The 67,520-nt window shown below is 41.8% G+C and overlaps 1 protein-coding gene across 2 annotated transcripts; it reads right to left on the bottom strand.

Annotated features, from left to right (window-relative positions):
- Positions 1-1,039: 1,039 nt before the first annotated feature.
- drd2a (dopamine receptor D2a) lies at positions 1,040-28,915 on the bottom strand. Of its 2 annotated transcripts, none has more exons than XM_029714446.1 (8): positions 28,421-28,915; positions 15,624-15,934; positions 6,016-6,125; positions 4,895-5,031; positions 4,112-4,314; positions 3,160-3,246; positions 2,548-2,932; positions 1,040-2,137 (listed from the first exon to the last, which is right to left on the bottom strand). In XM_029714446.1, exons 2-8 carry the CDS (start codon positions 15,900-15,902, stop codon positions 1,941-1,943), a joined length of 1,398 nt encoding a protein of 465 aa, XP_029570306.1. In that variant the 5' UTR covers positions 15,903-15,934; positions 28,421-28,915; the 3' UTR covers positions 1,040-1,940. The 2 variants fall into 2 exon arrangements, with proteins under 2 accessions (XP_029570306.1, XP_029570305.1); XM_029714445.1 differs by lacking the exon at positions 28,421-28,915 and adding an exon at positions 27,735-27,824.
- Between the last annotated feature and the right edge of the window lie 38,605 nt (positions 28,916-67,520).

Below are 67,520 nucleotides of genomic sequence, written 5' to 3' on the forward strand. Positions count from 1 at the left end.
CCCACAGGGATGACAAAGACATTCTAAAAGTGAATGTAATCATTGTACTGTAAGTAAATGTGGATCTGGTAATTGGCATACTATCCTACCTGTACAATAATGGGGTTCTGTATGTGAAAGCTACTATAGCTCTATTCTTTGCCATTGGTGGTATCAGGCCAGACAGCCAGGGTATACTTTCAGTGAAGTGGGGAGACATCTCATGGGATAGTGATGAGGTACTAGATATGTCAAAACAGGTAGCTGGGGGGCAGAAAATCCACGGAGAGTGTTTAAGATGACATATGAATAGGGGAAATCTTTTTGCTCTGTTGTCAGAACCTATGGCTTTGATCTTCTGTTGAGAGACTCGAACCACATTCTCTGATAATGGTTACCATGGGGCTAATGACATTATAATATCCTACGAGATGGGGCCTGTACATCAAGCTGTGTCATACCACATAAACCATAGACAGGGCCTAAAGGGCATTAACACTAAAGACTTGTTGTTGATTTGTCTTTTTGAACTGGATATATTGTATGCGATTTTTCGTTATAATGGAAATTAACAAATAGTCAAACATGTTTAGTGTGCCCTACTGTGGTTTCCTGCACAGAGAACAATCAAATAATTAGCAAAAAACATTGATATGGAATGGCGTGAGGCCCTTTTTATACAGTATATATATATTTTTTTTACAAATGCTGTTTTGAATTAAAGAAAATTGTACCTATACTCTGAAGAAGGCTATAAAGCCAAAACGTCTGTGTATGCTATCCCTGATGCAGTAAAAAAAAAAAAAACGCTCTATACAACATATTTTTGAGTGTGAACCCATTACACCTCTTTGTTGGAACTACTTCATTGCCATATAATTTTTTGCAGTGGATTACCAGGAAAATAATCAACACCCTCTCGACCAATTATAATAGAGTATTCAGCCTAGTAGTGGTATAAAGTTTTGCATTGTACTATTGTATTAGTTATTTATACAGTATTACAGTATATAAACAGTATTTAGAGTATCAAAGAATAAGACATTTACATGGCACAGGACATGTCTCATAACTCAATTTATTGGACATATTCACTTTTTTTTAAACTTACATTTCATGAGAATTCATGTAAAGGAGCAATGTAACATGCATCACATTTTCATTGCAGGCATATAATCACATAGAATGTGTTTATAAAAAGCATCTACAGGAAATGTAAATAATAATTGTACAAAAACCTTATTCATGGTCCTTCCAAGCCAGATAGGAGCAATTCACCAGTGGTGGCTGTAGAGGGTTTTTGTATAATAATAACAATAATAGTAATAATAATCATACTATTATTCATAATATTTCAATTTATCACAAATGTGTGGCTGCCTCTCTTGCCAAGCGGACCAGTGAGAAAACTATGAGTCAAAATGTTTAATCTCTATGTAACACACATTCCATTCTGTGGGTGGTTTAAAGATGCAGAGCTCATGGATGACCAGTTTAATATTATCAGGTTTAATACTGAGATGAACACTGATTTGTTGATATCTAGTTGTTCTTTGCGGGATTCAGCCATTATCAAAAGACATCATATACACAGATTAAATAGCTGGCTTGCTTTAGTATTTTTTTAAAACATCTTCTTGTGTTTTCATTACATTTCTTTACATGGATGGCTCTTAAGTGACAAGCATGATGGTTAAGACCAATATGACATTTCCAAGAAACAGTTCATTGATAAAGATGTTACTCCTCGATATACATTCATGTGGGAGAACATGAGTCCACCAAATAATCCACAAAAGTCCCCAAGACTTCATGTGTGCCATTTACTCAGTCTCTCCATTTGTCAAAGATCATCACCGAGATGAATGGTCATGTGCGCTGTCCTCACGTGGATGAGGTATATTTTAGTAGGCTATAAGTGACGCTTTTCTTCATTCCAGCTCCCTTCTCAAATGCCAACCTTAGCAATGCAGGATCTTGATGAAAGCTTTTCTGAACTCTATATTGAAAGTGGTGTATATGATGGGGTTCACCGCGCTGTTCACATACCCCAGCCACGTGAAAGCATTATACATCTCCGCAGGAACCTTGCATGTGGTGCAGTGGGTGTTCAATATATGAGTGATGAAAAAAGGTAGCCAGCATATGATAAATACACCTGAAAAGAGAGAGAGAGAGAGAGAAGACAAAATGTGAAAAGATCGAAGAAACCAGCTAGTACCATGTTACTGGATTGATGTGAACATTGAACAGTGTCCTGAAGATAAACTTGATAAATATGTATTTCTCATCAATGAAAATTAAAAATGTTTCCTTGTCTGACTTTCTGCCTGTAAGCTATTTTCAAGTTAAGGATTACTAAGTGAATACAATATATCTATACAGGCCATCAGAAAACTACAGTTAGTAAAATAAAGATATCAGCTACATTTTATTGAGTTGTCTTATCGCTTATGATGTGTGAAAGTAAAATTAACTTTACCCCAATGTCTCTGTATCCCTCCTCTCTCCTGAAAAGTTCAACAGTACTTTCAAACATTCAAAGTGGTATTCATGTTAACAACTTACCCAGGACTATGGCTAACATTTGAGTGGCTTTCTTTTCCTTCTGTTGGGAGATCTTTCTCTTACTCATGAGAGTGGGCTGCTGCTTGATAGATGTCTGGGTTTTGCCGTTGGGTAAGGCCTCGGTCTGAAACGCTTTAGCCACTTTGGGCACTTCTGCCAGTATGTCCTTCGAGTCGCCGTTCTTCTCCACTTTGATGGAGCTCTCAGGCGGGGAGGGGGGCACGGAGGTGGGGCTGGCGTTGGCCTTGGTTGACGGGAGGAGCTGGTGGCTGACAGGCGTGGCGGTGGCATTGTCCACATTCTTCTGTTTCTGAGGGTTGCAGTTGGTAATCTCGTCCAACTCTATGTCGTCCCCTTCGTGGGCCACCTCTTTGATGAAGATCTGCTGACAGAGATCAACAACAATGTTAAACGGTAGTAGTAGTAGTAGTGGTAGTAGTAGCAGCAGTAGCAGCAGCAGTAGTAGTAGTAATGTAGCAGTAACTTCTATAGCTTGCTTACAGGGAGAAATGGGAACAATAGAGGTGACACCTTGTTAACTGCCTTTGAAAGTAAAGACATTCCCTTCTGAGAGTTACTCTGTAAAAATAGCACAACAAATACTTGACACACCACTTTTTTCTTGTTGACAGGAAAGTTCCCATTAGGTTTCACAATCACAGTGCACAGCCTCACATCTCCTGGGTGACTGCACTTCTCCTGAAACAACAACAAGGGGAGAGAAGCTAGCACACAGTCACTGCACAGGCACCAAATGGTCTCCGAGTCGCTCTTTGAGAGGGCACAATTCTAAAGAACAATTAACAATAAACAAAACCAATTGTAATTCTATTGAGTGTACGCCGTTATTTGATTCCCATTCGAGTCATTACGTCCATAACACTCAATAGAGCAGAAATAAAAAGTCACGGACTTAAACTGACAATATTGTTTCAGAAATAGTTTATTGACTCACAGTATAAAAGTGATGAGGACTATTTGCCTTGCAATTGCCTAGTACGTTCTGAATGTATTTTATTTGCCCTCTCCCTTCCCCACACCAAGACAAAAGGTATGCATGTACATGAGCAATGTAGAGAAACACGGCTTCTTTTCCTGTATTGATCCGCATTAATGTCACTAAAATCAATATCCAGAAAAGGAAAAGGTCACGAAAAGGTACATCATAATTACTGTTGCATTTCAGCTCTCCTGCCAATCTAGTAGGCCAATGAACAATGGCCAAGTGGGATTTGTCATGTGAAATGACCAATTACAGCAGAAAATGTTGCTAATAATCTCAATACGCGAAGAGAACCCTCTTAAAACGCCTTAGGATAATTCGCTTGTGTCCTTTTCAATCCTGGCTAGAATTCTATCTACTGTGTTTTTCTTGCCCCCCCCCCCCCCCCCCCCCCCCCGGGAATAGCAAGCACTTTATGGACAATGTTTAGCTTCCTCATTTTTGACTTCAATTCTCCAAAAACACATGACACGTTGTTGACAATGGATTTAATTGAATTGTCTCTCCTAAGTGTGTCAAGCACTTCCATTTTTTTTAAAACACCATATGCAGCCTAGTCACCTTTAACGTGGTGCCTGTGTCGTGGTCGCCTGTCCCTTGACACGAGCGCTTTGTGTTCACCCGTTTCCGCCGCTTGCGAAGCACCACATAAATCTGCACGTAGACCAGCAGAGTGATGATGAAGGGAATGTAGAAGGACACAATGGAGGAGTACACCACAAAGGCCGGATTGGCGATGATGCACAGGGACTCGTCGCGAGTCGCTAGGGAGGAAAACAAAATGACGCGCCGGTCAATACAGACAACAACAATACCAGTCAAACCAGTAGCCTTGCACGAGCGAGCAGGAACAGCTCATTGGAGCAGGAGCCATTCTCTGTAGCATGACGCAGCTTGATGTACAAGTACAACCCCTGGACAGGACGCTAGTCTATTGCAGAGTCTTATCCCCAATGTACCTCCTTAATTCTGAGTGCCAAGCTGAGACGCAATCGGGTCCCATTTATACAGGCTTTAGTATGACTAAGGCCGAGGATCAAATCACTCAACCTTTCAATCTCAATGTGGACACTAAGCACAAGGCCACTGAGTTGGTCAGTACAGTGCATAACGCCTAAAAGGGTCGTTTTGGATGAATACACAATGTGTATGAAAAAGGAGCATTCAAACTAACCACCACACTGTTCGCCTCATTCACAGCAGTCATACAATTTAGTATCACCTATCATTGTCATACGGAGTCTACTCCTTAGTCCCATAAAAGCTGAAATACTGTGGAAGCACTGAGCAACGGCAAAGAGCACAGTGCAACAGAGCAAGGTAGCCCAGAGTTCCTGCTATTACCTGTGTTATTTAGGCCGAACAACAGGGGGCATGATATCGCAAAGGACAGAACCCACACCACCGAGATCATAACAGTGACTCGTCTTCTGGAGCTGTAGCGCGTGTTGTACAGCATGGGCATGGCGACTGCTGTGTATCTGTCGTGGAAGGAAGCAGAGGGTGAGGAAAGACAAGGGACAAACACCGTAGGGTTAGACAAACTGCCAGACATGATCCGATTGCACAAGTACACACACGTTATGCCACATTTGAATATGGCTTTTCAACTGTGCAGACTAGACGTGGAGTGACAGCAAACACCTGTCTCTATATTCTCTTAGTAGGGACATCAGGGATGTGGGGGTAGAAAAAAAAGGTGGGTAAACTCTGAGATGATTTAGCGTAACAGGTGCATAAAGGCTATTCAGGAAACAGAACCCAAACTATAGGCTTGTTTTACTCCAATGTTTGTAAACAATGTAAGTGTAAACAAACACTATATATAGCCTCAAAACATGGTTAAAACTATAATTTTGGATGGACAGTCCTTGCATCCATAGCTCTGTCTATGAATTTGACAGTGGTTACATTTTTCCAGGCCCATCCATCAGCTGTTTACCACAACAGAGGCGGTTGGCCACTTTTGTTATTGTTTCAATTAAGGACTCTAGATTTAAGGGTACTCTTTATTCAATAGTACAGATTTAATTATGAAACATGCATGAGTCTTATCTTAACAACCTAAAATAAGCCTCTGCAGTATAAACAACTCAAAGATATTCTCCATACATACTAAATGTACAGACATTTTGTATTTAAATACAAATCACTTCAATAAATATTTAAATTACCTCTGAGCTAAGTATTCACATAACCAAGGTGAATATTTGTTCTGTACAGGCATTTGAGTGACACAAAAATCAGTGAAGTGGAAAATCATGCAAAATGAAAGTGGCATACTGCATAGTCCATAAATAATGGAATTGGTATTCAATTAAAAGTACCAGATGGGTTCGCAAGTAGGCCTTTTAGGCCCAGACGCAACTGAATTTTCTTAAAGATTTTCAATCTCAAGATATTCACTGCAAATCCACAATGGCACCTGCATTCAGTCAAGATTCAACAATTTCATGAGCACTTACCGATCAATGCTGATGGCACAGAGATTGAGGATGCTTGCAGTGCACATCATGACATCTAGGGTGACAAAGATGTCACAGTGGATTTTACTAAACCTCCACTCTCCCACCACCTGAAAGAAAGATGTTCCAACATTTAGAGACAACAGTTTAATCACCCTCAAGCACTGGCGCAAACACTGACTGTTTTTCAGTTGCAGTTCAGTCACACACTAAAAATCCCACCTTACATGTTCCTAAATAGATTGTCTTCTATTTTCATCTGTTCTCATGAATCTTCCAATACCTGCTCCATTAACCACAATTTCCCTGTCACTTATATCAGAATCAATCAAAAAACGGTGTATACAGTAGATAATGTATACACTGAGTGTACACTGTTCTTTCCACAGCATAGACTAACCAGGTGAATCCAGGTGAAAGCTATTATCCCTTATTGATGACACCTGTTAAATCCACTTCAAATCAGTGTAGCTGAAGGGGAGGAGACAGGTTAAAGAAGGATTTTTAACCTTTGAGACAACTGAGACATGGATTGTATAGGTGTGCCATTGAGGGTGAATGGTTAACACAAAATATTAAAGTGCCTTTGAACGAGGTATGGTATTAGGTGCCAGGCGCACCGGTTTGAGTGTGTCAAGAACTGCAACTCTGCTGTGTTTTTCATGCTCAACAGTTTCCCGTTTGTATCAAGAATGGTCCACCACCCAAAGGTAATCCAGCCAGCGGCAGGCTAGTGGTTGAAAACGGGTCATTGATGAAAAAGGAGAAAGGAGGCTGACACGAATTGGGCAGAGCAACAGACGGGCTACAGTTAGTTAACTGACAGTCCAGTACAACATTGGTGCCTAATGACCCATAAAAGAACGCCCACTCGTCGTACCTTGATATGAATGGCAGCCGATAACCGTAGAGTTCCACTTCTTTCAGCGGAAAACAAGAAACTGCGGTTGCAGTGGGCTCAGGAACGAAAACACTGGACACTGGAGAATTGGAAAAACATTGCCTGGTCTGATGAATCCTTTGTTCCTGCTGCTTCACGCTGATGGGAGGACAAGGGTATAGAGAAAACCACATGAGCACATGCATCCATCATGCTGTGAGTCAACAATGCAGGCTGGTGGTGGTGGTATGATGGTGTGAGGTGTGTTTTCAGGGCACACACATTGGACCCCTTGATTAAAGTGGAGTAACGTTTGAATGCCACAGGGTATCTGAACATCATTGCCAATCACGTGCATCCCTTTATGGCAGCAGTGTATCCATCTGAAAATACCATTTTCTTTACTATTTTTTTCTGCATTGTTGGGAAGGGCCCGTAAGTAAGCATTTCACAGTTAGTCTACATCTGTTGTTAACAAAGCATGTGACAAGTAAAATTAGATTTGAACAGCCTGAATCCTTTTGGAATGGATGCTATTTTCAGATACGCTGTGACATTTTAAACGTTGCTCAATTGCTATCAAGGGACCTAACGTGTGCCAGGAAAACATTCCCCACACCATTACACCCCCGCCACCAGCCCCTATTGTTACCCCCAGGCAGGATGAGGTTAGGGACTCCAAATCCTGACTCTGCAATCAACATGATGCACAGAAAACGGGATTTGTCAGACAAGGCAATGTTTTTCCACTCCTCAACTGTCCAGTGTTGGTGATCGCAATGCCCACTGGAGCCGCGTCTTCTTGTTTTTAGATGATAAGGGTAAAACCCGGTGTGGTTGTCTGCTGCAATAGCCCACTCGTGACAAGGACCGGCGAGTTGTGCGTCCCGAGATGCCATCCTGCACACTACTGTTGTGCTGCGCCGTTATTTGTCTGTCTGTGGCCCGCCTGTTAGCTTGCATGACTCTTGTCATTCTACTTTCGGCCCACAGGACTGCCGCTGACTAGATGTTTTTGGTTTCTTGCATGATTCTCTCCCTTGACACTGTGAAAAGCAGAGGATGCTGGCTGAAATAATGGAACCAGTGCAGCTGGCACCGACGATCATAACAGGCTCAAAGTCGCTTAGTTCATTCGAACAGTAACTGAATGCCTTGACGTGTGGCTGCCTGCTTTATATAGCAAGCCACATGACTCATTGTCTGTAAGAGCAAACCATTTTCGTGAACGGGCTGATATACTTAATAAACTGGCCACTGAGTGTATGTACACTACAAAAGTATGTGGACACCCCTTCAAATTAGTGGATGTGGCTAATTCAGCAACACATGTTGCTGACAGGTGTATAACATCTCCATAGACAAACATTGGTAGTACAATGGACTTAATGAAGAGCTCAGTGACTTTCAACGTGGCACCGTCATAGGATACCACCTTTCCAACAAGTCAGTTTGTCAAATTTCTGCTGTACTAGATCTGCCCCGGTCAACTGTTAATGCTGTTATTGTTAAGTGGAAACTTCTAGGAGCAACAGCGGCTCAGCTGCGAAGTGGAAGGCCACACAAGCTCACAGAACAGGACCGCCGAGACCTGAAGCGCGTAGCGCGTAAAACTCGTCTGCAACACTCCCTAACTGCCTCTGGAAGCAACATCAGCACAAGAACTGTTCGTTGGGAGCTTCATGAAATGGGTTTCCATGGCCGAGCAGCCGCACACAAGCCTAAGATCACCATGCGCAATGCCAAGTGTTGGCTGGAGCAGTGGAAACGCGTTCTCTGGAGTGATGAATCACACTTCACCATCTGGCAGTCTGACGGACGAATCTGGGTTTGGTAGATGCCAGGATAATGCCACCTGCCCCAATGCATAGTACCAACCAATACTGCCTTTCATTTTTTTCGGCATTGAGCAAATTTCAGGTCCGCTGAGCGCAAACTTGAACTTGAAAGCACCCGCTTTAAGTTGGCTACTGTGGCTATTCGATCATAACGTAGACCTACCCGAGTGGCCTTCCGTCAAATACAATGGAGAAAATCCATTGCATAGCATTTTAACATGGAAGTAGCTGTTCTCTCATTCAGCCTAGAGTTGCAGCCAATGTGTGGTGTTCAATGTAGGCCTACATTCCATGACACTTTTGAAAAACTTGCAGGGCTTGACATTAACCTCTTTAACCACTTGTCCTTCTGACAAGGAGGTGACTGAAAATGTTGTTGTTTGATGCAAGAAACCCCTTTACAAACAGCTCTGGTGGACATTCCTGCAGTCAGCATGCTCCCTCAAAACTTGAGACATTCGTGGCATCGGGTTGTGTGACACAACTGCACATTTTAAAGTGGCCTTTTATTGTCCCCAGCACAAGGTGCGTAATGATCATGCTGTTTGATCAGCTTTTTGATATGCCACACCTGTCTGGTGGATGGATTATCTTGGCAAAGGAGAAATGCTCACTAACAGGAATGTAAACAAATTTGTGCACAAAATCTGAGAGAAATACGCTTTTTGTGTGTATGGAACAGTTCAGTGTATTTTTATTTTATTGGGCTGATGGTGCATGCATCTGATGGTCAGTCTCAGCGGAGGGAGAGAGCAGCAGACTGAGGGTTTGCCTCTCGACATCCCTCCGCTCTCCCTTTCCTCCACTGACACTGGCCAAAAAGGGTCACCGTCTTCCAGCTGATGGCGAAACTCGAGTCGCACCTCATTATTTCTGCCTCATGCACAAATTCATTTTGTTACTCCTATGAACAGAGAAAGTGAAATATTCCTCGATATTAATTAAAAAAGAGCTAATAATAATAACAACGCAAGCCTACTTTCCTACTCATGGAAAAAGGAAGAACACACATTTTATGGTTTATGAATACAAAGTGTTGACAATGCTGAGTAAGAAGTTAAACATGAACTCATTCGTAAAAACTACATCTCTTTGTTGTATTCATTGACAGTCTCTCTCCAGTCATGGTTTTAAAGTTTAGAAATATCACAGTATCAACTTCATTGTAGCTTTCTGTCATGCCTGCTACGTTACTACAGACACGGTCATCTCAGCCATCCGATTGGCCAGCTATAGGTCTATAGTGCGCTTGATTTGCTCTCTAGGCCCTCCGGGAAGGCAGAGTTTGTACCTTCAGATACATGAAATGGTTAGAAATGGCAACAGTTCGCCTACCCGGGATGCAGGGCAGCTGAATCAGGTGCACCTACCGCCAACAGCCTGAGACAAAAAAAAATAGGAACACAAGGCTTTATCATTGGGTTTTTTACAGAAATGTTTGATGATCGACCAGGAATGCCTTGGAGATCAACCAGTTGGTGACCACTGCTCTAGAAAGTAGAGTGAAGTTCAATCTCGTGCTTGTCTCTGTGGGCTGATATTTCTGCACAGCAATCCCGGAGGAAGCTGCGCGACAGTCTCGGGCTACTGCGCGAGAGGGAACATTGGTGCCAATTGTAAAGTTTGGTGGAGGAGGAATAATGGTCTGAGGCTGTTTTTCATGGTTCGGGCTCGGCAGTGAAGGGAAATCTTAACGCTACAGCATACAATGACATTGTAGACAATTCTGTTTCCAACTGTGTGGCAATAACTGGGGGAAGGCCCTTTCCTGTTTCAGCATGACAATGTCCCTATGAACGAAGCGAGATCCATACAGAAATGGTTTGTCGAGATCGGTGTGGAAGAACTTGACTGGTCTGCACAGAGCTCTGACCTCAACCCCGTCGAACACCTTTGGGATGAATTGGAACGCCGACTGTGAGCCAGGCCTAATCGCCCAACATCAGTGCACAACCTCATTAATAGTCTTGTAGCTGAATGAAAGCAAGTCCTTGCAGCAATGTTCCAACATCTAGTGGAAAGCCTTCCAAGAAGAGTGGAGGCTGTTATAGCAGCAAACTCCATATTAATGCCCTTGATTTTGGAATGAGATCAATTCCCTTTTTCCACATTTTGTTACGTTACAGCCTTATTCTAAAATGTATTAAATAAAACATTTTACAGACTCATTTTTCCTCACACACAATACCCCATAATTACACATTGAAAACAGGTTTATAGAAATTTTGGGAAATGTATTCAGACTCTTTGCTATGAGACTCAAAATAGAGCTCAGGTGCATCCTGTTTAAATTGACCATCTGTGTTTCTACAACTTGATTGGAGTCTGTGGTAAATCCCATTGACTGGACATGATTTGGAAAATCACACACCTGTCTGTATAAGGACCTCAGACTGGAGCCAAGGTTCACCTTCCAACAGGACAATGACCCTAAGCACACAGCCAAGACAACGCAGGAGTGGCTTCGGGACAAGTCTCTGAATGTCCTTGAGTGGCCCAGCCAGAGCCCAGACATGAACCCAATCTAACATCTCTGGAGAGACCTGAAAATAGCTGTGCAGCGACGCTCCCCATCCAACCTGACAGAGCTTGAGAGAATCTGCAGAGAGGAATGGGAGAAACTCCCCAAATACAGGTGTGCCAAGCTTGCTGCGTCATACCCAAAAAGACTTGAGGATGTAATCGCTGCCAAAGGTGCTTCAACAAAGTACTGAGTAAAGGGTCTGAATACTTAGGTAAATGTGATATTTCTGTTTTTTATTTGTAATATATTTGCAAAAATTTCTAAAAACCTGTTTTTGCTTTGTCATTACGGAGTATTGTGTGTAGATTGATGAGGAAAAAAACTAACAATTTAATCAATTTTAGAATAAGGCTGTAATGTAAGAAAATGTGGAAAAAGTCAAGGGGTCTGAATACTGTCCGAATGCACTGTATGTATCTATGTATGTATGTATGTACAGAAAGAGAGAGAGAACTGCCAAAATGAAGAAAACACTTGAGTAAATGAAGGACAAAAAGTACATTGAAAGCAGGTGCTTCCACACAGGTGTGGTTAATGAGTTAGTTAAGCAATTAATATCCCATAATGCTTAGGGACATGTATAAAAATGCCCAGTTACCCATTATTAATTCTAATTTATGTTTTTGCGCAATATTCCAAATACCTGTATCGCAAGAATCTCGTGTTTTTGTATTTTTTCATGAGCGTTCATGTCCGCTTGTTCTCATGTTGTCTTTTTAGTCTCGTCTCCTTCGCTCCTTCTGTGGGGTGCACCTTGCCATTTACACTAGAGATGTGTGTATAATGACGAGACGCACGTCTCCGCCCTAACCATGGGAGTTGTTGTCCCAAAGGAGGGAAGAGAGGCGACAAGCTTAGGCCCAAAATAAGCCCATAGAAACGCATTGGCCTTATTTTGGACATATTTTAGCGAGAGGTTTGCTTCGCTTCGTCCTCTGGTTACAAACACACACCCTTCCACTCACAACAGAGAGAACCCATTCTTATTAACAAACCACCTCCACTCTCCACAAGAACAGGGCTCCCATGGTGTAGCTACTAGATAACATCCCCGCATGACTGACAGTGCGCTTCGAAGCCCGCCCATCGTGGCAGATCCTCGTTTCCCCTACACCACTACTGAGAGTGGTCCTTTGCTTCTCACTCAGTTTCTCACTGAATTTTATTGGAGTCGTCAAGCCCAGAGTTATCCGCATCTCACCTTTTTTCTTTCTTTTTTTTTTTAAAACAGAAAGAGCTGCGAAGCTGGGCTCATAGAGACCTGTCTGATTAATCTCTGTTCTGAGGCAGTGTATTATTAATTATGCCAAGCTCAGGCTTGAAGAGGGTTATGTCTTTGCTCCTGGTTGTCTGTCTGCCGCCCTGCCAGTGATTAAAGAATGATCTGACAAGCCTAATGAAAGCTCCTCTATACCAGGCTCCACACATCAGGCTATTAACACTCCTCCCTAACTCGTGGGAATGGAGCTCATGGCTAACACCCATAGACATCATGGATCATGGTAAGGGCTTATTGGAAACATACATCTACCGCCACCATGATGTTAGCGGAGGGCTGCCCTGACATTGGTGACATGGTAAATGCAACACGGCAAGAAACCCAATTGCTATGTTAATGCCGACTACGGCCCGATACATATTTTCTCATTTGGTCCTGGTGTTTTGTTTTTCTCATTTTGCGTCGAGATTGTACATTAGATATCACACTTTCTCAGAAATGCCAACATTTAATTTGCTATCTGCACAGACACTTTGTTTAACATACTGGGAGGCTGGCTGGGAGGAGAGAGGCTAAGCATCTCTCCCAGCTGCTCATCAAAGCCAATAAACATCTCAAGACCTAAGGTCATCTAGCATATGCCAAGAAGAGGCTCTCAATATACCACATTTGGCATGGTCGAATGAAGGCAAAATGTATTCATAATTAATGCAAATTTAGCATTTAGCAAGAAAGGGCAACAGTGCTCCTGCAGCAGACTGTGACAAGCACATTACCACGGCTTGTTATTGGACTACCTGAACCTGAACAAGATCTCACCACCAAAATGAAAAAAATACAATAATGGTCTCGCAGCAAATTGCAATGGTTTCCTGGGAGAGGGACGATAATCCGAACATGACATTGTAATAGCAAGAGATCGATGTGCTTATTTTTGTTGTGTCAAAGCATAATCCTACATAACATCTCTTTTCTCCGCTAGAAATCGAATGTTTCAAGAGTGTGAATCATCCAAACCAACGCAAATCCACCCATTTCACTTGAAGGCAGTGCTTATTCTCATGTTAACAATAAGCCCTTATAATGTTGCCAAGCTGCAGCCTACTGTGTAAGAGGCCGATATTTTAATTTGTGCCATTTCCAAAGGCTGGTTATGCTACTATTAGTCTGTAAGACAAAATGAATGGGATTCGTGCACAACAAACCTGCAAAGCTCATTCGTTATATCCTTAACTTCTTGTTAAGAGTGTACTAATTGACACATGACCTTAAACTTGGTATCCTTTGTAACACAATTGAGAGGCCTGTTTGAAAAGAGCTGAGGGTCACTGTGGAAAGGTTGTGTAACGAGTTAGCCTACTGTATGTGGCATTTCTCAACCTTTTGTCAGAAGTAGCCTAGCGGTTTAGAGCTTTGGGCCAGTACCCGAAGGTTCGAATCCCTGAGACGACTAGGTGAAAAATCTGCCTATGTGCCCTTGAGCAAGGCACGTCACCCTAATTGCTCCTGTAAGTCGCTCTGGATAAGAGCATCTGCTAAATGACAAAACAAAATGTTTTAATGTAAAATGAAAGTACACCATATAAACACAGGAGAATCATTCTGGTTTTCTTCGACGCTAGACGAAGAGATCGAGTCACAGTTTCTCTCCAAAGCACATGACAGACTATAGATTGTAGTGTAATTTGATAGCCCTGGTAATCAGGAGGCAGGCTCATTGATACACACACAGGATGATTATTTCACTGCAGTCTTGGATGGCCTCTCATTTCACTGGCCAAAGACCATGGTCAAAAATAACATCTTAAACCTGTTCAACGTCCTGCTCTCAATTGATTTGCTTGAATGAGGTTGATTGTGTTGCTGCCCAAGGCTACCGTTCTGCTGCTTTACATCGCAAATGTCACTGGGCATTGATTCAACCTTATGCGGTTCTTCACAGCACACACCTAGATCACACAAGACAGTTTTAAAAGTCACATCACAAAATAATACATAATAATTCACCGATGTTGTCTAGCCTAGCTACAGTGTAGCTGGGGAATGAGTACACACGTTTTACATTTTGACATTGCCAGTGCTGCTGCTCCACATACTAAGCTAGATAGCTTCGTAGGTACAGCGGCCCTTTATTTTCATGATGTGAATTTATTAATTTCCTCACTTTGCTCAAACTTAATTATCTGACCTCCTGTCTACAGTATCAACATTACAGCCTATTTGCTAGAGTGATTACTTTTTTATTGAGTGACTCGTTAAACTGTCAGTTCTAATATGCAACGCTATTTCCCACAATTTAATGCTGATGCCATCTTAAGTCTTATCTATTCAATTCCACAGTTACATTGCATGAAACCATAATTACCTACAAGATCATTTCTTGTTGACAGGGAAAAACTGTTTGATGGATTTCAAATTGAATATTTTATCACGTGGTAAATTGGCATCATAAAACGTGATGGCGTGTATTTTTTTTTCTCATGCACTTTAAAGCCATGTAGTACTTTTTTTTAAAATATATTTTTAAACGTATTTAGAATTAATTTTGTTCAAATTAATATCTTTAACCAGTTATGTGGAGAAGATACACAATGAAAACAGACACACATTGCATTCACATCGTTCCAGCAATTATAGCTATTGTCTTTATCCTTTCATTTACAATTTCTTGTCAAAACAATTAGGCCTCTGTTTGCATAATGCTAAATGCTTCAATGACAGACACCTTGGGAAAGTCGTTCCGTAACCAGACCATTAATAAAGAAGTACTTTGAATGTATTCTTTTTCAGATCAACAATGTGGCCGTTATGATTTGTTTTCATTTTGGAGGACTGAGTGGGAGGGTCAATGCAAGGGCAAAATCAAAGAGGATGGGTAAAAGAAACCCTGATTGGCATAAGTGTAATCAAACAACCCGTTGTGTGTGTTTGTTTTGCTTCAGCTATGATTGTGTACGCAATTTGCTGTGAAAACTTCATGGAAAAGTAAACTACACTTCACCTTTAAGCCTTTTAGGAAATGACAAAGGTGCCTGGCTGTACAGGTAGCCTACCTCCGGCAACCACAGGGTAAAAAACAACACTGTATCTTTAGCTTCAAGCCTTTCTGCCAATGACAGAGCATGGGTGGGGGTGTAGGTAACCTACCTCTAGATAGACCACCCAGGGCATAACCAAGGTGGCCACCAGCAGGTCAGCCACAGCCAGGCTGACGATCAGGTAATTGGTGGTGGACTGGAGAGCCTTCTCCCTGGACACGGCCATGCACACCAACACATTGCCAAAGACAATGACGAGGATGAGCAGCGTCAGGAGCATGGCATAGTAATTGTACGGGTGCTTCTGCCCACTCTCCGTGTCATTGAAGCTCCCATTCCCATTGTCCCAGAAACTCTCATTGTAGGCATACTGTGTGAGGACATCCATTAGCTGTGAGTGACGAAGGCCGAGAACGGGCCCTGAAATGGACACAAAGAAAAAAAGGGAGAGAATTTACATATTCAGCTTTAATTACAAGAGCTATGTGTTTGTGTGTGTGCGTGTGTGTATGTGTGTGTCAGCTAAAATACATTATTGATGAATGCGCATTTACATGATTGTCTTTATCTCTCTCTCTATGCGTGTGTCTGCATTTTTCTTTTTGCGAATGTGTGTGCATGTGCGTGCATTCGTGTCTGTGTGAATGCCGTCTGTGACTACGACGGTGCGCACTGTACGTGAGGAACTTTCTTTAGTGGTTTTCTATCTCCCTCTCTCGCTCCCTTCGTCACATGCTCCTGCCTCCTGCCTATCTGAAAGCATTGCCCCGGGGACACAGGCCTGTGCCTTTACCCTGCAGATGCCCTGTGCTGTCTGAGCTCATTTATTGCCCGCTCCAATTCTTTATTTATGTGAGATTGTTCTCACTGCGGTCCTGAAAGCTTGTGTTGGAAGTGGTTGTCCATGCAGTGCTCACTGGGGCTGTACCAGCCTTATCGTTATACCTGTTGTGCATCACGTACGCTTTATCCCAAGTTGCGAGATAACGGCTAGCTATCTCCCAATCGTATACACAGTTTGAGATACACATCGAGCTCGGGGTGTGCTAAGAAGTTGAAGTCAGAGGGATACTCCTGCAGGTCACACAGGTGAAACTAGTGGAGTTTGTATTGTGTCAAGATATAACCAGATATTGAGGCCTTTACGCTCCACTAGGAGCTCAAATGAATAAGCCAAGTCAGACATGACTATTGACAATCCATGGATTTACAGAATTATTCAAAAACACAGGCTGGAAACCACAGAGATACAATATCATACATTCGATTGAACTGTATTGCTGAAACCCTTTTATAAGAAACACACATTACACAATAGCCTATTATCTCCCTTTCTGCCAGCTCACTGAGAGGTTATTAGTGTCTTCTCTCTGGCATTGTATGACATCAAATGACTCCATATCCAATCATAAGCTGACCTTATAACCCTCACTTCCATCATCCATGAGTAGGTGACCTGCCCTGAAGTGCAGACCTGGATGAACACTCAACAACCCCCATCTAGCCACAAGCATCAATACTCCCTGCATAGCCTACGTCATACTCCCATAGCAGCACAGCTGACTGAAGGTTAGATGGAAGATGATGATTGGAATGTGTGTGTGTGTGTGTGTGTGTGTGTGTGAGAGACTGGGAGAAACCTCCAGTAGATACCACCTCTGTCAATCTGGAGTAAAAGTGTTCGATCTTATTCGGTGATAGCAGCTATTTTAATTTGTTTTCTATCTGCCGCAGGCCTCTTTGATGCTTGGTTGAAATCATTGATGGCAACTAGCCAATTACAGGCTGTGAATCCTCGATTGGCATCTGTTGTCACGGTCCAAGTACCTACTGACACATAAGTATTGTAGGTAATGTGGAGAGGGAAGCCTCCGTACACTTTGACCCATGCACATTTGAAGTTCACAGTACAGCATAAACAAACACAGAACGCAGTCTTTTTTCACAGAAACGGATTGGCTGCAGGGCATTTAGGGCAAATGCCATATGGGCTGATCTTTTTTTTTTTTCTCAGCAGAATGAAAAAAATATAACGATGTGGGGGCCTCAAGTAATAAAATGGTCCAGTGTGTTAGAAATGCCCGGGTTGATTTCTGGTTCCAGTCCGTCCTTGTCCTATATAGTCATCATATACCCATTTTGCCTCGGTCTGACTGCCTACTGACATGCTTTGGGTAGGTAGTCATCATTTAGCCATTTTCTAAGCAGGGTTATTGCACCTCTACCGTGCAGAGAAGAGAAAGCCCTCCCTGGCCTGCATACAGTAGCACTTAGTGTCTCTTCCCTTTATCTTCTTCTTTATCTTCTTACTGCAATTATTTCCTTCAATAGTTACATCCCTAAGAATAATTACCATCCTTGCCCTCTAAATGTGAATCTATTTCTGTTTGGAACTTTTCCCAGATATAAAAATTTTTTTAAAGGAAAAATGTTCAACAATAGAGAATTGATTGAGTTCATAAATTAATAGAAGCTGTTCCAGTTCCAAAATGAATTCACCGTAACGTTTTCTAAAACAGTGGGGCCCCGATAGCCACAAGGACAGGGATAATAATTCAGCATTTCTCAGGCTCCAACTAAAGTACGACCTGCAATTTCAATGACGCTCTTCCAAGGTCCAAAAGCGTGTGGCTCACAAATTGATTCGGAGCCAAGAGGCATTCCTGTGTACAGGTGGTCAGATATGGGTGAGTAACTGTTTAAGGGGATGTTTGAGGGGGTGATTCGAATGACAGTTGCATAACATCAACAAACCTCCCTTTGATATCTTGAACATGAAGTAGCACTTCATCACCCTGTAAAATGTTTATGGAAGAGATTTGCGTGTCACATATTTTAGAGCTAGGGCAATTGTTTGTTTACCTGTTTGAGTTGCTAACACTGGTGAATGCTGCAAACACTGAGGAAGGAAAATGCTCATATCAATGCTTTACATTACTTACGATTGATACAAAGTGTGCCCAGTAAAGGCCAGTAAACATTCCAATACACTGACAGCTGAAATGGTATGTTGACCATATTTGTGAGAAGACAATATAAGAATAAAAGGCCTGCACTTTTGATAGAATCCTACTAATTAAATATTTACCAACCTCCAGATGGGTTCAAGAAGACAACAAAGTTCACACCAGTTGAACTGACTCAATAGATTATATGTCCATCCATAAACTGCAACGTAAGCATTGGGAACCAATAACCTTCTAAAAACAATCCTAACTTTAGGCATGCCCAGACATGCTGTCAGAATATAATAGAAACCAGGTAGTTGTTCTACTGATGTTAGCAACTAGCTACTCAAATAAAGTAATGTGGGAAGCTGTGGAGCATCTGCCTGTTGGAGGAAGCAGAGAAGGGGGACGTTAACAAGCCTCCAACTGCCTCATTAGGTAGTGGGGATGCTCTTTCCTAACAACAAGCCATGTCTCTGGTGAGGTTCTTTGCCTACTTTCCTACTCAGCTGTCTGCATAGGAGACCCAGGTGAAGCTCATGCTTGTAGGTAAAGCCCTAGCAACAGAGCATGACATACATTTATTTCAAATGTTGCATTCAACCTGTTTGAGATGTTTGCCATGGGTTTGTGAATAATGTATTTTTATTTTAAAAAATTACTAAAGAGTTTAATTCGTGTACGTAGTCATGCTGCCACAATACATCTCCCTTTACAAGTTTAGCTTTTCTAAGACGGTTTTCCCTTTGTTAACTTCTAAAGTTTCCCATTGCCATGTTTTTTCTACTTTCCCCAATGCAAATTCAATAAATACCCAGCATGCTATGGTAAATTCATTGCATCTTGCAACTTGTACATCAAAACTCACTCAATTGTCTTGCAATGTTGGAAGAAAATCCGATTTGCAATTGTGCTTGATGTCACGGTGCTCTCCACAAGTCGCACCAAAGACCAAAAAAAACTGAACAGCGTAGTCCCTCATATCGAAAAGGTCATTAGTAGTCTTTCAGATCTAAACAAAATAGCTACACTGACTATCTGAGTTAACCTTGTGTCTTTATTGACCTTTTTATTCCAGTATTTTGCACTGTCTCTATGCACACTCACAGGGCCCTACACACTCACACACACACACACTCCATCTTCTCACTCACACATAATATGCACTTACATGTACATTTATACTAACTCCACACACACACCAACTCACATACAAGCTGTTGCTACTCTCTTTATCTTATATCCTGTCGCCTAGTCATCTTACCCCTATACATATTTACTTACAGTACATCACTCCAGTATCCCTGCGCATAGCAAATATGGTATTGGAACTGGCCCTGTATTAGGGATGTCCCCGACCAAAAAATCTGGGTTGACCAAGAGTCATCCTGTTCTTTCAACTAATCGATTGGTTGAAATGTTTAAACTTATTTTATCACATGTATATATACAGACACCCTATGTGTTTGGCTAAAATCAACTACATATGCACTGATCTTGTCTGATGCTTTAAGCACACTGTTTGATTAAATAATTAAGAAACACAAATAACTCAAGAAAGAGCCCGATGGTAACACAGTGTTAAAAAAAATGACATTGAGTGTGACTGGTGCACGTTGTCTCGCTTTCTTCCCTACTGTGGCGAAAAGGCACCACGGCACAGCTAGTGTTTATTGCGCTGTCTGTGCTGAAGCTGCAACGTACATTCAGCCATTTAGTTTCTTACACAGTATGCCTACAAATCCCTAATTTGTTTAGGAAAATAAATCCCTATTCCCCCAACCCTTGCTCTCTTTACGTGAAACATGTAAGCACCACATGCATGTGACCAATAGGGTCGGACCTACAGCCTATCACAATCAGATCAATAAATTGGTTATAACAAACTCCGAACACAGTAACACGTGACAGCAAAATGGATGCGGACGACGTGACAAAGAAACTCGAAATGGGCGAATGTTTACTGGTTGCTCAGGAGGGAAAGGGGAAGTCAGATCTGTGGAAGACATTTGTCTTAGTTGTGGAAACTACTGGAGATCCAGATAAAGGAGGGTATAGGATCAAGCATTGCGTGAGCATTATATGTGCCAAACAGTTACTGTTAGATTACAATATTATACTTTTTCTGACCATTTGGAACAGTGTAAACACTAAATAAATAAGTGTACCAGAGAGTCTGTTTTAACGAAAAAATATCTAAATATATAAAGCCTTTATTACAGCAGACTAAAAACAGTTGCATGCATTCGCGAATTGCAGTTTATTTCTTGTTTTGGGCGAATTATTCACAGCTCCCTTTGTTATTTAATTTTAAAACTAAAATGCTTCATTGCATTTCAAAACATGAATGTCTCATATGCTGTGTGATGGCATGAACTAATTAATTACTGGTTGATTGATAGATACAGTAGGCTATATAATGAAATATAGGCCTAAGGATGTTATGGTATTAAGACTACCTATAGTCTTAATACCTATAGAGGCCTATAGCTCGATGGTGGTTATACAAGGCTACTATAAAAAAAACGAATAATGATAACGACATTACTTATTATTACAATGATGATCATAATAATAATTGTAATAATAACAATAAGAAGGAGATGAAGAAAAAGGAGGGTATAGGAGCGAGAGCTGCGTGGATATTATGTGTGACAAACAGGTGCTGTGAGATTACAAAAACATATATATGGTTTGGAACAGTGTAAACAACACTAAATCAATTATAAGTAATACCAGTCTGTTCTAAAGCTAAAAAAAAATGGTAAAGCCTTTATTACAGCGTAGCAAAGATTAAAAACAACCGAATCTGTGAAACTGCTTTATTCTACATTCTTCCGTTGCACGAGGCTTGGTGCTGATGGAATCAGTAGGCTATTAAACAATCACCCAAACAGGCAACAGGATCTGTCTTATTTCTGTAGATATATATGGATGATTTATAAAGCCAGGCACATTTAACAGTTAGGCTATTGATTATAGATCTAATTAAGTTGGGGTTTCCACTCTACTCAATTTTCTTAGACAATTAGGCTAAGGCAAGGGCTGTTTCCTCATCTCTGCTGCTGCTGCCTCCGCCGCATTGTTCTCAATTCCAATATGCTGGTTAACTTTGATATTATGCACGTTGCCACATAGGGAAAGGTGCCAATTCTACGGCGCACTGAAGGCTATGTTTCAGAAGCGCGGACAGCGATCGTCTCCAACGTGGGAGAAAGCTCATTTGTTCTAAAATAACATTTGATTTATTTGTGTTGCACCATTATTTTTACATAATATAACCATATACAATTTCAGTATCACGTCTTAGAGTGATGGACTGTGCCATCCCAATGGCCTCCGTAATGGATTAGACCACTGGGACAGGCGCAAATCATGTGTCGACTAGTCGACTAAACGGGGTCAGCCCTACCCTGTATATAGTATGCTTACTTACTTATTGTGTTCTTTATATTTGTTCTTATTTCTCGTGTGCTTTTTTTCTAGTATTACATTGTTATTGATTATTGCATTGTTGGGTTTTGAGTTTGCAAGAAAGGCATTTCACTGTGTGACATTAAAACTTCAAACTTGAAACTCCAGCTGTGTGTGGGAAGGTTCAATCTGAGAGAGAACAAGGACAAAATGAAGAAAGGAGAGCCTATAGAGACTATGAATCACACACAGAAGTAATTACAGAGATATTATTGATTTAACAACACTAAACCTTTTATTGAATGAATGCCCGTTATGTTAAAAATGGGTACATGCTATTTTCAGATGTAAACCTTTAGTAAGAACATATTTGATTGGACCATTACTATATCGAAGCCCACAGTGAAGGTTATATATATACAGTAAGGTTTTGTACCAGTTTGGGGAAAAATATCAAACTGCAATTCAAAAGCTATTTCAACTATACACACTCACACTGTGTAGTCTAACATTTAGATCTTCTTGAAACGTTTCTCGACTACAATCACAAAAAGAGAGGTTCTGCACTTCAACGCTGGGTAAATGTTGTTCCCTACACACCTCACGTCTGTCAATGTCCCCAAACATCTGTTTGCGCCAAGGCTTAATCTAAAGCTAGTATTTCTGACTAAATGTCTACGGGAACCCGCCCAGATCTAGTACCACATTCACAGTTAATGGTCCTTTGACTGAACATGTCGCACACTGAGATAATTGTCGAGCGATTTCATCTCTCTCAAGCACTTTTCTTTCTTTCGCTCTTCCTTTCTTCCCCCTCTCGTTGTCAATCTGTGCACAATAGTCGGTCATTTGGACAATCGTCTCGAACCTGTAGGTAGTTCCTTGTGGAGCCTAACGTATCTTTTTGTTCATCTTTTACCTGTGCACTGGCATATACAGTTGAAGTCGGAAGTTTACATACACCTTAACCAAATACATTTAAACTCAGTTTTTCACAATTCCTGACATTTAATCCTAGTAAAAATTCCCTGTCTCAGGTCAGTTAGGATCACCACTTTATTTTAAGAATGTGAAATCTCAGAACAATAGTAGAGAAAATGATTTATCTCAGCTTTTATTTTTTTCATCACATTCCCAGTGGGTCAGAAGTTTACATACACTCAATTCGTTTTTGGTAGGATTGCCTTTAAATTGCTTAACTTGGGTCAAACGTTTCGGGTAGCCTTCCACAAGCTTCCCACAATAAGATGGGTGAATTTTGGCCCTTTCCTCCTGACAGAGCTGATGTAACTGAGTCAGGTTTGTAGGCCTCCTTGCTCGCACATGCTTTTCAGTTCTGCCCACACATTTTCTATAGGATTGAGGTCAGGGCTTTGTGATGGCAACTCTAATACCTTGACTTTGTTGTCCTTAAGTCATTTTGCCACAACTTTGTAAGTATGCTTGGGGTCATTTTCCATTTGGAAGACCCATTTGCGACCAAGCTTTAACTTCCTGATCAATGTATTGAGATGTTGCTTCACTATATCCACATAATTTTCCTTCCTCATGATGCCATCTATTTTGTGAAGTCCACCAGTCCCTCCTGCAGCAAAGCACCCACACAACATGATGCTGCCACCCTGTGCTTCACGGTTGGGATGGTGTTCTTTGGCTAGCAATCCTCCCCCTTTTCCTCCAAACATAACAATGGTCATTATGGCCAAACAGCTCTTTTTTTGTTTCATCAGACCAGAGGACATTTCTCCAAAAAGTACAATCTTTGTCCCCATGTGCAGTTGCAAACTGTAGTCTGGCTTTTTTATTTCGGTTTTGGAGCAGTGGCTTCTTCCTTGCTGAGCGGCCTTTCAGGTTATGTCGATATAGGACTCGTTTGACTGTGGATATAGATACTTTTGTACCTGTTTCCTCCAGCATCTTCACAAGGTCCTTTGCTGTTGTTCTGGGATTGATTTGCACTTTTTTCACACCAAACCACGTTCATCTCTAGGAGACAGAACGCGTCTCCTTCCTGAGCGGTATGACGGCTGCGTGGTGCCATGGTGTTTATACTCGTGTACTATTGTTTGTACAGATGAACGTGGTACCTTCAGGCGTTTGGAAATTTCTCCGAAGGATGAACCAGATTTGCGGAGGTCTACAATTTTTTTCTGAGGTCTTGCTAATTTCTTTTTATTTTCCCATGATATCAAGCAAAGAGGCACTGAGTTTGAAGGTAGGCCTTGAAATACATCCACAGGTACACCTCCAATTGACTCAAATGATGTCAATTAGCCTATCACATTCATCTTCTGCACATCCTACCATTCCAGTGTTTAATTGCTATATTGTAATTACTTTGCCACCATGGCCTATTTATTGCCTTACCTCTCTTATCCTACCTCATTTGCACATGCTGTATATAGATTTTTCTACTGTATTATTAATTGTATGTTTGTTTATTCCATGTGTAACTCTGTGCTGTTGTATGTGTCGAACTGTTTTGCTTTATCTTGGCCAGGTCGCAGTTGCAAATGAGAACTTGTTCTCAACTAGCCTACCTGGTTAAATAAAGGTGAAATTAAAAAAAAATATGTAAATCAGAAGCCATGACATTATTTTCTGGAATTTTCCAAGCTGTTTAAAGGTACAGTCAACTTAGTGTATGTACATGTTTGACCCACTGGAATTGTGATACAGTGAATTATAAGTGAAATAATCTGTCTGTAAACAATTCTTGGAAAAATTACTTGTGTCATGCACAAAGATGTCCTAACTGACTTGCCAAAACTATAGTTTGTTAACAAGAAATCTGTGGAGTGGTTAAAAAACAAGTTTTAATGACTCCAACCTAAGTGTATGTAAACTTCCGACTTCAACTGTATACATAATGGTGTCACAGCATATGAACTAACAGGTTATAGAGCAAACAACAATTATCACAACACATACTGTAGGTTTCAATATGGAATTTTTTCCTGGCTTGCCTTCCCTGGTGATTTTACCCACGCACCACTGCTGTACCTGTGATACTTCATCTTGCCATGCAGAAGTAACCATAGAGGACATCCACATTAATGTGTGTGCACGGTTGTGCGCACGCGTGTGCGTGTGTGCATATGTGTGTGGAGAGAGCTTTGACAATTTAGCCTGACTGTGACTAAAGGAGTTAAACGTCTCACAGGGGAGCATTGTCGCTTTATAATCCTGCAGTGGATGAGAGAGAGATAGAGGGGGAGAAAGGATCTCCACTTCTAAGCACCCAAAATAACCAAGAGTGCTTGCTTACGATAAGGCGAGGATTTCACCATGGACCATTTGTTTAAATAAGGTTTGTCAGGAAACATTTCAATCAAGTGTGACGCCAGATGTATGACGTTTTGATCAGCTTAGGATAAGAGTTCAAAGGGACCAAGGGCCATCTGAAGGTTTATACAGGCATTTGCACAGTAGGGAAGGTTATCATGGGAAGATCTCAATTGCATACTCCTCGCATCCTCTCTCTTCTCTCCTTGTCTCCTTCTCAAAACCCATTCGACGAGAAAGACAGAGGTCCCTCCGCTCTGACCTTCTCCTCCAATGGGTTTAGAGAAGGATACGAGGAGAGAGGATGTGAGGAGTATGCAAAAAGTTTCAATAAGAAGGGGTGTTATCCAAACAGTATATAGTAAATGGTATTTTGGAAGCAACAAATACTAGGGATACTGTACATCAGACCTGAGTTCAAATAACATTCATTTTCTATAAAATAATTGAGCTGTGCTTGATTAAGCTTGCCTAAAAGTGCAAATCCTGCCCAACTGGCACTCCAGACAATCAAACACTTTGAATTTGGAAGAAGACAAATGCTATTTGAACCCAGGTTTGCCTGAACACATCACACATGCTGTAAAATACATAACATGCTCATTCCTGGTCAGACACTTTCCACCCCTCCATTATGTTGACATCAACAGCCCCTTAATGAACAGATACACAAGAAGACTGTAATCTACACCATTATAAGTGGACCATATCTTTTATAGGTTTTTGGACTTAATTGCCTCCTCCATCTCCTTTCCTTTCAGTGATTATTGCTCACAAGAAATGTCCGGCAGTTGACACACTCGGAAAAAGGGACTCAAAGTGGGAATATCATTCTAGTTGTTGGTTACAAATTCCAATTCCAAAACAATTCAATGACATATATGTGAAAACCCCAATGTAACGAGCTTTCAATGTCGCATAATGACTACCACACCAGAAAACTATGCCTTTAATGTGTTATTATTTGAAGGTTGTTGTTATCGAAACTGAAGGTATGCAAACATAAGCCATGGTGTATTGGCAGACTACAGTAGAAGTGTGTTGATGTCTCAACTATTCAATGGAGGTCTTCATAAATAATGGGAGACAGCTAGCTATCTGTCAGGGGGACATCTGCTGAAGCCTACAGTCTACCTCCAAACAAACCAACCATGACTCAAGCATGTAAACAAAGCCAGATTGATTCTAAAAAGTAGAATCATTCTCGTTCAGAAACAGCTAGGGTAGGCCATCTATACGCAGGGTCTCCCAAACTCAGTCCTGCCCCCCCCCCCCCCCCGCACTACACAGCTGATTCAAATAACCAACTCGTCAAGCTTTGATTATTTGAATCAGCTGTGTAGTGCTAGGGCAAAAAAACAAAATGTGCACCCAGAGGCAAGGACTGAGTTTGGGGTCTATAGGGTAATTTCAGCAGCTTGGATTGCCATCAGTAGCACAAGAGTGAGATACAGTACAGAGTAACCAGAGAGCTGAGAGGATCGTATTGAGATGGTATGGAGCTATAAGCTTCCGACCTGCCAGTAAGCAAGGCAATGGACAGCACAAACGGAAATAATCATAAAAGAACCATAACATAGCTTGATCAGACCAAAAATCACTGCAATTCAGCTGCGATAATGGTTGTTATTTTCCGTGGCTTAAATAATTATAGCACACAGTGTGTACATTTCTGCCCGTCTCTCCACAGTTTGCATTTAAGGATGTTCCTCTGCAGTTGGAGAGTATTGAGTCATTTTAATTTTTGCCACCATTCAGGCTAATTGGTATTTCTCAGTAATTGTGTAATTGTTTTAAATATGTACCAAAAGCTTGTGGGCATTTTGTGCAAAAAAAAAGTGAATTGTTAAATGAGCAACAATGAAAATAACAATTATTATCATCATTGTCATCTTTGGTTATCGGTACGACTGCCGGCTGTGGATCACACCTTATTTTCATCATTGCTCATCCAATCATTTACTTGTGAGGGACAAAACACTGTTTTAGCTAAATCTGATTTTTTTTAAACAGATAAAAATACACCTTATGGAACAGTGGGGACTGTGAAGAGACATACACACAGGCACAGCCACATGCATACACACAATAACATACGCACTATACACACATGTACACATGGATTTTGTGTTGTAGATATGTGGTAGTAGAGTAGCGGCCTGAGGGCACACACTTACCTTGTAGTGAAATCTGTTGTGAAATGTATTGTAAATGATATAACTGCCTTAATTTTGCTTGACCCCAGAAAGAGTAGCTGCTGCCTTGGCTAGTAGATAATAAATACAAATACAAAAATGGTATAGTATAGAGTATAGTCAAAACACACCCCTTACATGTGTAACCCTCATTGATTTAGAGATATCCTACTGTATAATGTATGTACTTATAGTTTATATGCTAAGGCAACACATTTAAGAAATACTGAAGATGGTGCTGCTATTCTCAGAGGCTGTTGATAGGAACAAGAAGCTGTACGAGAAGAACTGGCAGTTCCTTCATAGGATCACAGACACACACACCATCTATGGAGCAGAGCAGACCATAAACATTCAATAAGTCTTTAAATGGCTTACTAGTGGTGAGTGCGTGTACAATCATCCGTTTGCTTTGTCCTTTCATCGAGGCCTTTGAAGAAGACCAACAGGCAACCTTTTCATGCTGTATTATACCTGTGACATATTACATAGAAATTATCCCTAAATCTACAAAAATAGATGCAGAGAGCATTCAAACAAACACACACACGCACGCACGCGCGCGCTCGCAGGCACGCACGCACGTATGCACACACACACACACCACAAACTTAAGCAAGCAGACTCATACATATTTATGCATGCAGGCACGCTCGCAAAAACACACACATAAATGCGCACGCACGCAGGCACGCACGCAAACTCACGCGTGAAATGTTATAGCCTGGAGCACATAATTTAGTTGATCATGAAACGATCACTGCCATACAGCATATGGTCTAACATAATAAATGACTCAATACCTCATCAATTTATACAATTCAGGCTTGCGCAAATTGTTGCTAATTGAAAACTTAAGTGGGAGAATCATTCACTACATGCAAAAAAAACCGAATAACTATATTATGATCTTGAAATATCACTTTAAGCAACTGGATCTAGTCTACACTTTCCTTCATAGTGCAGGCATCGGGTAGCCTATGTCTACTCTTCAATGTGGACACCGTGTCAATTTAATGAGAATTATACCTGTGTTTAGGTGTCAGAGCAAGATATGCTCTTACCTTCACGCCATAAGTTTGATTGAATCACTGGTCTTATAGGGATCCGTCTTTTAAATCCAACGATATCCAAATTCACCGCTTTTGATGTCCTCTGTTTGGCTTGAACATTTTGCTGACAGTTCTCAAATTGTTCATCGACTCTGGCTGTTCAGAAGCAAAGGAGAAGTTGTGCCACCAAAGGCACTACCATATGGTCTGATGAACGCTCTTCACAAAAACATTGTTTTATAAAATCCTACTCAAGCTTTTTTATTTTATTTTACTTAAATATTTTACTTAAGATTCAGGCTATCTTAATTCAGCCTCTTTGATGGCGTGTAGCCTACGTGTGAGAGCAGCGAGATATCCGTCTCCTCCCCGCACCGTTTACCCACTACGCAAGAGGTAACCTTCAACACTGACAGTGGAACAGTCGCTCCAACTATTGGGAGCAGAAATTCAGACTGTGTATCATTAAGGCGGGGCTAGTTCTTAAACCTTTGAAAAAAAGCAGATCTGCATTTTTCTCCTAAAATGACACAGTTATATTTAGTTTATGTATACTGCCGGACAAATCTGACTTATTGGTGGGGAAAATTCTATCTAATTTGTTTTAAGGAGATGTATAGGTTATTCAAAATTAAGAAAATAAATCATGACCTTTCATTTATCCAACTATGGATATCAAACACATGTTGGTGTAAATATTTTGAAAAAAATGACTTATTGCGTCTTTAAATATATGTTAAGGAGTCCCAAGTAGCATTAAGTCAGACAATGATAGAGATGCCTGCAAGTTGTTTATCACTATTCAGCTATTTAAGTTGTCAAGTAAAGGTGCAAACAAGTTTAACATGACCAATGATCTATTCACACCTCAACTGAGAGACAATGCCAACATTTACAGGTAGTGGGTGTCTTGGATCACAAGGTCAGCTTTATTATTTCATGTGAAAATAAAAGTGCATATTTACCAAGCTATGCCAGGTATTAACAAATTCGATGAATAAAAGGGGACCAGGTGAGTGTTTCAACAAAGTTGAAAAGTGCAGTGCATGTCTAAAACCCCTTTAGAGAACCATGCTCCAGTCAGCTGTACCTTTTCCACACATCTAAAACAAAAACACACACACACATACTAATGCATGTTAACAAACACATGTACTTACGCGCAAGCGCGCACACACACACACACACTCACACACACACACACACACACACACACACACACACACACACACACACACGTAAGGCAACTGGAAGTATTCTCTAAAGAACAGAATAAAGCCTTTTCTAAAGATTTCAATTGCTTTCTAATATGCCACTCTTACTGTAAAAGGCTTTTTACCGTCCCATAGGATTACATTTTTACATTTTAGTCATTTAGCAGACACTCTTATCCAGAGCAACTTACAGTAGTGAATAAATACATTTCATTTCATGCATTTAATTATTATTTTTATTGTACTGGCTCCCCGTGGGAATCAAACCCACAACCCTGGCGTTGCAAACACCATGCTCTACCAACTGAGCCACAGGGAAGACAGGAATTACAGAGGTTCCTACATGTAGATTATATGGCTGTGCTGTATTTTGAATGCTGATGTATATATATATATTCCTAAATTCAATTACAATCTTTCTATCCAGATGTCTATTTTTTATACCCCCAAGCATCTATTTTTGTAGGCTTTACTTTGCAATAGGAAGTAACTAAATGCACCCCAAATTTCTCAGATTTACTATATGTCATCATGATGATACCTAAATGCTATTTATCAAGTTTATTCAGCTGATCTGTGTATTTGTATATGTATTTGTATGTACAGTGCATTCGGAAAGTATTCAGACCCCTTGACTTTTTCCAAATTTTGTTACGTTAACAGCCTTATTCTAAAATGGATTAAAATGTTTGCTTCCCCCCTCATTAATCTACACACAATAACCCACAATGACAAAGCAATAACAGGTTTTAGGAAACTTTAGCAAATTTATAAAAACAAAATATATATATCACATGTACAGAAGTATTCAGACTTTTTATTCAGTACTTTGTTGAAGCACCTCAAGCTCTGTCAGGTTAGATGGGGTGCGCCTATGCATAGCTATTTTCAGGTCTCTCCAGAGAAGTTCGATTGGGTTCATGTCTGGGCTCTGGCTGGGCCACTCAAGGACATTCAGAGACTTGTCCCGAAGCCACTCCTGCGTTGTCTTGGCTGTGTGCTTAGGGTCATTGTCCTGTTGGTAGTTGAACCTTCGCCCCAGTCTGAGGTCCTGAGCACTCTGGAGGAGGTTTTCATCAAGGATCTCTCTGTACTTTGCTCCGCTCATCTGCCCTTAATCCTGACTAGTCTCCCAGTCCTTGCCACTGAAAAACGTTCCCACAGCATGATGCCTTGACCACCATGCTTCACTGTAGGGATGGTGCCAGGTTTCTTCCAGATGTGACGCTTGGCATTCAGGCCAAAGAGTTCAATCTTGGTTTCATCAGACCAGATAATCTTGTTTCTCATCATCTGAGAGTAATTTAGGTGCCTTTTGGTAAACTCCAAGCAGGCTGTCATGTGCCTTTTACTGAGGAGGGACTTCCTTCTGGCCACTCTACCATAAAGGCCTGATTGATGGAGTGTTGCAGAGATGGTTGTCCTTCTGGAAGGTTTTCCCATCTCCACAGAGAAACTCTGGAGCTCTGTTAGAGTGACCATCGGTTCTTGGTCACCTCCCTGACCAAGGCACTTCTCCCCCGATTGCTCAGTTTTGCTGGGCGGCCAGCTCTAGGAAGAGTCTTGGTGGTTCCAAACTTCTTCCATTTAAGAATGATGAAGGCCACTGTGTTCTTGGGGACCCCAAATGCTCCAGAAATGTTTTGGTACCCTTCCCCAGATCTGTTCCTCGACACAATCCTGTCTCGGAGCTATACAGACAATTCCTTCGACCTCATGGCTTGGTTTTTGCTCTGACATGCACTGTCAACTGTGGGATCACATATTGACAGGTGTGTGCCTTTCGAAATCATGTCCAATCAACTGAATTTACCACAGGTCAACTCCAATCAAATTGTAGAAACGTCTCAAGGATGATCATTATGTAAGTAAGGTATTTCTGTTTTATTGTTATACATTTCAAAACATTTCTGAAAACCTGTTTTCGCTTTTTTGTTATGAGGTATTGTGTAAAGATTGAAGAGGAAAATGTTGTATTTAATCAATTTTAGAATAATGCTGTAACGTAACAAACGTGGAAAATGTCAAGGGGTCTGAATACTTTCAAAAACATTTTTTTAATTACCATTATGTACCTCCCTCCCACAGGTGTGGACAATTGTAATTATCACCTAGGCACCTGAATATAAAAAACAATGGCTTTGGCACTTTTTTATGCTCACATATTAAAATGTTCATGTCAGAACAAGCACGTGATCCAACAGATTGTCAAATCAATCACAATCAGCCAATAGAAAATAAAGAAAAAAGAGAGAAAGAAACCATTTCTTATACATGACATTCATCCATCTCCCAGGGGGTGCAAAGGACAGATAGGACAGAGACAGGTTGCGCCCCTAATGGCACCATGTTCCTTATGTAATACACTATATAGGGAATAGGGTGCCATTTGGGACGCAACCATGGTCAGAAACACCTCATGGCTTTTAATGTCCTTGTCATGAGAAGAACAGTGTTCCGATCAATCCCCCTGTCTTCCATTTCCATCCCTGGCCATGGGCACTAACAGCTCACATCCGGCCATAGTGCCATGGGGCTGCCATTAAAGCTAGGCACTACCTCCAACAACCTCTATTAACTTGGGCTGATGAGATGACAACTGTAGAATTAAAAAAATAAATCACAGCAACAACTGATTTCAAGCATCAGCTCCTTATATATATTTTTTAAATTATTTGTTTATATATACACACTACTGTTCAAAAGTTTGGGGTCACTTGGAAATGTCCTTGTTTTTGAAAGAAAAGCACATTTTTTGTCCATTAAAATAACATCAAATTGATCAGAAATACAGTGTAAACATTGTTAATGTTGTAAATGACTATCGTAGCTGGAAACGGCAGATTCTTTATGGAATATCTACATAGGCGTACAGAGTCCCATAATCAGCAACCTTCACTCCTGTGTTCCAATGGTACGTTGTGTTAGCTAATCCAAGTTTATCATTTTAAAAGGCTAATTGATCATTAGAAAACTCTTTTGCAATTTTGTTTGCACAGCTGAAAACGATTGTTCTGATTAAAGAAGCAATAAAACTGGCCTTCTTTAGACTGGTTGAGTATCTGGAGCATTAGCATTTGTGGGTTTGATTACAGGCTCAAAATGTGTAGAAACAAAGAACTATCTTCTGAAACTCGTTAGTCTATTCTTGATCTGAGAAATGAAGGCTATTCAATGCGAGAAATTGGCAAGAAACTGAAGATCTCTTACAACGCTGTGTACTTCTCCCTTCACAGAACAGCGCAAACTGGCTCTAACCAGAATAGAAAGAGGAGTGGGAGGCCCCGGTGCACAACTGAGCAAAAAGACAACTACATTAGAATGTCTAGTTTTGAGAAACAGATGCCTCACAAGTCCTCAACTTATGGACAAAAAAATTAGCTTTTCTTTCAAAAACAAGGACATTTAAGTGTATATTTAAGGATTTTGTATGTTTATTGGATAGAGAGAGACAGAGGTGAAAGATTGCTGAAAGAGCAGTGGGTCGGATTTGAAGCCATGCTGGCAGCTGTACTTTGTACAAGTGCTCCAGAAGCAGCTGCTTAGACCATTAGACCTTCCCAAGCCTCTACTTTTGCATATTAAAATTGATTTTCTTCTTTAGTACAAACCAGCAAAATCATGCCTGGAATAGAATGTAAGGATCGTCATTATTTCTCACTATATTTCTATTGAACAGTTCAATCTGCCTGCCCGACGGACATGCATCTCCTTATTTAATAACGGACACAGCTGCAAAGTCTCTCCAGGCAGTTTTGATGCACTGATACTCACCATATCGTTTGGCTCAAAGCCTGCCTGTCTAGTCCCAAGGGACTGTAGGGTCTGTAGTGTGTCTTATATAGGCAGTTGCTACGGTGTGACATATAATAATGCAGTCCTCTGAAGGGACTCATTTCTACATCTTCAGTCCAGCACTCCATCTGTCTTTCTGCTGCACTGTCAGGAAATGTTATTGTCCTGCCCATATTTCATGGACGCACACTTTGCATGTACTCTCTCATAAAGCATTTATAATATATTTAACAGCGCCAAATAAAATGTCACAACTGATAGATACCACAATATTTAAGTTGTATCTATTTTTTGGGCATATGTAGTTTGCAAGCAGCCATTTGTGTTGTGCTACACATAAAAAGTCACACCAGAGAGAGACAGAGAGAGAGAGAGAGAGAGAGAGAGAGAGAGAATGTGGTAGAGAAATAGAGAGAGAGAGAGATACAGAAATATTCAGAGAGAGAGATAAAGAGAGGGAGAGAAAAAGACTACACAGAAAAAGAGAGAGAGATCCGGGCCCCGAAGACAACAATGGAAATATTTGAGTGGCTGCTTCCTATTGGGACTAGAACATTATCAATAATAACACAAGCTACTATGTAAGTGTGCAACAAACCACTAGGGCTTGCAGCCATATGAAGTCCCCTTCTGCATAGTCATTAGATGCGTCGTTGTAGGCTGATACATTGCCTCTATCTGTCTTCATATAGTGAATTTTAGCCCACATTAATAAAGAGGCAGAGATAAGGACTGTCTTAATGAGGCAAAGGAAGGCATTAAGACTGGTGCTGGCTAAGGGAATTCAGATTAGAAAAATACTCTAATTAGATAGAGGGGAAATGAACCAAGTAAAGGAAAGAGGCGTACTACAAACATGTTAGCCCGTGAGCCCTTCACAATTTCAAAGTACTTCCTCACTCAGACAAAACAATTATTTGTCTGCCATATATCAAAAGAGAAACAAGTAGCAGGGGAAAGCAAATGCCAAACGTTGTCATTTATTTTTGACCTCATTTGTCAAACACGGAGTTGAATACCAGCATACTGAAACGTTTCTCATTTTTGGGGGATGTTTTAAGTAATGTTGGTTGTTCTATTTAGTCCGTGTGTCACCTCATTTTGTTTATGACACCATTTTCTGCACCGTTGGTCTATGTTAAAAGTCATATGGAAGTGTGGGTGGTTTTGAAATATGAAACATAACGCAGCAAACTGTAGGAGGGGAAATGTAGTAAATATCTCGAAATCATACGTTTTCAGCTATATCTTTCAATGTGTGGTAGAGGAACGCAGAAATACTGTCAATTAATAGGAAAGGAGTTGTGATATATTGATGTAAACACACAGGAAACAGCGAGGGAGTAACAGTTACTAATCATAATAGACAAGGCCCTTTGCTATTGAATTGGCTAAATGTGAACAGCAGGTTGACCCTTCAAGGTCCTATAAGTCATACTTTTGACTAGTTCACGTTTGTGACGTTTGTGACAGTTTACTAAAACAATGTCTTTTTGAATACACATGATTTCCTTTCGGAGGTTGTGTTATGAAATGAAGCTATAATCCTCTTCTGTAAACGATTGTTCTGTAATAGAGGTGAAGCCTGAAACTGCTGTTGAAGCCATTTTTGTTCAACTGTGGATGCACAAGTGTAACCGCTTAATTTGAGTTTAAGACTTTTTGGGGAGACACAGGTCATGTTATCTTAGAAGTCTTCAGTTATGCCTCCTTTGGTACAGCCATTCTTAGTTGAGTCCCTGCGTCTGGGAGAGTTACATGAATCATAAACGCGGCTTTTATGAAATCACAGAGAAAGTTCTCCCGTTTTCTGTTCTGACTTACCATTTTCTCACAAGCCCTTTAAGAGATCCTTGAAAATCCTTTACCTGCTCCATTCGCATGAAACACATCAACAGGACAGAATGTCTAGGATTAGCTTTGCTATTCTTCATGTGTACATCTGCCAGCACTAGTTTCCCCAGGTCCCGAGTGTCATGCACTGCTCTTTGACCTAGAAAGCCGGCAACGTTCAAGCTTTTCTTTGTTCAACACCATTGCACTGTGTTCCAGAGTATGGCAACTGCACTCAGCTAAAAATGTCAAGTGAAGGCTAGTTTAGTATTCCAGAGAGACATACAAAGGCTGCAACACATCATTTTTTAAAGCTTTAATGTGCCTGTTCCAACTAGGCCTCTATAACTCACAAGGGCATCTCACTCATGACAACAAAGTTTGAAAATTAGCGTTAATGTAAATTGCGGCTTGCGTAACATCATCACTCAACAACCTTTCGGTGTTAATAAGTATGTAAACGCATGAATTGTGCTTATCTAGAAGCTATTTCTCTTTAATATGTTAGTAGACACCCTTATCCAGGGCAAATTACAGTAGCGATTACATTCTTGTTGATACTGGTCCCCCATATGAATTGAACCCACAACCCTGGTGTTGAAAGTGCCATGGTCTACCAACAGAACGACATGGTATTGAAATTTTTTCACAAAATAATTACTTCATCCTAACAGGGTAGCAATTTGAACAGGCCCTCTGGACCAAAGCGACACTCCATTTCCATGCCAATGTCAAAGTTGGAGTCATTAGGAAGATCTACACATTTTTCCTCTCATATTCTCTTTGGCAAATAAAATGTTCCATGTGTCTTCAACATCTTCTTATAATGTCAAAGACTTCAGCCATCCTAGTCATAGTCTGTTCTCTCTGCTAACGCACGGCAAGCGGTACCGGAGCGCCAAGTCTAGGTCCAAGAGGCTTCTAAACAGCTTCTACCCCCAAGCCATAAGACTCCTGAACAGGTAATCAAATGGCTACCCAGACTATTTGCATTGCCGCCCCCCCCCCCTTCTACGTTGCTGCTATTCTCTGTTATTATCTATGCATAGTCACTTTAATAATTCTACCTACATGTACATATTACCTCAATTACCTCGACACCGGTGCCCCCGTATATTGACTCTGTACCGGTACTCCCTGTATATAGCCCCGCTATTGTTATTTACTGCTGCTCTTTAATTATTTGTTATTCTTAAAACTGCAATGTTGGTTAAGGGCTTGTAAGTAAGCATTTCACTGTTGTATTTGGTGCATATGACGGTGAAGGCGGTGACCCGATCCTGTAGGTTCATGCTCTACAACATTCGCAGAGTACGACCCTGCCTCACACAGGAAGCGACGCAGGTCCTAATCCAGGCACTTGTCATCTCCCGTCTGGATTACTGCAACTCGCTGTTGGCTGGGCTCCCTGCCTGTGCCATTAAACCCCTACAACTCATCCAGAACGCCGCAGCCCGTCTGGTGTTCAACCTTCCCAAGTTCTCTCACGTCACCCCGCTCCTCCGCTCTCTCCACTGGCTTCCAGTTGAAGCTCGCATCCGCTACAAGACCATGGTGCTTGCCTACGGAGCTATGAGGGGAACGGCACCTCCATACCTTCAGGCTCTGATCAGGCCCTACACCCAAACAAGGGCACTGCGTTCATCCACCTCTGGCCTGATGGACCCCCTACCTCTGAGGAAGCACGGTTCCCGCTCAGCCCAGTCCAAACTGTTCGCTGCTCTGGCACCCCAATGGTGGAACAAGCTCCCTCACGACGCCAGGACAGCGGAGTCAATCACCACCTTCCGGAGACACCTGAAACTCCACCTCTTTAAGGAATACCTGGGATAGGATAAAGTAATCCTTCTAACCCCCCCCCCCCCCCCCCCCCCCCTAAAATATTTAGATGCACTATTGTAAAGTGGTTGTTCCACTTAAATGTAAATGTAAATGTAAATGACAAATAACATTTGATTTGATTTGATGTACTGCTCAGAAAAAGAAGGACCTGGGGTATAGAACTTTATGTGAGCTCAGCATTTTCAGACCATTATGCTCATCGTTGTTTTCATTTTCCTGGGGCTATGACTGGTCTCACCATTTCAACTAACTCGTTAAAAATGATGTCTAACACCATTGGAAAATGTACAGCGTTTTTGTAAGATAGGATCACCGTTTTACAACGTATTCTCAACAAAATAGCCTAGCGCTATCTTCGCAGGACTTGGCCTTTATTCCCCTCAGGTCGATGTCGGCGCCCCAGCGGAAATCGAATTAGCATAATGAAAAAATCCACATAAACCCTCCCCTCGGCTTAGACTCTTATGGGTTATAGTCTCTTCCCACAGCCGAGGCATTTATGGCTATTGAGTTGTGTTTCAGCCTTGTATGTGTGGGCCAAAAATCCCAAAGCAACACATAAGCTCCCATTTCACGGTTTCAATCCACTTTGTAAGCCCACGCTACAGTAATCAACTCCCCACCGTTTCTCAAAAGACTTCATTGTACACAGTAAGAGATGGCATTTCCAGCAAAAAGCAGTATTTACAGTTTAACTGACAGTTCTGGTGCCAGAATTCTAACTAAAAAATAGAATTGCTTCGTATCAGGGTTGAGGTCCCCATAAAACAAACAGCAGAGGTCCCCATTAAACAAACAACTCTAATAAAGCAATAAAGCAGTCACAGCAGTGACAACAACTTTCGAGATTATTGTTTTTTCTATGATGAAAGAACTGGTGCTGTGATTGAAAATCGTGACTACCCTGTCTTGGGACTTGGTGGTGATTCGCTAGCCTGCGCATGTGCAAGTTGCTGATTTAACTGGCACTGTTCTGACCCAAAAAGATGAATCGGTCTCTTTGAAAATATTGAATTATCTTTGAATCTCCTCAACAACGTTTCTATCATGTTTTCTTTCTCTCTCAAGTGGGCAGAGGACTTCATGCTGTACACTCTTTGAAAGAAAATAGTAATTTGGCTGTCCCCTTAGGAGATCTGTTTTTGGTTCCAGGTAGAACCCTTTTGAATTCCATGTAGAACCTTGCATGTAGAACCTTCCTACCTGGAACAAAAAGGGTTCTACCTGGAACCAAAAAGGGTTCTTCAAAGAGTTCTCCTTATAGGTTTTAGATAGCACCTTTTTTTTCTAAAAGTTTATCTTAGTGGCGGCACTGGAAGATGTGCACACTTGGAGTGCGGAGAGTGCAGAGACAAAGGAGAGGAACTGACTGAGAGCTTTTGAATTAATGAAGGGGATGAGGTTGGAGTGTTCCCTGAGAATTAGGAGGGCCAGGGTTCTTTATTCTCAACATGCCAACTATTGGCCTAATTGGGAGCTAGCGAGGGCCAGTACAGTGAGTGGAGGATGTGTTCATTAAGCTGGCGAGGAGTTGGAATTCGCTTCACAGAGGGAAAAGTGTGATTTATTCATGACTCCCGATGATACTCCAGTCAACGGAGCATGATGGGGTGAAGTCCCATAATAATTCATTGGTGTCAGAGATCCTAAGAGGGTACAGAGGGCATCTGTTCTCTGTAGGTTTGTGTGGGTTAAACTTAAAGACAGATATTAGTACCCAAGGGATTGGTTCCCTGAGATCCAGACAACGCGTGGTATTCAGAGAATCTGGTTATGGCCAGGTAAAGTGATTGGTGTTTGGTGTTTGGTATTTTATTAGGATCCCTATTTCCTGCTTCAAAAGCAGCAGCTATTCTTCCTGGGATCCACACAAAACATGAAACATGACATCATACAGAATATTAATAGGCAAGAACAGTTCAAGGACAGAACTACATCTGTTTTAAAAAAGGTACATGCAGCCTACATATTTTTATTTAACTAGGCAAGTCAGTTAAGAACAAATTCCTATTTACAATGACGGCCTACCCCAGCCAAACCCTAACCTGGACGATGCTGGGCCGGTTGTGATACAGCCTGGAATCAAACCAGGGTCTGTAGTGACCTCTAGCACTGAGATGCAGTGCCTTAGACCGCTGCGCCACTCTGGATCCCATATCAATATATACACACAAACTATCGAGGTCAAGTAGGGGAGGGGCATTGTGCTGTGAGGTGTTAATTTATCTGTTTTTTGAAACCAGGTTTGCTGTTCATTTGAGGTATATGAGATGAGTTCCATGCAATAATGGCTCTATATAATACTGTACGCTTTCTTGAATTTGTTCTGGATTTGGGGAATGTGAAAGACCCCTGGTGGCATGTCTGGTGGGGTAAGTGTGTGTCAGAGCTGTGTGTAAGTTGACTATGCAAACTATTTTGGATTTTTAAAGCATGAATGTTTCTTATAAAAAGAAGAAGTGATGCAGTCAGTCTCTTCTCTCAACTCTTAGCCAAGAGACACTGGCATGCATAGTATTTATATCAGCCCTCTGATTACAATGAAGAGCAAGACGTTCCACTCTGTTCTGGGCCAGCTGCAGCTTAATTAGGTAATTTCTTGCAGCACTTGACCACACAACAGGACAATAATCAAGATAAGAAAAAACAAGAGCTTGCAGGACTTGCTTTTTGGAGTGTGGTGTCAAAACATTTGAGCCTCTCTTTAGTACAGACAGTACTAAAGAGTACTCTCCCTGTAAGGATCGATGGTTGGTAGAGACGAGAAGCAGGTACATGGAGTGAACATTTAATGGCAACGGACATGGAACAGGACAGGACAGCGTCTGGACATGAACACATAACGACATGAATGCAGACACAGAGAACAAACGATGGAGCAGACACTTATAGATGGGGCAATCAACAAAGGGAAAGAGTCCAGGTGAGTCCAATGAGCGCTGCTGCGCGTAATGATGGTGACAGGTGTGTGTAATGAAGGGCAGCCTTGCACCCTCGACCACCAGAGAGGGAGAGCGAGAGCAGGCGTGACATCTCCCCATCTTTACAACCATTGAATCTATATGTTTTTGACCATGATAGTTTAGAATCAAAGGTAGCACCAAGTAATTTAGTCTCGACAACTTGTTCAACAGCCATACCATTCATTACCAGATTCAGCTAAGGTCTAGAACTTAGGGAATGATCTGTACCAAATACAATGCTCTTAGTTTTAGAGATGTTCAGGACCAGTTTATTACTGGCCACCCATTCCAAAACAGACTGCAACTCTTTGTTAAGGGTTTCAGTGACTTCATTGGCTGTGCTTGCTGATGCGTATATGGTTGAATCAAAAGCATACATGGACACACATGATTTGTTTAACTTCTTCGGGCTAGGGGGCAGTATTCGGAAGTTTGGAGGAATGAGGTGCCCAAGGTAAACTGCATGTTACTCAGGCCCAGCAGCTAGGATTTGATTTTGATTTTATTTGGATCTCTTTTAGTCCCCATTTGGACTAATCTTCCAAGAGTCCTTAAATATTAAAATACAATTTATATACGAACACATTTTCACATATAACACACTATTACAAACATACATAATATACTAACGTAATAAAAATAAATAATCAATCTAAAAAATATGAATTCTTCATCTACTGTAATCCCACAACATTTCTGTGTATTATATTTAAATTGTTTTAAAATAATGTTTAAATGTATATATTGAAAGGTTTCTGGTTTGCTCAGTTAATTTATTCCATTTCTTTATTGCTCTAAATCGAAATGTTCTTTTGCCTATTTCTCTTTTCTGTCTGGATAACGCATAGATGGTGGACAATCTATTCCTAGTGTTTACGGAATGTCTGTCTCTTACCAACTGATTGCCGTTGTGAATTGTACTTGGCCGTTTTAAATGATGTATATTATGAAATAAAATAAGCATGTTTTTTTCAATTATCTTGTCGATTGATGACCAACCAAGAACATTGCGTATGACTGCAACAGAAAAACCATATCTCCACCGTAAAACAATCCTTGCTGCTTTGTTCTGTGCAATCTGCAGCCTCCTAACTTCACTTGATGATGCATTTCCCCAGACCACAGAACAGTAGTTCACTTGACTCTCAATTAAAGCTTGTGTTATTTGCTTAAGAATTTTTCCTGGTAAATATTTAGCTATCCTTCTGATTATGCATGCTGTTTTAATATTTTTTTTACATAGATGAGTTATTTGAGATGACCATGATAAGCAGTTGTCTAGCTGCACTCCTAATAGTTTGGTTTCTGCCACTTCTTCAATTTGTACTCCTCCCATACTTAATTGTATCCCATGCTGTTTTGGCCTTTTCCTAGTGGAACAGACCAACATAACTTTGGTTTTCTTGGTGTTTAAAACAAGTTTATTCTGGCAAACCCACTCCCTAATATTCTCCAAATCTCCTTGTAAAGCTTGCTGTACCTGTTGAACCGATTGTCCTGCTGCATAAATTGTAGTATCATCTGCAAATACAGTAGCTTGAGTTTCAGCTAGGGCATAGGAAAGGTCGTTGGTATATATTAAATAAAGAAGTGGCCCAAGGCAGCTGCCCTGTGGTATTCCACAGTTTAAAGCATGAGGGGAAGAAAATGAACCATTGATATAGGTGGACTGTTTCCTGTCAGTTAGATATGACTGTACCCAATTCAATGCTACCTCCTTAAAACCATAATGTATTAATTTTGTCAAAATTATCTCATGATCCACTAAATCAAATGCTGCACTGAAATCTAAAAATAGTACCCCCACAAACTTGCCATTATCCATAGCATTGAGCCACTGGTCAGTCATGTCAACCAATGCAGTGGTAGTGGAATGATTTTTGCGATAAGCATGCTGATTGGCTGTAATCAGATCATTATTTTCCATGTACTCCCATATTTGTCTACTCACAATACCCTCCAATATCTTACTGAGTGTAGGGAGTAGACTAATTGGTTGACTATTGGCAGGAGTAGCGGGTTCTTTGCAGTCTTTTGGAATAGGACAAAGTTTAGCATGCTTCCATACATTTGCAAACATCCCCTTTTCCAGTGACCAATTAAATATGTATCTCAGTGGAACTGCAATCTGGGGAGCAGCACAGCGAAGCAAAAAATTGTCCATAAGATCATAACCTGTAGATTTCCCATCAGGTAATGACTTCAAAAGGTTTAACACCTCCTCCACTGACACCGTTTGCAGACTAAAAGAGCAGATCTTGTTGCTCATAATATGATCATCAATCCATTGGACAATAGCTTGTTTGGAAGAATGTATGTTTACATTGTTGCTCAGTAAATTAATTTTCTTTGTGAAAAAATCTGCAAAATGATTGGCAATATCAACTGGTTTTGTTATTATTCTCCCGTCAACCTCCACACTAGATGGGCATGATGAGATAGATGTACCAAGTAAACCCTTAACTGTATTCCATACCTTTTTAGAATCATTTTTACAATCAATAAAAGCATTGTTGAAAAATAACTTTTTTTTCCTTCGATTCAATTTAACTACATAATTACGAAATGTTCTATAATTCTGTTCATCAATTTCTAGTTTTGACTTGGCTGCTAAGACTTTTAACATATTTCTTTGAGAAAAAGCTAGGATATGCATATAATTGGTAGTATTGGATAGAAAACACTCTAAAGTTTCCAAAACTGTTAGAAATAATGTCTGTGAGTATAACAGAACTGATATAGCAGGCAAAAACCCGAGGACAATCCATCCAGATTTGTTTTTCAGCTCATCTCTGATTACAATGGCTGGGAATGGGAAAATAAAAGAAAGTCCTCCCAGATTGCAGTTCCTAGGGCTTCCACTAGATGTCAACAGTCTTTAGAAAGAGTTTCAGGCTTGTTTTTTGAAAAATGAGCTAGAATTTGTAGTTTTTCTAAGTGGCTCCCATTTTGTCTGTAGTGTTTGTAGCGCGTTCCGATGTGTGTGTGTACTTCGTTATTTATCTCCGGTAATGGTCTCCGGTATTCTCCGTCTTAAATTTGATTGTTTATTTACATAATAGGGTACCTGAGGATTGATTAGGAACTTTGTTTGACTTGTTTAGAAGAAGTTTATTGGTAACTTACGGGATTCATTTTGTATGCATTTTGTATGCATTTTGAACAATGCATTTTGAACGAGGGAACCGGTGGATTACTGAGTCTAGCGTGCCATTGAAACGTACTTTTTTGGGATATAAAGAAGGATTTTGTCGAACAAAAGGACCATTTGTGATTGCAACCAGATGAAGATCTTCAAAGGTAAGTGATTTATTTTAGCGCTATTTCTGACTTCTGTGATGCATCTGCTTGGTTGGAAAATGTATGTAATGCTTTTGTGTGCGGGGCGCTGTCCTCAGATAATTGCATGGTGTGCTTTTGCCGTAAAGCCTTTTTGAAATCTGACAACGCGGCTGCATTAACAAGACGTTAAGCTTTTAAATGATGTATGACACTTGTATTTTCATGAATGTTTAATATTACGATTTCTGTATTTTGAATTTGGCGCTCTGCAATTTCACCGGATGTTGTCGAGGTGGGATGGTGGCATCCCAATGATCCGTAAGAAGTTAACGCCAGTGGCAGGTCACTGGTAAAAATAGAAAAGCGTAGAGGGCCTAGAGAGCCGCCCTGCAGTACACCACACTGTACATGTTTAGCATTAGAGAAGCTTCCATTAAAGAAAAACATATTAGTTCTATTAGATAGATAGCTCTAAATCCACGATATGGCAGAGGTTGAAAAGCCATAACACATACAGCGGAAGTTGGAAGTTTACATACAACTTAGCAAAATACATTTAAACTAGTAAAACCTCCCTGTATTAGGTCAGTTAGCATCATCACTTTATTTAAAAAATGTGAAATGTCAGAATAATAGTAGAGAGAATGATTGATTTATTTCAGCTTTTATTTCTTTCATCACATTCCCAGTGGGTCAGAAGTTTACATACACTCAATTCGTATTTGGTAGCATTGCCTTTAAATTGTTTAACTTGGGTCAAACGTTTCAGGTAGCCTTCCACAAGCTTCCCACAATAAGTTGGGTGAATTTTGGCCCGTTCCTCCTGACAGAGCTGCTGTAACTGAGTCAGGTTTGTAAGCCTCCATGCTCACACACACTTTTTCAGTTCTGCCCACAAATGTTCTATATGATTGAGGTCAAAGCTTTGTGATGGCCACTCCAATACCTTGACTTTGTTGTCCTTAAGCCATTTTGCCACAACTTTGGAAGTATGCTTGGGGTCATTGTTCGTTTGGAAGACCCATTTGCAACCAAGCTTTAACTTCCTGACTGATGTCTTGAGATGTTGCTTCAATATATCCACATAATTTTCCTCCCTAATGATGCCATCTATTTTGAAGTCCACCAGTCCCTCCTGCAGCAAAGCACCCCCACAACATGATGCTTCCACCCCCGTGATTCACGGTTGGGATGGTGTTCTTCGGCTTGCAAGCCTCCCCCTTTTTCCTCCGAACATAATGATGGTCATTATGGCTATTTTTGATTCATCAGACCAGAGGACATTTCTCCAAAAAGTACGATCTTTGTCCACATGTGCAGTTGCAAACCGTAGTCTGGCTTTTTTATGGCAGTTTTGGAGCAGTGGCTTCTTCCTTGCTGAGCGGCCTTTCAGGTTAAGTTGATATAGGACTCGTTTTACTGTGGATATAGGTACTTTTGTACCTGTTTCCTCTAGCATCTTCACAAGGTCCTTTGCTGTTGTTCTGGGATTGATTTGCACTTTTCGCACCAAAGTACGTTCATCTCTAGGAGACAGAACGCGTCTCCTTCCTGAGCGGTATGGCGGCTGTGTGGTCCCATGGTGTTTATACTTGCGTACTATTGTTTGTACCTTAAGGTGTTTGGAAATTGCTCCCAAGGATGAACCAGACTTGTGGAGGTCTACAATGTTTTTTGCTGAGGTCTTGGCTGATTTCTTTTGATTTTCCCATGATGTCAAGCAATGAGGAACTGAGTTTGAAGGTAGGCCTTGAAATACATCCACAGGTACACCTCCAATTGACTCAAATAATTATCAGAAGCTTCTAAAGCCATGACATCATTTTCTGGAATTTTCCAAGCTGTTTAAAGGCACAGTCAACTTAGTGTATGTAAACTTCTGACCCACTGGAATTGTGATACAGTGAATTATAAGTGAAATAATCTATCTGTAAACAATTGTTAGAGAAATTACTTGTGTCATGCCAAAAGTAGATGTCCTAACCGACTTGCCAAAACTATAGTTTTTAACAAGAAATTTGTGAAGTGGTTTAAAAATGAGTTTTAATGACTCCAACCTAAGTGTATGTAAACTTCCGACTTAAACTGTAGGATTTCTCAACAACAGGTTATGGTCAATAATATCAAAGGCTGCACTGAAATCTAACAGTACAGCTCCCACAATCTTCTTATTATCAATTTCTTTCAACTAATCATCAGTCATTTACGTCAGTGCAGTACATGTTGAGTGCCCTTCTCCGTAAGCATGCTGAAAGTCTGTTTTTAATTTGTTTACAGAGATATTTGGTCAAACACAATTTTTTCCAAAAGTTTGCTAAGAGCTGGCAGCAAGCTGATAGGCCCACTTTGGCAATAAAGTATTAAATAAAATAATTGGCATCAAATGGTTTTGTAATGAATTAGCCATCTGATTCGATGAAAGATGGAGTTGAATTTGTCTTTCTGCCCATCATTTTCATTTTCCATCATTCTTTATATTATTGATCTTGGCTTCATAATACAGTTTCTTCTTCTTTTTGTTGAGTTTAGTCACATCATTTCTCAATTTGCAGTAAGACAGCCAGTCAGATGTACAGACAGACTTATTAGCCACTCCTTTTGCCCTATCTCTTTCAACCATACCGTTTTTAAAATCCTCATCAATCCATAGAGCCTTAACAGCTCTAACAGTCAGTTTCGTAACAGGTGCATGTTAATCAATAATTTGAGGAAGCAATTTCATAAATTCATCAAGTGCAGCATTTGGATGCACTCAAACCAACAAATATTTTTAACGTCATCCACATAAGAGTCACAGCTAAATCTTTTGTATGATCTCTTATACACTATTTTAGGCCCAGTTTTTGGAACTTTGGCTTTCCTGGATATAGCCACTATATTGTGATCACAGTGTACGAATACAGTTTTAGAACTAAGTTCTAAAGTACTAGTAAAAATGTGGTCGATACATGTGGATGATCTTTTTCCTGTAGTGTATGTAACCACTCCGGTAGGTTGATTAATACTCTGAACCAGATTACAGGCACTGGTTACAGTGAGAAGCTTCCTCTTGAGTGGACAGCTTGATGAAAACCAGTCAATATTCAGGTCCCCAAGAATGTAGACCTCTCTGTTTACGTCATAAACATTATCAAGCATTTCACACATATTATTTAGATACTGGCCGTTAGCACTTGGTGGCCTATAGCAACACCCCAAAAGAAAAGGCTTTAGATGTGCCAAGGGAACCTGCAAGCACAACACTTAACACTTGACATGAGATCTTCTCTAAGCATTACAGGGATGTGGCTCGAAATATAAACAACAACACCTCCCCCATAAGCATTTACTGTTATATCCTTGTATTGCTACTGCTCTACCATCAAATGAACTATCTAAGTAAGTCTCAGAAATGGCATAATATATTCATGTTATCTGATGTTAGCAAGTTATTGATTTTGTTAAGCTTATTTCTAAGGGTACATACATTAATATGGACTATTTTCATAATTTTCTTCTAATCTGGCACGGTGTGGAGATGACGATTGGCTACTACTGTTTTGCCAACATGTGCTATCCTTTTCCCGGTAAAACGTTTGTAGCTTTATTACTAACAGTGTTTTATCTGTTCTGTATCATATGTCTTCGATGTTCTTCAGAAAACAGAAACACTAAGACATAATCAAGCAATAACTGACTGTAATTGTGGGCTTAAAATGCTCTTATTTGACTTCTATCTCTTGGTTCAAGGGAGAAAGTGGAGTGCTACTTTAATGAGCAAGCTATCATGACTCTAACAGATGAGCGGGTCCACAGACCCTAACAGACCTGCACCCCATATGATGATACAGTAACGTATGCATGCTTTGCTCTAACTAGCTACAGTGCATTCGGAAGGTTTTCTGACCCCTTGACTTTTTCCACATTTTCTTATATTACAGCCTTATTCTAAAATGTATTAAAAAATGTAATTCCTCATCAATCTAAACACAATACCCCATAATGACGAAGCAAAACAGGTTTTCAGAAATGTTTGCTAATTTATAAAAAAAAAAGATCACATTTACAGAAGTTTTCAGACCCTTTACTCAGTACTTTGTTGAAGCACCTTTGGCAGCGAATACAGCCTCGAGTCTTCTTGGGTATGACTCTACAAGCGTGGCACACCTATATTTGGGGAGTTTCTCCCATTCTTCTCTGCCGATCCTCTCAAGCTCTGTCAGGTTGGATGGGGAGCATTGCTGCACAGCTTTTTTCAGGTCTCTCCAGAGATGTTCGATCGGGTTCATGTCTGGGCTCTGGCTGGGCCACTCAAGGACATTCAGAGACTTGTCCCGAAGCCACTCCTGCATTGTCTTGGCTGTGTGCTTAGGGTCATTGTCCTGTTGGAAGGTGAACCTTCGCCCCAGTCTGAGGTCTTGAGTGCTCTGGAGCAGGTTTTCATCAAGGATCTCTCTGTACTTTGCTCCGTTCATCTTTCCCTCAACCCTGACCTGTCTTCATGTCCCTGCCGCTGAAAAACATCCTCACAGCATGATGCCTTTACCACAATGCTTCACTGTAGGGATGGTGCCAGGTTTCTTCCAGACGTGACGCTTGGCATTCAGGCCAGAGTTCAATCTTGGTTTCATCAGACCAGAGAATCTTGTTTCTCATGGTCTGAGAGTCTTTAGGTGCCTTTTGGCAAACTCCAAGTGGGCTGTCATGTGCCTTTAACTGAGGAGTGGCTTCCATCTGGCCACTCTACCATAAAGGCCTGATTGGTGGAGTGCTGCAGAGATGGTTGTCCTTCTGGAAGGTTCTCCCATCTCCACAGAGGAACTCTAGAGCTCTGTTAGAGTGACCATTTGGGTTGTTGTTCACCTCCCTGACCAAGGCCCATCTCTCCTGATTGCTCAGTTTCCAGCTCTAGGAAGAGTCTTGGTGGTTCCAAACTTCTTCCATTTAAGAATGATGGAGGCCACTGTGATCTTTGGGACCTTCAATGCTCCAGACATTTTTTGGTACCCTTCCCCAGATCTGTGCCTCGACACAATCCTGTCTCGGCACTCTAAGGACAATTCCTTCAACCTCATGGCTTGGTTTTGCTCTAACATGCACTGTCAACTGTGGGACCTTATATAGACAGGCGTGTGCTTTTCCAAATCATATCCAATCAATTGAATTAACCACAGGTGGACTCCAATCAGGTTGTAGAAAAGGGTTTGAATACTTGGTATTTCTGTTTTTTCTTTTGAATACATTTTCAAAAAATTCTAAAAACCTGGAGTATAGTGTGTAGATTGCTGAGGATCTTTTATTCATTTAATCAATTTTACAATAAGGCTGTAACATAACAAAATGTGAAAAGATTTAAATCTGCCAACCTCTAAATATTTCATTAGGAAGTGAAGGTCATCGTTTCTCTCAGGATGGTGTTGCATAATGCTTTGCTCCTGCAAGTACTGGAGTCTGGGACTGTGACAAAAACAGACTTTTCCACAGAAGGAGTAGGCAGACAACATTTTATGTTCTAAACGAACCACGGAATCAAGCTCATGTGAAGGATGGACCCGTGACACATTCATCATTGCCTACAGACATGAATCAGAATCTACTGTAGGCCATAAGTCTCTGAGAATTCCGAAGTGACTTTTAGGGGCAATGGATGCTGTCTAACAGGGGTTGAATTTCACCGTTAATATACTGCACTCCATGTTCCATGACTGCAAATAACTAGGTTATTATGATAGGTATTTTATGAGAAAGCAGATTTTTTGTTGTTGTTGTCCCCGTTCTATCCAATGGGATCCGGATCCCATTAGGAATTGAAACGTGCAAGGGGAACAAAAAAACACTGATGAAAACAGCTGAGTGGAACGCAGCCACTGGGAAGATCGCAATTGCATACTCCTCGCGTCCTCTCTCGTCTTCTTCTCAAAACCCATTAGATGAGAAAGGGAGGTCCCTCCCCTCTGGCCTTTTCCTCTAATAGGTTTTGGCGATGACAGAGGACATGAGGAGTATGCAATTGAGACTCCCACTGTAATGGATTCCTTTGCTGACATAGCAAGAGCTAGCCCTGTCATCAAACGTAAAAAACACAGCGATGCCAAAAGGATCCATGTCGAAACAGCCTGATCCCACAGAGACCCTTTTATACAGTAAAGTACATACACTCTATCTCTTTCCCTGGGAGTGAAAAGGTACTGATGCACCTTTCAAGTAACGGGGCCATGCATAGATCTTACCTGACAGCATAGCAGCAGCACTCTCCTGTTTGGACTCTCAGTTTCTCACGCTTAGAGCACAACTTTGATCCTTTCCGTTTTATTTCTCTTGTATTCTATTTCTCAATGACTCATGGATGGTGTTTTGTTAGACTTCAGACCAAAAATATATTTTTGAGGTCATTCACTTGACCCCAAAAGGCAGGGAGGGAGTTGTGATACACATTTGCATAATACGTCTGGTTCAGGCACGGGCTCTCCTTGCCCAAGGCCTGGCAGTTGGTATCTTCACACAATTTTCCTTATAACTCCACAGATCTCTAGAATACATGCTGGCAGGCAGCTAATGCAGTGCACAGTGCTTGTGTAACCTGTCGCCTTATGGTTTAGATCAAAGCATGGCCTGACAAACCACCACTTTCTCCTTGACTCAGTACTGTTCCAATGTCACTGTTGTGTTGAGTATTGTGTCCCATGTCTTTTCACACATTGGCAGCTCAATGTCAGGAGTCACTGATGTCAGTGTGAGTGATGTCACCGGTGGTGACAGCAGAGGGGAGCTTTCAGTATGACCTCCCATTAGGGCGAAGTTGGCAGGTTGCTTCCTAGCTGTCATCTTCAAGAGCCAGAAAATGAAAAGCAGAAAGCCACTGCAGGATCTAGGGTGACCCTACTCTACTGTAGCTCTGAGGGCTATCTCAGACCCTATAGCTCTCTCCAGCCTGAAAGTCCCCAGCCCTTGCTCAGGCTGGCATACTACACAGCTGCCTACAGAGCTGGGGGGCAAACTCAGTCGGGGGGCGGGAGAGGACCATGAATAATGTGAATCGACACCACTGAGAAAATATCTGAAGTACCCTGCTGCCACCACTCACCATGGGCCAGGAGGAGAAGAAACACCTCTGAATTTCAATCATTAATTTACTCATGGCGTTTCCACAACATTAATCAAATATTGGGGCTCTTTTGGGATTTCAAATCACCCAAGTAAACAAGAGCGGAGTCGGTGGTTGTAAACTGGCAACAAATTAGTTTTGCTTAACAGAAACTCTGTATATTAGAGTGCATGTGCAGCGAGGCAGGTTCAATACATACAGTAGATTCTGTTCTCTTTTGAACCTCTCAGTGATGCGGTCTTTAAAGGGAAATTTCACATTGGCTCTGCCACGGCATATAGTCATTACTATATTAACAACATTACGTTTTATTCATAAACATCAAAACTATCCAGACCACAAGCTAGAACTAGCACATTTTCATTTCACTGGTAGATTCAGGAAGTTTTGACTCCTTGTGTATTCGTCTGCCCATAGTGAACCACAAAGTCCGGCATTTATAGCAAATGCTGATACCGCCCGCTTGGTAGAGGGGGCGTGCCAAAAACTTGAATAATGACGTTGTTCACTGCGAACGACCAACACACAGTAAACTCAGAATTTCTCTAGGCAAGATTTTTTTGAAAACTGTTTGTCATCTTGCCCGTGTGGTGTTCTGTGTGGCGGTTGCGGAACTCAGCAATGAAGACTGGGTCCAGGATGTTCCCAGCAGGGACCCAGGATCTCTACTCCTGGCCATATCCCTCCCAGTCAACCAGGTACTGGAATCCCCTGCCCCGAGGAAACAGGAGACAAAGGGCTGTGAGACAGAGGTGTAATCTTAGACACATGGAAACTTGGATGTATACGGAGGGTGTGGGGCAACAGAAGAAGTACAGCAGTGGGGCTAAGGATTTTAGAGATGGGGAAAGGGCCGATAAAGCAGGGGGAAGGTTTACGGGACTCCACCCTGAGGGGGAGATCCCGGATGGAGAGCCATACCCTCTGCCCGAGACGATATCCGGGAGCCGGAGTCCAGTGGCTGTCCGCCTGTCACCAATACCTGGAGGTGGTCTTAAGAAGAGTGGACCGGGCTCTCTACCAGGTACGGCAACATCGGCAGATGAACATCTGGGCAGAGGGTATGCTGACTTCTTCCTCTTGCTCAGGGAAGAGTGGAGGCTGGTAACCCAAGGAACACTCAAAGGGAGAGAGACCAGCGGCCGAGCAGGGAAGGGTGTTGCAGGCGTACTCCACCCACACAAGTTGCTGGCTCCAGGTGGTGGGTTTGGCAGAGACGAGGCAACGAAGAGTTGGCTGATTGGCTCGCTCCGACTGATCACCCAATCAGGGTGCAGAATGTCTTCCAGAACCTGGACGAGAACTGAGGACCACGATTGGAGACCATTTTGACCGGAAGTCCATGGATCCGGAAGACGTGCTGCCCCATAAGATGGCCATCTCCTCCGCTGAGGGCAACATGCGAATGGGAATGAAATGTGCAGCTTTGGAAAACCTATCCACAACTGTAAGGATGGTGGTATTGCCATTTGAAGGGGGGAGACCAGTGACCAAGGAGCGGTAAGGAACAGGGAGTGATTGAAGGAGGCCAGCCGAGCTTGCCCGCTGAGTCTAGTTCTGTGCATACAGTGCAGGCGATGGCGAATGCAGAGACGTCAGGAACCATGGTGGACCACCAAAAACGTTGCCGGATGAAAGCCAGGATCCGACGGGAGCTGGGGTGACATGTAAGTTTAGCGGAATGAGCCCATTCCAGGACGAATCAGGGACTAACATCCAGTTAGCCAGGGCCCCCCCGGGGAACACGTTGCCTTGTGGACCAGGCTCTCGATATCCCAGACAAGTGTAGCTGGTGGACAGGAGGTAGGGAGGATGGTCTCTGGGTCAGAGGGTGTAGCCATTGAACTATACAGGCGAGAGAGGCTTAACATTCTTGGACTCAGGGCAGTAGGAACCGAGTGAATAATATCAGAGCCCAACGAGCCTGCCTTGAGGCGTTTGACGGTGTGAAGATATTCTTGATTCTTATGGTCGGTCCACACTAAGAATGGGTGTTCCACCCCTTCAAGCCAGTGCCTCCACTCGTCCAGGGCCATCTTGACCTCGAAGTTCCCGATTACCATCACAGTTCCTCTCAGCGGGATTAAGGCGATGGGACCTGAAAGTGCAGGGATGCAACTTTTGCTCCTGGGCAGAACGTTGGGACAGAATGGCCCCCACTCCAACATCCGAGGCGTCAACCTCCAACACAAACTGTTGGGACGGGCCCAGATGGATTAGGATGGGGGCAGTGGTGAAACGATATTTAAGATTCATAAACGCCCAGTCAGCAGCTGGGGACTACATGAACGGAACCTTGGGAGAGGTGAGTGCAGAGAGGAGAATAGCCCGGGTGCTGTAGCCCCAAATGAAGCAGGAGTAGAAATGTGCAAATCCCAGGAAACACTGCAGCTATACTCTGGATGTGGGTTGGGGCCAATCCACCACCACTCACCTTGTCAGGAACCATCTGAATGTTCCCTGCAGCGAGGACGCATCCCAAAAAGGAGATAGTGGAGCGATGGAATTCACATTTCTCCGCTTTGACAAACATCTGGTTCTCCAGGAGGCACTGGAGAACTTGTCGGACGTGGAGTACATTCTCTTGAGCCGAACGGGAAAAGACAAGGATGTCATCAAGGTAGACAAACAAACCCGTTTAACATGACAATGAGCACATCGTTGACCAGGGCCTGGAACACCACAGGAGCGTTGGTCAATCTGACCGGCATACCCATGTATTTTCCACAAAGAAGAACCCTGAGCCCCGGCTGGGGAGGTAGAAGGATGAATGCTCCCTGCAGCCAGAGAGTCCTAAATGTACTCTGACGTGGCCTTGGTCTCTGGGCCAGACAGGGAATAAAGCCGCCTCTGAGGCGGTGTGGTGCCCGGGAGGAGATCAATGGTGCAATCGCAAGGACGATACGACAGAAGGGATGTGGCGGGAGCCTTCCCGGAGGTCCTGGTACTCCACGGGAACAGAGGAGAGATCCGAGGCTTTTCCCAAGCCCGCAGGAGGATGTCCCGGGGCAGACTGCGCTGCCTTAAGGCAATGTGCATGGCAGAACAAGCTCCAACCCAGGATAGAAGCAGTGGGGTTGATCAGGGGGTTGTGCCTCTGGAGCCACGAAAATCCCAAAACCACAGGAACTGTAAGGACTCACTGTGATTGCCAGACACTCACAGGTTAATGGGAACCATACTGTGAGTGACCCTGCCAATGCTCTGGCATCCATAGGAATAGAGAGGGGTTGTGTGGAGCTTCCCAGCTCAGAGACCAGTGTAGCGTCCATGAAGCTCTCGTCTGCCCCAAAGTCAATGAGCACCCGGAGAGATTTAGACCGATCACTCCACAGCAGGATAGCATGGAGAGGAGTATGAGTAACAGGAGTTTGGAGACCCCCAGTATGGCCCACCAGCGTACCTACTGATGAGCCTAGTATTTTACTGGACAAGTGGATATATAATGTCCTGTAGTACCACAATACAGGCAACGTTGGAGCTCAGCCAGCGTAAACTTTCATTAGTAGACAATATAGCCCTGCCCAGCTGCCTGGGCTCTGGGGGAGACGAGTCGCCAGTCCCCGATGATTCCCAAGGGAACTCGGGTGACTTCGGATTCTCTCGGGAATGCAGGCGTTGGGGACTTCCGGCTATTTTTGGAAGCGAGGTAGAAACCGAGAACAGACATCATCTCCCTCCTGCATTCCCGTAGGCGGTCATCGATCCTTATGGTAAAGGCTATGAAGGAGTCATGGTCCATGGGTAACTCCTGAGCTGTGAGCTCATCTTTAATTTCCTCAGAAAATCCATGAAGGAAGGTGTCGACCAGGGACTCCGGGTTCCAGGCACTCTCGGGCGGCCAACGTTCGAAAGTCTACCACGTGGTCTGCCACACTACGGAAGTCTTGATGTAGTTGAAGTAGCTTCAGAGCCGCCTCTCTCCTGGACACCGGAGAATCGAACACCTTCCTCACCTTCTCTACGAAATACTCCAAACGAAGGCAAACAGCGGATTGTTGCTCTCTCACCATAGCCCAGGCGAGCGCCCTTCCAGACATCAGTGTTATGAGATACTCTATCTTCGAACGATCTGAAGAAAACAAAGAGGGCTGCATTGCCAGGTGGACTGGGGACAGCAAGGAGTCATCAGGCCAGGTAGTCCTGAGGCATGGTCCTAGGGCTCAGGTCCTCAGAGAGAGAAAGAGAGAAAGAGAGAAAGAAAGAAAGAAAGAAAGAGAGAGAGAATTAGAGAGAGCATACTTAAATTCACACAGGACACTGGATAAGACAGGAGAAATACTCCAGATATAACAGACTGACCCTAGCCCCCCGACACTACTGCAGCATAAATACTGGAGGCTGAGACAGGAGGGGTCGGGAGACACTGTGGCCCCGTCCGACGATACCCCCAGACAGGGCCAAACAGGCAGGATATAACCCCACCCACTTTGCCAAAGCACAGCCCCCACACCACTAGAGGGATATCTTCATCCTTACCATCCTGAGGCAAGGTCGAGTATAGCCCACAAAGATCTCCGCGATGGGACAACCCACGGGGGGGGGGGCGCCAACCCGGACAGGAAGATCATGTCAGTGACTCAACCCACTCAAGTGACACACCCCTCCTAGGGACGGCATGGAAGAGCACCAGTAAGCCAGTGATTCAGCCCCTGTAATTATAGACAGAGAATCCCAGTGGAGAGATGGGAACCGGCCAGGTAGAGACAGCAAGGGCGGTTCATTGCTCCAGTACCTTTCCGTTCACCTTCACACTCCTGGGCCAGACTACACTCAATCATAGGACCTACTGAAGAGATGAGTCTTCAATAAAGACTTAAAGGTTGAGACCGAGTCTGCGTCTCTCACATGGATAGGCAGACCATTCCATAAAAATGGAGCTCTATAGGAGAAAGCCCTGCCTCCAGGTGTTTGCTAAGAAATTCTAGGGACAGTAATGAGGCCTGCGTCTTGTGACCGTAGCGTACGTGTAGGTATGTACAGCAGGACCAAATCGGAAAGATAGGTAGGAGCAAGCCCATGTAATGCTTTGTAGGTTAGCAGTAAAACCTTGAAATCAGCCCCTGCCGCCAGTGTAGAGAGGCTAGCACTGGAGTAATATGATCAAATGTTTTGGTTCTAGTCAAGATTCTAGCAGCCGTGTTTAGCACTAACTGAAGTTTATTTAGTGCTTCATCCGGGTAGCCGGAAAGTAGAGCATTGCAGTAGTCTAACCTAGAAGTGACAAAAGCATGGATACGTTTTTCTGCATCATTTTTGGACAGAAAGTTTCGGATTTTTGCAATGTTACGTAGATGGAAAAAAGCTGTCCTTGAAACAGTCTTGATACGTTCGTCAAAAGAGAGATCAGGGTCCAGAGTAACGCTGAGGTCCTTCACAGTTTTATTTGAGATGACTGTACAACCATCAAGATTAGTTGTCAGATTCAACAGAAGATCTCTTTGTTTCTTGGGACCTAGAACAAGCATCTCTGCTTTGTCCGAGTTTAAAAGTAGAACATTTGCCGCCATCCACTTCCTTATGTCTGAAACACAGGCTTCCAGGGAGGGCATTCTGCCTAGGTATGGAGTCCTTCCATAAGGTTCTGAAGTAGCTCCTGTTTTCCAATAGTGGCTTCTTACAGGCAGACAGCGCTGCAGAGCTGGTCCGAGTCTGCTAGGTCAGTCATGGCCAGTTCGTACTATCACGACTAAGGATATGACCCAGATGCAGACTCAGGAGGCGGCTGGTAAGACATGACAAAACATACTGGTAAGACATGACAAAACAAGATGAACTGGTAACAGACAGACAGAAAATGCAGGTATAAATACACAGGGGATAACAGGGAAAATAGGAGACACCTGGTGGGGGGTGGAGACAAGCACAAGACAGGTGAAACAGATCAGGGTGTGACACAGACAGTACTTTGAGATGAAGAAGGGGTTTTTGGTTGTGCAGGGTTGTGCTTAAACAGCAAATGTATTGCGAATGACAGCGATTGAGGTGCCATTTCTCCTCAATCTCCCATACACAACAGTTCATACTGTATTAGAAATGCCTTCCTAAGACATTTCACACCTTCACTTTGTTGACTGATCTTTCCTCTCAAAAGAAATGTCCCCTCATTGTCCCTACACAATACACTAGCCGGTGGTAACCGGATGATACCTTTACCAATAAAGGCGCGTTGCCCTACATCCCTTCCACAAAAAGTGTAAAATGCTAACACCACAACCATGTCCTTCCAGGAGACGTGCAGTACCAGCAAATCTTCTGCAAGAGGACCAAGCAGTTGGTAGTTAAGTAGCCCTACACCACTTTCGGCAGAGTTTTATCCAGCTGGCCATTCACTGCAAACAGGACAAGCCTATCGCCATCAGCACAAAGAGTCTCCGCCTCCCCTGCCCACCATTGCCAGTGTACCGAAGCCGTATGAAGGACTATGGCTGCGTTTACACAGGCAGCCTAATTCTGATCCAGTGTGGCCCAGCATAAGACCATGTAGAACAGGGGTCTCCAACCCTGTTCCTGGAGAGCTACCCTCTTGAAGGTTTTCGATCCAACCCCAGTTGTAACTAACCTAGTTCAGTTTATCAATCAACTAATTATTAGAATCACGTGTGCTAGATTAGGGTTGGAGTGAAAACATACAAGAACGGGAGCTCTCTAGGAACAGGGTTGGAGAGCCCTGATGTAGAACCACCTTAAAATAAATATTGATATTTTCTATCAATCTTAAAAATGTGTCTGCCCTTATGGATTCACAGAATATATTTATATAAGCTGTACAGGGCTTTGTAGCATCAAACATACGCTAGACATTCAGATATCCAAAGAAAATGTAAAATACAGGAGAGTGTACACTATTAAATAGTAACAAGAAAACTGGGTTTCAACAACAATGGTATATGGTATACCAAAAAAATGTACGAACAGTGTAGTACAGTTCAAAGTGTCTGAGTGTTTCTCAGGTGTAGAGACACACAAGTGCAGAGAAGTGTAGTTACAGATTGTTACACCAGATTATGTGATATACCCAAAGAAATTTGCCGACATCTTGTCTATTTCTAATCTTCTCTCATTGATCGAGACAGGTGGGTGTCCACCCCAAAGTGCTGCATGTTATGATGACAGAGACCTGTCTTGATTAAAGAGTGAGAAGACTTGAAATAGACACGATGGTGGCGCACATATTGTTGGACAACTTTATGGAGCAAAAAAGTATAACGGTGCATTTTCTAAATTCAAACTGACCCCCTGCAACTGGACATGGACATTTTAAAAAAAACAATTATACTCTATTGTGCAGATTGAAAACAGTTGAACCGTGCCAGCATAACATCAACATTAGGGTAGATGAGTTGAACATGCATAGATTTGCACAGGCACAGAAATTACATTTACCACAATATATAGCCTTATAGCAGTGGAGTAAAGTACTTAAATAAATATACTTGAAAGTACTAATTAAGTAGTTTTTTGGGGTCTGTACTTTAATTTTCTATTTATATTTTTGAGAACTTTTACTTTTACTTCAGTACATTTCTAAATGGGGTACTTTTTACTCCACACATTTTCCCTGACATCCAAAAGTACTCATTATGTTTTGAATGCTTAGCAGGACAAGAAAATGGTCTAATTCACACACTTATCAAGAGAACATCCCTGGTCATCCCTACTGCCTCTGATCTGGCGGACTCATGAAACACATGCTTTTTATGTAAATGTTGTCTGAGTATTGGAGCATGCCCCTGGCTATCCATAAATTTTAAAAACAATAAAATGGTGCCATCTGGTATGCTTAATATAAGGAATTATAAATTATTTCTACTTTTACTTTTTATACTTTTTAACTTTTACTCAAGTAGGATTTTACTGGGTGATTTTCATTTTTACTTGAGTAATTTTCTATAAAGGTATCTTGACTTTTACTCATGTATGACAATTGGGTACTTTTTCCACCATTGACTAATATAAAGAAATATGGCATAACCATCAACCTTTGCAGTGATCAAATGAACATAAGTAGGTAGGTAGGCAGTATCTACCTACAGCTATGTATATCAGGCATGCTTAGGCAACCTTTATTTAGCTAGGCATTTCAGTTAAGAACAAATTCTTATTTACAATGACGGCCAACCAAAAGGAAAAAGGCCTCCTGCTGGGATGGGGGACAGGGATTAAAATAAATAAATAAATACAATATAAATATAGGACAAAAAACACATCACTACAAGAGAGACAACACAACACTACATAAAGCGAGACCTAAGACAACAACATAGCAAGGCAGCAACACATAATAACACAGCATGGTAGCAACACAACATGACAACAACATGGTAGCAACACAACATGGTAGCAGCACAAAACATGGTACAAACATTATTGGGCACAGACAACAGCACAAAGGGCAAGAAGGTAGAGACAACAATACATCACACAAAGCAACCACAACTGTCAGTAATAGTGTCCATGAATGAGTCTTTGAATAAAGAGATTGAGATAAAACTGTCCAGTTTGAGTGTTTGTTGCAGCTCGTTCCAGTCGCTAGATGCAGCGAACTGAAAAGAGGAGCGACCCAGGGATGTGTGTGCTTTGGGGACCTTTAACAGAATGTGACTGACAGAACAGGTGTTGTATGTGGAGGATGAGGGCTATGGTAGATATCTCAGATAGGGGGGAGTGAGGCATAAGAGTGTTTTATAAATAAGCATCAACCAGTGGGACTTACAGAGATGACCAGTTTACAGAGGAGTATAGAGTGCACTATAAGTGTCCAATAAGGAGCATTGGTGGCAAATCTGATGGCAGAATGGTAAAGAACATCTAGCCGCTCGAGAGCACCCTTACCTGCCGATCTATAAATTATGTCTCTCATAATATAGCATGGGTAGGATGGTCATCTGAATCAGGGTTAGCTTGGCAGCTGGGGTGAAATAGGCAAGATTACGATAGAGGAAACCAAGTCTAGATTTAACTTTAACCTGCAGCTTTGATATGTGCTGGGAGAAGGACAGTGCACCGTCTAGCCATACTCCCAAGTACTTGTATGAGGTGACTACCTCAAGCTCTAAACCCTCAGAGGTAGTAATAACACCTGTGGGAAGAGGGGTATTCTTCTTACCAAACCACATGACCTTTGTTTTGGTGGTGTTCTGAACAAGGTGAAGGGTAGAGAAAGCTTGTTGGACACAAAGAAAGCTTTGTTGTAGAGCATTTAACACAAAATCCTAGGAGGGGCCAGCTGAGCATAAGACTGTATCATCAGCATATAAATGGATAAGAGAGCTTCCTACTGCCTGAGCTATGTTGTTGATGTAAATTGAGAAGACCGTGGGACCTAGGATCGAGCATTGGGATACTCCCTTGGTGACAGGCAGGGGCTGAGACAGCAGATTTTCTGACTTTACACAATGCACTCTTCAAGAGAGGTAGTTAGCAAACCAGGCCAAAGATCCCTCAGAAACACCAATACTCCTTAGCCGGCCCACAAGAATGGAATGGTCTACTGTATCAAAAGCTTTGTCCAAGTCAATAAAAATAGCAGCACAATATTGCTTAGAATCAAGGGCAATGGTGGATATTTAAGGTTGCAGTGACACATCCATAACCTCAGCGGAAACCAGATTGCATACCCGAGAGAATACTATAGACATCAAGAAAGCCAGTCAGTTGATTATTGAAAGGTTTTTCCAACACCTTTGATAAAATGGCAAAATAGAAATAGGCCTATAACAGTTAGGATCAGCTTGATCACCCACTTTAAATAAAGGATGGACTGTGGCTGCCTTTCAAGCAATGGGAACCTCCCCAGAAAGGAGAGACATGTAAAAAGGTCGGAGATAGGCTTGGCGATCATAGGGGCAGAAACCTTAAAGAAGAAAGGGTCTAAACCATCTGACCCAGATGGGTTTTTGGGGTCAAGTTTATGGAGCTCCTTTAGCACCTCAGACTCAGTGACTGCCTGCAGGGAGAAACTTTGTAGCGGGGCAAGGGAAAAAGTGGGAGAAGCATCGGTGCTAGTCGCATTAGAAGGGGTGGGAGATGAGGAAATGTTGGATGGACAAGGAGGCATGGCTGAGTCAAATAGGAATCCTGACTTAATGAAGTGGTGATTAAAGATTAAAGATCATCAACATTAAGGGACATGGGCAGCTGTGAGGAGGGTTTATTCTCCAGGTCTTTCACCGTTTTCCAGAACTTCTTGGGGTTAGACCCACAGAGAGAGAACTGCTCCTTAAAGTAACTATCTTTGGCCTTCTGGATAGCTTGAGTGCACTTATTTCACATTTGCCTGAACGATAGCCAATCAGACTGAGTATGTGGGTGCCGAGCCTTTCGCCAAATGCAATTCTTGAAGTGAAGTAACTCTGCAAGATCACTGTCGAACCAGGGGCTGAACCTGTTTTTAATTATAATTTTCTGATGGGGGCGTGTTTGTAAACAATACCACTGAAAATATAATAAACGAAGGTCCAAGCGTCTTCGACAGAGGGGATCAAGCTGATTCTATACCATTTTACAAAGATGTCTATATTTACCTTTATTGTCAAATAATTCTGGGAATCATCATGGGATTGTCATGATCAGTCTTACCCCTGTTCATTACCTCCTGCGATTTTTTTTATTATACATTTTGTATTTGTGCTCTTTTTTTCTTTTTTTCTGACTTTTAGTCTATTTAATCTGTTACCTTTTTTTGTGTCAGTTGGTGGAAATGCACAAAGTTAGTGTGTCATTTTAGTTTCGTTAAGAAAAGTTCTGTAGATGTGGATCATAAGATTACGCAGGCTGGAAAGTGACTTCATAAAGGAAGGCTTGCTCATTAAAGTTTTTTAGCAAGCGTCTATGACAAATCAGGACAGGTCGTTTCGCTGAGCAGCCATTACAAACACAGGCTGTAGTGATCACTAAGGTGAGGTCATTACAGAAAACACTAGACTGATACCTATCAGGATTATTTGTGAGGATAACATCGAGGAGAGTAGGCTTTTCTGGGTGTTTGGAGTCATACCTTGTGGGATTGGTAATAATCTGAAAAAGATGTAGGGAGTCCCATTGCTTTAGGACTTGGTGAGGTGGTTTAAGCATGTCCCAGTTTAGGTCACCTAGCAGGACAAATTCAGACTTAGTGTAAGGTGCCAGGAGAGAGCTTAGGGCAGGTAGGGTACAGGCCGGTGCTGATGGAGGACAATAGCACCCAGCAACAGTCAACAAAGAGCTATTTGAAAGTTTAATGCTTAAATCCAGCAAATCAAATTGTTCGGGGACAGACTTGGTAGAGACAATCGAGCACTGAAGCTGATCTTTGGTAAAGATTGCCACTCCCCCACCTTTGGAAGATCTGTCTTGCCAAAAAAGATTATAACCAGAAAGGTTAACATCAGTATTCAAAACAAAACACTCTTCGAATTCTTGTTGATGAGACGAATCATTGGTCAGTTCTTTCAGTTTTGCCCAAAGGATTGTTGTTAGTGTCCGCATCCTTTAAGAAAAAGCGGGGGCCAGAGCACGACGCACCACCCAACACAAGTTGTAGTCTTTCAGAGACTGGAAAAATGTGTTTGATTGAATATTTAGCAATGAGCCCCCTGACAGGAACATCACTGAAAGACGTCTATGGCTCTATCGAACAAGGACAACCATATCTACACCCACAGAAACATATGGTGCGATCAGTATAACATAGAGCCTTCGCGAAATGCCTCAAAGCAGGACCACATGTATTTTTAGGTCTTGCCCCCCATCAAGCTGTCATAGGGTGTATGATTCGGACTGCAACAGAAGGCTTAATATAAACTGAGTGTACAAAACATTAAGGCCACCTGCTCATTCCATGACTTAGACTGACCAGGTGAATCCATGTGAAAGCTATGATCCCTTATTGATGTCACTTCTTAAATTCACTTCAATCAGCGTATATGAAGGAAAACAGGTTAAAGAAGGATTTTTAAGTCTTGAGACAATTGAGACATGGGTTGTGTAAGTGTGCCATTCAGAGTGTGAATGGGCAAGACAAATATTTAAGTGCCTTTGAATGGGGTATGGTAGTAAGTGCCAGGCACACCAGTTTGAGTGTGTCAAGATCTGCAATGCTGATGGATTTTTCACTCCGTGTGTATCAAGAATGGTCCACCATCCAAAGGACATCCAGCCAACTAGACACAACTGTGGGAAGCATTGGAGTCAACATGGGCCAGCATCCCTGTGGAACGATTTCTACACCTTGTAGAGTCCATGCCCTGATGAATTGAGGCTGTTCTGAGGGCAAAATGGGGGGGTGCAACTCAATATTGTGAAGCTGTCCTTAAAGTTTTGTACTCTCAGTGTATGTTCTCCCTGTCAAATATAATTTCTTGACAGGTGTGTATTATACTATAATCCTACTTTATTTAAAGGTGCTGAGGGACAGAACTGACAGAAGTCATTATTACTTAGCTGATATGATGGACTGTCACTTAGCTGATTCCTCACAGTCATCACAATTCATTACTGTCTCTTTCAACATGCTGCTACTACAGGACAGTTTGTTTCAAGGACAGAGTCGCTGATATAGGGTTTTGCAGATTAACCGACCAACCTATACACTAAGATGTAGGCAGGATAGATGGCAAGAATGTTGCGTGTGGAGAAAAATGAAATCACGTTATATTGAAATCTAATTTCATTGGTTGCATACACATTTTTAGCAGATGTTATGTAGCGAAATGCTTGTACTTGGAAAAGTCTCTGGGATAAGTGGAATTGCCTTGGGGGGTACGAACAAAGGGTCAGATTCATGAAAGTCGTTTTTCTGGTCGAAATGCTGGTGAGTTACCGCTGCTCTAATATCCCAAAGTTATTTCCGGCTGTATATAAATAGGCAAAGGAGCTAATAATGTGAGAAATAACACAACAATAACAAACAAAAACACTGCAAAGTTGCTTAAGAGCCATGAACAGGGTGACCATGTCTATCGGCGCCATCTAAACAAACAGGTTTTCTATCCTCTATCCTAAGAGTCAGCCTGGATTCAAAATAACACAAAGAACAACATCTATCCAAGAGATTATTTTAAGGGTATTGGATCAGAGTAGCCTGGCTCTCAGATTCACGTAACAACTATCCTATCCCATCTATTTTTCCCTTATTTTTCCACAAACATTTGTATAGACTCTGAGAAGCAGGCAAATGGTGCATCTACATGGCGATACCTCCAACTTGAAGCATGAATTCCTTTTAAATATTGATTCCTTACTTCATATTCAGATTTTTTTTGTTCTGGTTCATAATGCCGCAACTCAGACCACATGGAATATGCTATCGGAGACAAACCGACCATGCCACACTGGGTAAAGAAATCAACACCTTTTTGTTGCACCACACTGCACTCACTGCACTAACATCCTGTCCAGAGAGTGTACCTGTACATCAAGATTCCTCACGCTACAGAAACAAGAGATAGGCTGCTGGCCTATGGGCCATTCTGGCATTGGCAAGGCTATTTACTTACTATACTGCACTTGTCACTTTCTCTCCATCTCTTCAGTATCAGTCTTAGGATGACCATCCCACAAACACCTGAAAACAAGGGGTGCATTTCTTTTACCTCATCTGGTGCACCACAGTTTGCACTTTAGGACCATGAAATAGGATTAAGTTAAGTAGGGCTCATTAATAATACATTGAGTTGAGGAAAGGTGATTCAGGAAGTTACACGCAGGTAAAATATGATGAACTTTAAGCATACCTCACATATTCAAACCATATGGCCATATGCATTCAAGTCAGAACAGGCTTGCACAGCATGGATTTCAACCCAAAGCAGAATGTAAAGAAGAGCCATCTATTGTGAAAGTATTTATGCCGTATGAATACAAAGCAGCAAAATGCTAAGAGACTTGAGAAATTTACACCCAAAGCAGGACCTTTGATATCCATGTGAGCAAAAGATAAGCAGCATTCTCTTCAACACAACTTCAATTCACAGTTAACCACAAATTATTCTCTACTACACAATTGCTATCAAGGGCATTTGGGAATATTGAATGATAAACCGGCTCCCATATATTTACATCCGAAATTCGTACTTAATTCTTATCCTTATTTGAGTTTGGTTGTGTACCTTTGGGTCATAACAACATGGTGTTGAGAGGTATCCATTCGGTATTCAGCTCAAATGAGACATATCCTTCTGGTACTCCATTATAGCTTTGAACATGTTAGTTTATTCTTGGGCTTACTGTGCAGAAGTAAAAGGACACAGTATAATTTGTATTAGTATTTGTATTCATGTGACTGGAAAGAGTAATGAGGTTTAGTGCCTGCCAAGCGGAGATAAAAAATAACAAATGCTCTATGACTCCTGACTTCTACCCTCAATACGAAATTAATTCCGAACAAGGAAACACTTTGTCTTTCATCAAGCCAGTATTCAGGAACAATTGGGTAAGGAAATGTGTTTTTTCCTCCAATCATTTCAGAACGGTAAAGGTCTATCACATGATCTGTCTCCATGGACTGGACACACACACATAGGCATGCATGCACAGACAGACAGAGACACACACACACACACAAACACACACAGAGATAGACATAATCAGCTGGGTTCTGATAAGCTTTCAATTGTTTGGGGGAATAAAACGCTTTGACTGTTTAATTCAATGATCAAATAACAGACATCTGGGTGTTTGCATCCGAAGCCAAGATATTTTAAGATGAATTGGATTATGGCCTCTGTTGAAGTGCAATAATTTGAGTTTAGTCTATCCATCTATCATTTAGGCAGGCTATCGAAATACACAATATCAAAGCAAGAAGAATCTCGAACAAAAAAACTACTGCACTGTTGGGTTGGCTGCTTTGCTCCATATTGAACTTTGAAGTAATCTTCTAATTCAAGGGCATAGGCAGGTTGTGTTTATAGTGGTGGATGCAACTTCCATGCACAAAAATGTTATCTTAGCTTGTCCTGTCTCTTGCCCTAAGCCAAGGCAGATAAGGTCAACTTTTGCCACTGGTATTGCTTCTGGATTCTGAAAGCAATAGTGGCCAGTAGTTCAATGTGTTCATTAGCAGGCTTTCCATATGATCACTTAAAACAAAGGAAAATGGTCTTATATGTCTTTGCCAGATAAGCTTGAGGTGAAGAACAAAACCGAGATACAGTGGCTTGCGAAAGTATTCACCCCCTTGACATTGTTGCCTTACAACCTGTAATTAAAATAGATTTTTGGGAGGTTTGTGTCACTTGATTTACAAAACATGCCTACCACGTTGAAGATGCAAAATAAACAAGAAATAAGAAGAAAAAAAAACAGTAAACTTGAGCTATTCACCCCCCCTCCCAGCAACTACAGCTGCAAGTTTCTTGGGGTATGTCTATAAGCTTGGCACATCTAGCCACTGGGATGTTTGCCCATTCTTCAGGTAAAACTGCTCCAGCTCCTTCAAGTTGGATGGGTTCCGCTGGTGTACAGCAATCTTTAAGTCATACCACAGATTCTCATTTGATTTAGGTCTGGGCTAGGCCATTCCAATACATTTAAATGTTTCCCCTTAACCCCTTAAACCACTTGAGTGTTGCTTTAGCAGTATGCTTAGGGTCATTGTCCAGCTGGAAGGTGAACCTCCGTCCCAGTCTCATATCTCTGGAAGACTGAAACAGGTTTCCCTGAAGAATTTCCCTGTATTTAGCGCCAGCCATCATTCCTTCAATTCTGACCAGTTTCCCAGTCCCTGCCAATGAAAAACCTCCACACAGCATGACCTGCCACCACCATGCTTCACTGTGGGGATGTTAATCTCGGGGTGATGAGAGGTGTTGGGTTTGTGCCAGACATCGTGTTTTCCTTGATGGCGCAAAAGCTACATTTTAGTCTCATCTGACCAGAGTACCTTCTTCCATATGTTTGGGGAGTCTCCCACATGCCTTTTGGCGAACACCAAACGTGATTGCTCATTTCTTTCTTTAAGCAATGGCTTTTTTCTGTCCACTCTTCCGTAAAGCCCAGCTCTGTGGAGTGTACTGCTTAAAGTGGTCCTATGGACAGATACTTCAATCTCCGCTGTGGAGCTTTGCAGCTCCTTCAGGGTTATCTTTAGTCTCTTTGTTGCCTCTTTGATTAATGCCCTCCTTGCCTGGTCCATGAGTTTTGGTGGGCGGCCCTCTCTTGGCAGGTTTGTTGTGGTGCCATATTCTTTCTATTTTTTAATAATGGATTTAATGGTGCTCCGTGGGATGTTCAAAGTTTCTGATATTTTTTTATAACCCAACCCTGATCTGTACTTCTCCACAACTTTGTCCCTGACCTGTTTGGAGAGCTCCTTGGTCTTCATGGTGCCGCTTGCTTGGTGGTGCCCCTTGCTTAGTGGTGTTGCAGACTCTGGGGCCTTACAGAACAGGTGTATATATATACTGTGAAAATATTTGAATAATGCAAACATGTAGAAGGACTGGCCATGCAGCGCTAGATTAGTAGAGGCTGTAGTTTAGCTTTATGTATTTCCCAAACTAATTAGTCCCTTAAGGTTTGAACAATTTTGTTTTAACACTGTTTAAGCAATCACATAACAATGTACTTTTCACAAACAAGGACCTGCTTGAGGTAAAGTGGAATACTAAAATTGTGTGGTCATTATCTTTATGTAATTATTATTAACATTACTCTCATCGTGTTGAAAATGCAGATGATCCTTGGGTTTTGATTAATAGAATGTTGATCTTCAGAGGTGAGAACTGGGGATAGGCCTTTCGGGCTGTGTGTCTTTAATGTTGAAGCATTACTTGTTATTTCTCGTCATGGGCCCTAAGTAAATTCTGGATTTATGATTTTTTAAAGTTATATTCAAGAGGAAACAGATAAGCTACTTTTTGAAATGTGGTTACCTGAAGGTAAAAATCACATAATTAATTGTGTCTGATTGGGTCTAGCCTCACTTTGGGCAACTGTCCTCATGACTGCTTTATGGAAAAGTATAAGAGTACTCAAAGAAAGCTTCTAAACTTTGTATTCGGTCTCCTAGCCTTTACATTAATGTATGTCTCATTAATATTTAATGTATATGCACAATATTATGTATCTCATTAATATTTAATGTATATGCACAATATTATATCTTATTATTATTT

The sequence above is a fragment of the Salmo trutta genome, chromosome 26 (genome assembly GCF_901001165.1).
Source record: "Salmo trutta chromosome 26, fSalTru1.1, whole genome shotgun sequence".
NCBI lineage: Eukaryota > Metazoa > Chordata > Actinopteri > Salmoniformes > Salmonidae > Salmo > Salmo trutta.

Excerpts from the sequence above, each read along its gene's own strand:
- drd2a (XM_029714445.1), bottom strand. The coding sequence starts at position 27,780 with ATGAAAGGACAAAGCAAACGGATGATTGTACACGCACTCACCACTA. Across the intron at positions 15,935-27,734 it reads TGTACACGCACTCACCACTA|GGCCCGTTCTCGGCCTTCGT; the intron begins GTAAGCCATTTA and ends TGTCCATTTCAG. Across the intron at positions 3,247-4,111 it reads ACACAGGCACCACGTTAAAG|GAGAAGTGCAGTCACCCAGG; the intron begins GTGACTAGGCTG and ends TTGTTGTTTCAG.